The sequence below is a fragment of the Oncorhynchus masou genome, chromosome 32 (genome assembly GCF_036934945.1).
Source record: "Oncorhynchus masou masou isolate Uvic2021 chromosome 32, UVic_Omas_1.1, whole genome shotgun sequence".
NCBI lineage: Eukaryota > Metazoa > Chordata > Actinopteri > Salmoniformes > Salmonidae > Oncorhynchus > Oncorhynchus masou.
Window position 1 is genome coordinate 57,034,066 of NC_088243.1, and position 70,972 is coordinate 57,105,037.

General features: G+C 44.0%; 3 protein-coding genes across 14 annotated transcripts; all 3 read right to left on the bottom strand.

Annotated features, from left to right (window-relative positions):
* Positions 1–9,316: 9,316 nt before the first annotated feature.
* On the bottom strand, positions 9,317–42,929 carry LOC135526278 (protocadherin alpha-C2-like). Of its 12 annotated transcripts, none has more exons than XM_064954516.1 (3): positions 40,389–42,929; positions 12,592–12,627; positions 9,317–11,172 (listed from the first exon to the last, which is right to left on the bottom strand). In XM_064954516.1, the coding sequence occupies exons 1-2, from the start codon at positions 42,810–42,812 to the stop codon at positions 12,616–12,618; spliced, it is 2,436 nt and encodes an 811-aa protein (XP_064810588.1). In that variant the 5' UTR covers positions 42,813–42,929; the 3' UTR covers positions 9,317–11,172; positions 12,592–12,615. The 12 variants fall into 12 exon arrangements, with proteins under 12 accessions (XP_064810588.1, XP_064810594.1, XP_064810593.1 ...); XM_064954522.1 differs by lacking the exon at positions 40,389–42,929 and adding an exon at positions 37,380–39,962; XM_064954521.1 differs by lacking the exon at positions 40,389–42,929 and adding an exon at positions 34,359–36,769.
* Positions 31,148–33,719, bottom strand: LOC135526858 (protocadherin alpha-C2-like). Its single transcript, XM_064955529.1, has one exon. The coding sequence runs from the start codon at positions 33,593–33,595 to the stop codon at positions 31,148–31,150; it is 2,448 nt and encodes an 815-aa protein (XP_064811601.1). The 5' UTR covers positions 33,596–33,719.
* A 4,621-nt stretch (positions 42,930–47,550) lies between the features above and the next one.
* Positions 47,551–55,410, bottom strand: LOC135526277 (protocadherin beta-15-like). Its single transcript, XM_064954510.1, has 4 exons — positions 52,624–55,410; positions 49,369–49,427; positions 49,049–49,164; positions 47,551–48,761 (listed from the first exon to the last, which is right to left on the bottom strand). The coding sequence occupies exons 1-4, from the start codon at positions 55,177–55,179 to the stop codon at positions 48,409–48,411; spliced, it is 3,084 nt and encodes a 1,027-aa protein (XP_064810582.1). The 5' UTR covers positions 55,180–55,410; the 3' UTR covers positions 47,551–48,408.
* Between the last annotated feature and the right edge of the window lie 15,562 nt (positions 55,411–70,972).

Below are 70,972 nucleotides of genomic sequence, written 5' to 3' on the forward strand. Positions count from 1 at the left end.
CTAGGAACGCGAAGCGAGGCGGCCATCTCTGTCGGCACCGGAAGTAGGTGTCTGTGATCTTTGCTGCTGGCTGTGTGTTCTTAGTGTGTTAGTGGCTCACAGCAACACAGCAGCAGTGTAGCGGTATTTAGGCAGCATAGGCAGGGTGGGAGTATCCATCTGGGTCAGGAGGAGGGAGACGGAACACTGTGGAATACAGCCCTAAGTGGCAACCTTCTCAAGCCATTCACACCCCACCAGTTAACACCTTCTCAAGCCATTCACACCCCACCAGTTAACACCTTCTCAAGCCATTCACACCCCACCAGTTAACACCTTCTCAAGCCATTCACACCCCACCAGTTAACACCTTCTCAAGCCATTCACACCCCACCAGTTAACACCATCTCAAGCCATTCACACCCCACCAGTTAACACCATCTCAAGCCATTCACACCCCACCAGTTAACACCATCTCAAGCCATTCACACCCCACCAGTTAACACCATCTCAAGCCACTCATTCACACCCCACCAGTTAACACCAACTCAAGCCACTCATTCACACCGCACCAGTTAACACCATCTCAAGCCACTCATTCACACCGCACCAGTGTAACACCATCTCAAGCCACTCATTCACACCGCACCATTTAACACCATCTCAAGCCACTCATTCAGACCGCACCAGTGTAACACCAACTCAAAAGCATCTCCTTTCATAGCTTTTATTCACACTTCACAAGCAGTACATCCAGACACAGATAAAAGATTTATCAGGACATTTTGAAGAAACATCACATTTCTTTTGTTTTTAAAAAAAGGAATAGAAAAGAAGCTAAGTGTCTCACGCGCTGTCGAGTCTGTCCTATAGGTCACGCATGACCTCATCTCTCAGTAGGAATGATCTCATCTCACAGCCATCCCTGTCCACCCAAACACATACACACACCTAGACTCGCCAACACCTAGACACACATGCAACTAGACACGCATGCACCCAAATACACGCAAATGCACTTAAACCAAAAGTAGAAACCCATGCAAACAAAGGCAGCAGTGGGAGAATATAAACCAGGTCATGAGACGACTCTCGTCACTCAAGACTCACTATAACCCAGAAAACAGAGACGTTTCTGTCAATCACTTAACCACACGCCCTTTGACCTTAGAGAGACATCCTGTTTGCTGACACAGAGGAATGAGTTGTATTCACACCAATGAAGTGCACATGGGAAACCCAAGACACAGTACTGTGACACCATGCCGTTGTTCAAAAACACAGCACAGGAACACAAGCTTAAGTGTAATTGGCTCTGCCAGAGTTCAGGCTAATACAGTTCAGTTTGCTGTAAATATCCTCTGTGAATAAAGCTTTCTCATGATATTTCCCTTCACGTTATCTGTAAGCCATTTGCACTCATCCTGTCTTAGTGTATGAACATGCGTCACTATTGCAGCACAATGATGCAATTATAGCTTATTATACAGGCCTTCCACATGACAAGATCACTACTTCATACCACTGATAACGTTACGCTTCTCCTGTAGTGCATAAAGATACAGGTTACGGGGTTCCTGTAGTTTCCTTTTGCTTGCTTGTTTTTCTCACACGTAGAACAGGAATTACAACGCACAGAGATGCTCACAGCTGGAGCACTCACAGTACAATTAGCTTTCCTCAAGGCGGGCCCCAGATGTGATGCTTTAATTAAGTCAGAAACAGAAACAGAAACAGAGACCATGGCCTCAGCAGCCAGGGGAGACCAGATTGGCTAGCATGCTACCGTCGCTACGCTAACTGGGCATTAAGAGTCATTAGATTCAACAGAATCCGGTTGATACTCTTACTCACCAGCCTGTCGGCCGCTGCTAAATCACGTGGGTGTCTGCGAAAACACAAACACGGAATGCAGACTCACACACATGCACACGCGCTCACATACACACAGACCTATATCGGTGGCACCTCTAAGACTAAAAATAAGGAAACAGCTCTGTCCTATCCTGTCTGAGAAAGGAAGGTTTAAGTTAAAAATAGGCGCGACCATTCCGTTCCTCCCACGGGCAGGATTTTCCTCCTGACATGAATAACTGGGTGTTTCGTAAGCAGTGGGTAAGTGCCCTACATAAAAGCTATGTCCTCCTCAGTCAGCACCTTAAACCAGCAGCAGGCCCAGGGCCTGTGAGGAGGAGACATGCACTCCGTTTTGAAACATAGTGCTGATTATCTACCTGAACCATGGATGTCTCTATACCACACAGTCAATGGGACACAACGTCCTACTCTCAGCAGTCTGTTATGTAGCTGCCCTCTCTGTGTCATTACTATTGGCCACGTAGGACAGTAACACACACATAATCACACACACCTCTCTCTTTGTCCAACCGCATTACCGTAATAGTATTCGCTACACTATGTGTGGTTGCACATTAACATTCACCCTACACAGCACCAACGCAAGCAGCATCAGGACCCCTCTGGCCATCTTGGAAAGGAGTCAAGGACAGGGTTGCATACTGTATGGTCATGACCTGTCTCTCTCACTCTAAATCTACCCTGCCACTAAGTGGTGAATAGCAGAATAAAAGTCAATGAAATAAATAGCAAGCTAGCTAACCATTCGTTTTGCTATTAGCAGAAATAGGCCCAGCCTTCTCAGAGCATAGCAAACATCACCATGCATGCGTTGTTGACAGTAAGGGGATTCAATTATCTGGCCTGGAATTTGTATCCAGTGAAAAGCGATTGCATTTGTTTTGGAACCGGGCTGCCTCATGGGCGTGAGCCAGGTTCACCGTTCAAAGCCCAGGGCAGATGTCAGCTCAAATCAAAAGAGACGTAGCCTAGGTTAAGCAAGTTGAATGAGGAGTAGGATTCTGTGTTTTCATATGGGAAAGAGATTTAAGAATGCTGTTCATTGACCTCAGCTCAGCGTTCAACACCATAGTGCCCACAAAGCTCATCCCTAAGCTAAGGACCCTGGGACTAAACACCTCCCACTGCAACTGGATGCTGGACATCCTGGCGGGCCGCCCCCAGGTGGTAAGGGTAGGCAACAACACATCTGCCACGCTGATCCTCAACACTGGGGCCCTTCAAAGGTGCGTGCTTATGTGACAGGTTAAAGGAAATATTCATAGCCTGTTATACATTAAAAAGTATTAGTAAGTTCATAGTATGTGAGGATCTTAAAACATCTCAGTTTAAAAATATGCATTCAGTATTAGTTGATAGAGATTGATAACATTCATATAATTGTGTTAAAGTTAAAGTTAAATCTGTCAAAGGGTACGAATTGTGAGAGTAATGTGTAAACGTTATATTGATTACTTTATTTTGTGGTGCCTAAAAGTGTTAATCTGTGATCTACGAAATGCTCTTAATCTATGAGCCGGAGATCGATTGCTCTGGTCTCCACCCATATTCCTGGGGAAAATCGCGGTCTTTTCTCATTGAACTTAAAGTTAAATTGAGAAAACAACACCGTATCACTTGCGTGATTATTTCTCCCCTGTTTTCAGGGGCGTAACATTTTTGGAGGCACCGCCGAGATAGCTGCTCAGATGTCCAGTTTCCACATCCTGGTCGCTGAATTCCGAGCCAGCTAAATCTCCACATAACAACTCAGGCAGGCTGCAGTGAGGAAAGTGTTGCTGTTCGAGGGAAGCTGGAAGTTAGTGGTTAAGTACATGTCAACTGAGGCCATTGATCGACCATCGGAGACAGTAAGGACCATCTAATTCAGAGTCAACTCCTGCACAGTAAAAGTTCCTCCTGTTCTGTCAACATGACAAGCGCCTTGGAAGAACTACAGGAAGAGGTAGTAGGAGAATTGCACACCCTGACTAAAGACAAATTACTAGAGATATGTGATTTCCTTGAAATATCAGGCGAACAGAGAAGAGCTGTTCAAAACAAATCCCGCATATCATTGATGTTATGATGTTCCTTGAAAGAGAGGAAGTTGCAGAGTTAGAAGATGGTGGCATGTCAGAATTGTTGCTACTTAGAGACGAAATGACAGAGATGATCAGTGGCATAGATAACAAAACAGTGGAAATTGACCATGATATTGAACCAGCTGGAACACATTAATGAATAGAGGAAATGAGAACTGTAACCCCACAACAAGGGGTGGGAACTGAGCAGATTACTGCAGCCAAAGCCAGTGATTCTCTGCGTCAGCCCCAACACCATGCCAATCTTCAGGGGAGCGTGCCGCTCTCACCCAATGCACAGCCCAGCTCATACTGGCGCAAAGAGTTTAAAATTTCTGGTCAGACAGGTAAACCGGGCCAGAAAGAAAAACTGAATTTGTCCAGCCTTGCCCATCAGATTGAAAATGGACTTAACAGAGGCTATCCTGAGGTAGAATTAGTAGACGCAGTAGTCCGGGCTATTTCTCCAGGCTCACAGCTACGCAGCTACTTGGAAGGTAAACCCCAGCTAACTCTTCCCACACTTAGATGTATCCTGCGTTCCCACTTCCAAGAGAAGAGTGCAACAGAGCTTTACAAACAGCTAGCTTCAGAAGCAGCAAGGAGACCCCTCAAAGCTTCCTGATACGCGTTTTAGATATGAGGCAAAAAGTACTGTTTGCATCCCAGGAGTCAGAATCAGGGCTTAAGTATGACCCTGCTCTAGTCCAGAGCATATGTTTTCACACAGTCCTTACGGGTCTCCAGAGTGACAGTGTCAGGATAGACATGCAGCCTCTCCTACTAGAGAGCGAAACATCAGATGAGGTTTTGCTAGAGAAGCTTAACATTGCTTGTGCTAATGAGATAGAAAGACGAAACAAAAAGTGGTTTAATGCCCCACAGCTCCAACTGTAAGTGTAGACCAGTTAGACGAGACGCCATCTGCAAAGTGTCCTGTGAAGGAAGCCAAAGCTAAGATACCTGCAGGACTGTTAACAGAGTTAGCTGAACTTAAGACAGGTGTAGCTTCTCTAAAAGGTCTCAGTGCAGAGATTGCTCAGATTAAGGAGACATTACAGCAGCCTATGTTTCAGTCACCGCCTTGTGCCTATGCCCCACCCCCAGTTAGGAGGCCAGATAGGGACCCCCAGCCAACTGTTTCCCAGCAGCAGTATTACAGCAACTACAGTCGGTCCCAAGCACCTGACCCTGCGCAGCATCAATATGCATCTAACCGGTATACCAACCACCCTGCTCAAGCTCCAAGGAGGTGTTTTGTCTGCCAGCAGGCCAGAACAGATGCACGCTGCACACACTGCTTCCGATGTGGGAGTGGGGAACATTTTCAAGCTGGATGTAAAATCCGGGGAGCCAGACCATCAAGGGAGGCCCCTTTAAACGGAAACGGGTTACCGCTGAGGGACGAGTGTTAACCGCAGCTACCAAAAAGTCCCAGAAATGTGCAAATTGTGCCAGAGAAGATTCATGTGAGAACCTGAAACAATGTTCATCATGTAAAGAGACACTGTACTGTTCCAAAGTATGTCAAAACCAACATTGGACTAAACATAAGGAAAAATGCACTCACCTGAAAATTGACTCTACCAGTGAAAGGTTTTCCTGCACAGAGGAAAATGCCCACTCTTTACCATCCCTAGCTCAAGGTTGCCACCCCCGTAAGGTCACCTCGCTAGTCGGCAGACAGTGCCTTATTGAGTGTTACCTGAATCGCCACCACCTCCAAGCTCTATGGGACACAGGCTCTCAGGTATCGGTCATTGATGAACGATGGAAAGAGGAATCTCTCCCAAACGCAAGGCTGAGAGATGTTTCAGAAATCCTGGACTCACCTGGTGATCTAAGGTTGACTGCAGCAACTGGGACTGAAATGCCGTACCTGGGATGGATTGAAACAACTTTTCGGCTAGCCTCTGAAACTGACCAAACAAAGGAACTGATCATCCCGGTGCTGGTAATGAAAGGCTGTCACCTATCTCATCCCATCATAGGTTTCAATGTTATCGAGCACATCCTGACAAAGACCGAAAAGACTAAACGATACAGTACAGTAAAAACAGCTTTCCCAAACCTCAAAAGAAACAAGGTGAGAGCTTTTATTCAGGCTGTTAGCGCAGAACAGACAGATGAATACGCAGTGAAAACCAAGAAAGAGAAGGTTGCTGTACCAAAACACAGTAGCATTCAGATGATTGAGTGCCGTGTAGCTTCCCAGCCTTTCAAAGATGACATGACAATGCTTTTCCAGCCAGATCTGAACCCGCAGTGGCCAGACGACCTTGAGTTCTTTGACACGCTAGTCAGAGTCAGGAAAGGTGTTTTTCCAGTTATCCTGCTTGATGTCTCTAACCCCACTGACCACGACATTGCCCTGCTAGGACACACAATAATTGGTACAGTACAAACCATTATGACTGTGTTACCTGCCCAAGTCTTTGAAAAAACTGTCACCCCAGCCACAGTGAATCACACCTGTGTTCGAACCCCATGTACTGCTACTGATCAGTGGGATCCACCAGTAGGTTTAACTCACCTAACCGAAGAGCAGAGAGCGGTTGTTAGGCAAATGCTTAGAGAAGAGTGTCACTCCTTCTCCAGATCAGACAATGATCAGTCCCACATCTCCTACAGTACCTGAGGAGAGGAATGCTGAACCAGCGAGAGAGTGGGAACACAGACCCCCAACAGTGAAACAGACAATTGCAGTGCCAGTCCCTGATATGCTACCAGCACAGCCTCTTGTTGAAAAGCGGCTGGAGGAGACAACAACAGTTAAAGACTTGCCTGCTGGAAATTTGCCTGATGATCATCCACCAAGTGCCTTTCCTTCATATACTGATGCTGCTGAACCTGAGGAACCAGCCTACCAGCGGCCACAAAGAGAGATACACCCTCCAAGACGTATCACCTATGATCAGCTTGGTATCCCTTCCTGCTACAGTATCCAGCCACAGCCACAGTTGTTCCCTGTCTACTCTGTACCAGGACTGGTTCCATGGCTGCCATCACTACAGCAATGTTACTTTCAGCCACCTTACATGTATGGGCTTCAGCAAACATGAGGCTACAGAGTTGACATGTTTGACCATGGGCTACTGTCTGATTTCACACTGTCAAAAGAGACAATTTGCAGACTATGCATATAGATCATTAAAATTGATGGACTGTTGATCAATAGTATGAGAAAATACTGCTTATGTTATATAGCTGGTCAACAGATATGGACTGTGAATATAACTTGTTAGTTATATTTGAACTGTGACCCTTGACCTCTGCTCAAGTACTACCTTACAGAAGAGGATTTTCTAGGTCCAGTGCATACGGACTGTTGAAGAAGACAATGTTGGTAATGTTGGGACAACATTTATTTTGTCAGGGAGAGTGTGACAGGTTAAAGGAAATATGCATAGCCTGTTATACATTAAAAAGTATTAGTAAGTTCATAGTATGTGAGGATCTTAAAACATCTCAGTTTAAAAATATGCATTCAGTATTAGTTGATAGAGATTGATAACATTCATATAATTGTGTTAAAGTTCAAATCTGTCAAAGGGTACGAATTGTGAGAGTAATGTGTAAACGTTATATTGATTACTTTATTTTGTGGTGCCTAAAAGTGTTAATCTGTGATCTACGAAATGCTCTTAATCTATGAGCCGGAGATCGATTGCTCTGGTCTCCACCCATATTCCTGGGGAAAATCGCGGTCTTTTCTCATTGACCTTAAAGTTAAATTGAGAAAACAACACCATATCACTCTCGTGATTATTTCTCTCCTGTTTTCAGGTACTTCATTGATGATAAAAATAGGAATTTAAATGTTATAACTCACTAACATGTCAAGAGTGTTTAAGGTGTGTTTTAGTAACGTCTTGAGGAAGTTAGAGTTAAGTTTGAAGAGAGTAACATTCGCCCTGCTCGGTTGAAATGAAGAATAGCATCGTACTGAGAGTGGCTGCCATTTTATGTCGATTGTGAATGAACATGTACGTTGTTAATAAGATATTTTGCTGTGTTATTTGTATAATGGGTTTTCTGATGTTTTCTAATGTGTTACTTTTGTAAAGATTGAACTTAAATTTAAATTGAGAATACAACACCGTATCACTCTCGTGATTATTTCTCCCCTGTTTTCAGGGGCGTAACACTTAGTCCCCTCTCGTACTCCCTGTTCACCCATGACTGCGTGGTCAAGTATGACTCCAACACCATCATTAAGTTTACTGATGACACAACAGTAGTAAGCCTGATCACCAACAGTGATGAGACAGCCTATAGGGAGGTCAGAGACCTGCTAGTGAGGTGCCAGGACAACAACCTCTCCCTTAACTTGAGCAAGACAAAGTAGCTGATCGTGGACGACAGGAAAAGGAGAGCCGAACAGGCCCCCATTCAGATCGGCTGTACTGGAGCGGGTAGAGAGTTTCAAGTTCTTTGGTGTCCACATCACCAACAAACTATCATGGTCCAAACACACCAAGACAGTCACGAAGAGGGCACAATGTCACCTTTTCCCCCTCAGGAGACCGAAAAGTTTTGGCATGGGTCCCCAGACCCTCAAAAATGTATTCAGCTGCACCATCGAGAGCATTTGCATCACCGCATGGTGTGGCAACTGCTCGGCATCCGACCGTAAGGCGCTACAGAGGTTAGTGCGTACGGCCCAGTACATCACAAGGGCCAAGCTTCCTGCCACCCAGGACCTCTATACTAGACAGTGTCAGAGGAAGGCCCAAAAAAGACTCCAGTCACCCAAGTCATGCCTTTGATTTTACACTGCTGCTACTCACTGTTTATTATCTATGCATAGTCACTTTACCACTACCTACACTAACCTGTACCCCCTCACATTGACTCGTTACCAGCACCCCCTGTTTATGGCCTCTGTATTTTTCTTTTATTGTGTTACTCCTTATTTTATTTTTTAAACTTTTGTTTATTTAGTAAATATTTTCTTAACCAACAATGCAGTTCAAGTAATAGAGTTAAGGGCTTGTAAGTCAGCATTTCACAGTAATACCTGTTGTGTTCGGCACAACAAATAACATTTGATTTTATGTATTTTTCTGGACAATTCATGCACGATTCTGCCTTGTTGACAACATGGCTGAGTGGTTTGCATTACTGTTTGATTTGAGAAGGGCGCTACTCCCTCATCGCTTTTGCCCGTTCACGTCACAGGCCATAGCCTGGTGTACCGCGACTTGCGGTTAATAGAACTCCCTCATATTCTCTGCGCTGAGTTTAGCTCATTTTTAGATTCAAAACTACATTGAATTGGTCACTGTCGGCCTAATTGAACGTCGTTCTTGCTTACCTTTGCAGTAAAAACGTGTTGTTCTCCTCATATGGCCGAACTTACAGTTCAATTAATTATTAAGTTAATATCCAGCTGATATCGTTCCCATTTCAATTTATTGCGTGCATAAACCATTCCTAATGAGGATTACATTACATTTACATTTAAGTCATTTAGCAGACGCTCTTAGAAGTTCTAGTTACAATACCAGTGAGATTTGCATGATGTTACACACCTTCAATATCCACATATGACTGTATGATACCCACCTATCACCTACCATCAATACGCCAATAATTAACCAAGGAGATTCATAGTCTATCACTTAAAATGACTCGTTTCCGATGATAATTTTGATGTTTCTGCTTCTGTCTTCTGTCTCACCCACTTTCACCGCCAGGATTAAAAAAAAAAAATTCAAATGATCAGTTCGACTGTGAAGCATTTCTCTGGTACAACTTGATAACGAGCAGCTACATCAAAAGTCGATTTGATTGCATCAGCTGTAGCTACAGAAGCTACATTAGCTTGCGTGTCAACCGACGAGCTGCCGTGGAGCCTGAACTGGTCAGCCGCCCTAGTCTTAGCCTACTGTAAGCGTTGCCCCTCAACAACAGCTCTAGGATCGTCAGATACCCTACTAACCTTGTTGAACCATTAGAGCGCTGAAAGTGATCTGACCTTGTATCAGTGGTTAGGGGCATCTTTGATGTGCTAAGGGTGAGTGGGCCCACCTCGGGAAAGGTAAAATAACCAGTAATTCACAGAGAAAAAGAGGTAAGTTATCATGGATGTAATGGTACCCATATATAACAAATCACCATCGGATACAGTACAATACATAAAAAAGAATGACTACACATTGCACCATCGATAGATAATATAGGCCACACAAAGCACTAATTATAGACTTGCCTTGATCATAACTTAAAGCAGAGTTAATAGTAGTTACTGTAGTACTGTAAATATTGGCATTTAATTTTGTTTAGCAGTCACATTTTGTACAAAGTTTGAAAAATAAGAAATGAAAAGGAACGTAAAAGTGTGTTTTTTCTTCTCTCTCAAAGTTGCCGGGACGTCACGTGCCTCACACTTAAATCAGTACACTTGTAACAACTTAAGCATCATGACATTTCTAATTAACCCTCCCCTATTTCCTTGTTTGATAAATTGGATGATAAACGTATTCTAACGAGTGTCTCACTCACATGTAGCACAAGGTCTTTGTACACTACAGAAAACGACTAAATGACCTACTTCTACATCACATTACCTCACACAACACTAATTCCCTTTCGTCCTATACTGTTATTAATCCTCTGTAGCTACTTAGCTATCTGACATATTTCTGTACACGTTTTTTGTTTGCTTGATTATACATCTCCACACCTTTGCGCTGCCAGAACAAGAAGAAACACTGAAGTGAAAGCCTAACATCTTTTTCTGAGATGGGTTACTATCTTTGAAGACAACTCCACATTCCCATGTCCGTCTCTGTTAGTTCATAGTGGCTGTTTGGAACTCCTTTTGTATGTCCAGTGGTACCTCTACTTGTTCATTCTGTGTCTCTAGTGTCTTTTCTCTTGAAATACGAAGGGCCCACAGTGATGGGCCAGAGCCATGCAGAATCATGCGTGTTGAATGGACGCTGAAAGACTTGTGAAGTTGATTGGGGATAGCGTGTGCTTAAAAAGAGATTGGGGCATGGCTAGGGGACAGGGGATGGGGGACGGGGTCACTATAGTGTCCTTTAGGTCCTTGGGGTACAGTTATTGTGGGGCCAAGGGGGTGCAGTTGGAGTGTCACTGAGGGGCTGGGCGTTTAGGGGAGGGGGCTGAGTAGGGTAAGGATGGGGTTCCTTTCTTCAGTGGACGGGGATTCCTCCTGATGTCACTTCAGCAGACCAATGGGGATGGAGCCTTACGAGGAACTGCTGCCAGTGGTGGTCGACCCCTGCAAATGAGAGGAGAGAATTAGACAAAAGTGGGAGTCATCTGGGACATTCACAGCCTTATGATTGGCCAAACTCTGACATGTCTCATGCAGCCGAGGTCTGTCAGTCAGACAGGGCATCAGGCAGAACGACAGAGTGGGACTTGTAGTGGTGGTGGGGGTGGGTGGGTGGGTGGGAGGGAGGAGAGGGACTATTAATGAATACCATGCTCCAAGATTATGTGAGGGCGAGAGAGTGGTTGCTAAGTAACTGGGCGATTAGTTTCCTTTCCCGTCCCTCTGCACGAAGAATTAGGTCACACGTCACATCCCAGTAAACAGGAATTCACAAGGGTCAAACGTGTTGTGAACTCATCAACAGTCAGTCAAACAATCAAACAATCAACCAATCACACCAAAAACACCACAGTCCAATCCACCAAACAAACAGTCTGAGATGCAGTAGAGGATGTGCCTGATCTGCTTTAGCGATGGGACTGAAGAAGATGAACACCAATTAATATCCCATGCAGAGGACTGTGTCAAAGCTTATTAGCTGTATAGTTCTGTTCATGTAAAAAACAAACGTATGACAGCCTGGTTAGAGAGCTTCTGTGGTGGTTTCAGGGAGGGCCTGGCAGGATACTGTAAGATGCATCAGTCAAGGGATTCCGTAGTTGTGGGTGAGTGTAAGCAGGACATGTTTAAGTTATTCATTGTTTTTGGGCTGTCATTCTGCGGCCCCAGGACCAGGTGCTGGGCTTAGGGCTCATTGACGGGCTGCAGTCAGGTGTGACAGACAGGTGTGTGCCCGAAAAACCAAAAGGCGATTGCAGTAGAGAGGACATACCTTCATCGATCCCCCTCATTAATCTGGATTACAACTAAAGCCAGAGCTTCTGTCAAATAGATCCCAGATTATTACTATCAGCAGCGTTATGATTATTACTCCGTTTCTGTCTGATGTCTACTGAGGTCAATCAATGCCGTTCTGGCAGAGGAGAAAGACCCAATGTACTGTATAGTTAGGAAACTAGGTCAGTATGACCTAGACATCAGCATCATAACAGTAGCATTTCTAGAGCTTGAGACAGGCTCAATAGGCCTTGAGGGTGAGAGTCTAATATGAGCAGCAGTGGTTTGTTTTGGGATGAGGCTCAGTTAAACAGGACAAAAGGTCGGTGCCAGACTCAATTAATTAAGCCATGGGGAACAGGGCAGGCTGGATGGGGTATTGGGGGTATTGGTATCAATTTGGCCAAGTGATGTTTTTGTCATCAAAACCACAGCTCCTCCCCCAAGAGGAAGAAAACAACGAACAGGAGAACAGGATTTCCACTGAAAACAACAAAAGAATGACACAAAAAAACAAAAACACATCATTTCTGTAAGGTCATTCAAAAAGGGGTTCCGGGGCGGGTGAGTGAGACTCCTGCGTACCTCCAGCTGCAGAGTGGACTTCCCTCACTTAGGGTACTTAAGAACAGGGAGAAAAGAAAGCAGCGTTTCAATGGTCAAGACATTGCAAAACAGAAGAAGAGGAACTCTTGCTGTATGCCTGGTTATGGCCTATGGCTACAATCTCCCAGTTTTTTCGTTGTAATCATTGCATTTCTACGAAAGAGATTATCTTATACGTCTGAGAAACAGTCTGAACTTTGAATATTATAGCCCAAAACAGAAGATTCTTAAGATAAAACAGACAACACAGCATAGCAGGAAGAATTGCATGACAGTCTGAAAAGGGTAACAAGAGTTAGTGAGGAAAATGACCATTTTCAGCAATCCGTACGCACACAAACACCATTCACCCTCACACACAAGACCGCACGCAACCACTTATTCTGTAAAACTTACCTTTTAACGAGAACTAGCCTTGATCAAGGAAAACATTTGTTATACAGGGCCATTCGGAAAGTATTCAGGCCCCTTGACTTTTTCCACATGTTGTTACGTTAGAGCCTTATTCTAAAATGAATGCTCTAAGGTAACAAAATGTGGGAAAAGTCAAGAGGTCTGAATACTTTCTGAAAACACAGGTTCCATTGTAATGAGTGTGCAAATGTATAACAGCAGGAGAACAGCTCTTGCAGAACACCTGGAAAGGCCATATGGCCACTGGTATAGAGCGAGAGGTGCGTAGCAAAACAAGCAACACTACAACTCTGACCCATCTCTTACTGCATATCTCCTCCCTGCACTACTTCTCTTACTGAGTGGTGTAAGAGGAGGAGAGAAAACCTCTGCAGCATAGAGGGGGAGTGGCTGCACGGAAAAGCTGCACACAAAGCTAGGCCTTCAGCTTGACTGGGCTCACTGTGGGAGAGAGAAGGGTTTATTCGAATGCATTTACAGCTGCAGTTGACTATATTTGACGAAGGAAGTCAATAAGCATATCAAACATGAAATAAGAACCTATGATGTCAATGATGAGCGGATGCCTCTAGACTAATAATAGACTCCTCTAATGTCCCACTAATGTGAAAACGTATCTGGTCGGTTTTGAAAGCTTGAGGGGTTTCTGTCTCCTCATATTCTAGTAGAACATACAGAAATAAAATTGCTTCTGGCACTGTCTAATCTTCATCACTGTCTAATCTTCATCACTGTCTAATCTTCATCACTGTGTAATCTTCATCACTGTGTTACCTCGAAAAAGGATGCTGTATACCGCTAAATGGCTGCAGTATGCAGGCACAGTCAGTGCAGTGGAATACAGACCACATGCCACACAGCAACACACCACTCAACCTGTCAGACCAAATTAGAAGGATTTTTTTGTTCTCTACAGCAGGTGCTGCAGCTGTTTACTGAGATGCTAGAGGGAAGTGATATGAATGAATGAGAGGTGAACGGTTTCTAGAGAGAAAGGAACTAGGCCTGTCATAAGGATTACCCTGCAACACCAGAAGGTGACCTGTTTTTAGACTGGTAATGAGGTGGAAAGTGGAAATGTTACACCTGCTCCCTCTCTGCACCTGACACTTTCTATATACTGTGTATCTGGGTAAACAGTATTCAATATGTTTCTGTGGATAGTTTCTGAGATTTAACTGTGTGACCTTCTTTAATTTTAAGTAGTTTATGTGATGCCGAAAAGAAAACAAATTGTTACACTTTTCTGTTCAGTAATTTGCCAGGTTGCTGATATCAAACAATATCACATGAAATCATCATGGCTTCTTCTCAGAAATAAACGTTTCACCAAAGTGTTATATCCATGTTATTTATGAGGCCATCTTGGTTTTTCTTGATGCCATCTTGGTTATTCACGGTGCCATCTTGGTTTTTCATGATGCCATCTTGGTTTTTCACGGTGCCATCTTGGTTTTTCATGATGCCATCTTGGTTTTTCATGATGCCATCTTAGTTATTCACGGTGCCATCTTGGTTTTTCATGATGCCATCTTGGTTTTTCATGATTCCATCTTGGTTTTTTATGATGCCATCTTGGTTATTCACGGTGCCATCTTGGTTTTACCTGTAGTTGCCTGTTGTTATGGCACAGTAATATGGTTTTAATGTACAGTTGGTGATGCACGCTCATCGGATATGTTACGGTAACTTCCAGACAGCTTCTCTGAGTCGATGTTGCTTTGCTTGTTCTCAAATTGGAACACCACTTAAAGATTTATATTTTTAATGGCCATGCCAGTGAGTGAATTGAAATAGAGGAGTTAAGCAAGGCACACTTCAAAATAGGTCTAGCTTTATTGGAATAGCATTGACATCATTTGGCTACAAAATATTGCATTGTTAACAAGCCACTTGTTGGTTCAGCCATTCTGCTTGCAATGTCTACAAGGTGGCCCGCGTTGACAACTATTAGAATTGTATTAGACAATAATGTATCATGTTTCACGCAATGAGAAACATCCCACAGGAAGCTTACTTCAAAGTATATGGGCTATGCTCTCTGAAACCACACCACATTGTTTCACTGTATCTCTTTAGGAACTATGATTAGATTATCACGGTCTGAATTGGCCTGGTTTCCCAAATTACTACTCCGTAATAGAGGTTATGAAAATGGCTTCATGAGGATGGCCAACCAAGCTGTCATTTGAATGTACCAGCACACAGCTCTAACTTCCGATGCCTCTCAGTAGTCTTAAAGGTCCAATGCAAGCAGGGTTTTTTTAATATCAAAACATTTCTGGGAAAAAATTAAGTACCTTACTGTGATTGTTTTAAGTTAAAATTGTCAAAAAAGAAACAAGAATTGCTTCTTAGCAAAGAGCAATTTCTCAAGCAAGAATTTTGCAATGATGGTCGGGGAGTGGTCTGAGTGGGGAACAGAAAACAGACAAAGAGCTGTTATTGGCAGAGAGGTTTGGAACTCTCATTCTTATTGGTCTATTAACTACAGTAATTTACCGCTTGGTGAATTCACCAGGCAGGACTAAAATCCATCCCACCAAAACAGGCTGAAACTTCAGGCGGTCTTTTCTAACAGCTCTTACACTACATTTTCCACAATATACACACTATCTACCAAGAGTGTTTTCATCTATATTTTTCATAGCTGTCTATTTACCACCAGAAACCGATGCTGGCACTAAGACCGCACTCAACGAGCTGTAAAAGGCCGTAAGCAAACGAGAAAATGCTCATCCAAAAGCGGCGCTCCTAGTGGCCGGGGACATTAATGCAGGAAAACTTAAATCTGTTTACCTCATGTCACATGTCCAACCAGAGGGGGAGAAAAAAACTCTAGAACACTTTTACTCCACATACAGAGATGTGTACAAAGCTCTGCCTCACCCTCCATTGGGCAAATCTGACGCTAATTATATCCTCCTGATTCCTGCTTACAAGCAAAAACTAAAGCAGGAAGTACCAGTGACTCGCTCAATACAGAAGTGGTCAAATGACGCAGATGCTAAGCTATAGGACTGTTTTGCTAGCACAGGCAGGAATATGTTCCGGGATTCATCCTATGGCATTGAGGAGTATACCACATCAATCACCAGCATCATCCATAGGTGCATCGATGATGTCGTCCCCACAGTGACTGTACGTACATATCCTAACCAGAAGCCATGGATTACAGGCGACATCCGGACTGAGCTAAAGGCTAGAGCTGCTGCTTTCAAGAAGCAGGACACTAATCCGGACACTTATAAAAAAAAATCACACTATGCAGGACTAAGATTGAATCCTACTACAAAGGCACTGATGCTTGTCAGATGTGGCTGGGCTTGCAAACTATTACAGATTACAAAGGGAAACTCAGCCGCAAACTTCTGAGAGACACGAGCCTACCAGACAAGCTAAATGCCTTCTATGCTCGCTTCGAGGCAAGCAACACTGAAGCATGCATGAAAGCACCAGCTGTTCTGGATGACTGTGTGATCATCCTCTCCGTAGCCGATGTGAGTAAGACCTTTAAACAGGCCAACATTCATAAGGCCGCTGGGCCAGACGGATTACCAGGTCGTGTACTCAGAGCATGTGCTGACCAACTGGCAAGTGTCTTCACTGACATTTTCAACCTCTCACTGACCGAATCTGTAATACCTACATGTTTCAAACAGACCACCATAGTCCCTGTGCCCAAGAACACCAAGGTAACCTGCCTAAATGACTACCGCCCCATTGCACTGGCAATTGTAGCCATGAAGTGCTTTGAAAGGCTGGTCATGGCTCACAATCAACACCATCATCCCAGAAACCCTAGACCCACTCCAATTCACATACCGCGCCAACAGATCAGCAGATGACGCAATCTCAATTTCACTCCACACTTCCCTTTCCCACCTGGACCAAAGGAGCACCTATGTGAGAATGCTGTTCATCGACTACAGTTCAGCATTCAACACATAGTGCCCACAAAGCTCATCACTAAGCTAAGGACCTTGGGACTAAACACCTCCCTCTGCAACTGGATCCTAGACTTCCTGATGCGCCGCCCCAGGTGGTAAGGGTAGGAAACAACATATCTGCCACGCTGATCCTCAACACAGGTACCCCTCAAGGGTGCGTGTTTAGTCCCCTCCTGTACTCCCAAGCATGACTCCAACACCATCATTAAGTTTCCAGACGACAAGACAGTGGTAGGCTTGATCAGTGACAACGATGAGACAGTCTATAGGAAGGAGGTCAGACACCTGGCAGTGTGGTTCCAGGACAACAAACTCTCCCTCAATGTGAGCAAGGCCAAGGAGCTGATCGTGGACAACAGGAAAAGGAGGTCCGAGCACACCCCCATTCACATCGACAGGGCTGTAGTGGAGCAGGTCGAGAGCTTCAAGTTCCTTGTTGTCCACATCAACAACAAACTAACATGATCCAAATACACCAAGACAGTCGTGAAGAGGGCACGACAATACCTATTCCCCCTAAGGAGACCTCAAAGTTATAAAGCTGCACCTGGTATGTCAACTGCTCGGCATCTGACCTTAAGGCGCTACAGAGGGTAGTTAGTACGGCCCAGTACATCACTGGGGCCAAGCTTCCTGCCATCCAGGACCTCTATACTAGACGGTGTCAGAGGAAGGCCCCAAAAAAATTGAAAAGGAGACTCCAGACACCAAAGTCATAATCTGTTCTCTCTGCTACCGCACTGCAAGCAGTACCAGAGCGCCAAGTCACTTTACCCCTACCTTCAATTACCTCAACTAACCTATAACCCCGCACATTGACTCGGTACTGGTACCCTCTGTATATAGCCTCATTATTGTTATTTAATTGTGTTACTTTTTTAAACTTTAGTTTATTCAGTAGATATTTTCTTAACTCTTATTTTCTTAAAACTGCATTGTTGGTTAAGGGCTCGTAAGTATTAATTTAACGGTTGTATTCGGCACGTGACAAATGACATTTGAGATGATTTTCACATTTTAACAGTACTATTCCTAACTCGTAGTGTGGAAATGTGTATAAAATGCTGGAAATCATGTTTTGGACAGAACTGGGCCTTTAAGGAGAGCATGTCACTTTGGACCATTGAGATACACTCTTTGTATCTCTTACAGTTCAAACAGGAAAGACAGATGACTCCTGGCAGAAAACATGAGACTCAACCAATCAGGAACAAGTGCAGTATGTTGCCTGCGAGAGAAGCTCCTGACAATACCAGCAGACGCTAAGCTCATCCTTCATAGTGATCCCATTGACCGAGATGACCTCAGCTGTCTCAACCTTTACACTGTGGTACTCTGAGTCAAGGGGCAAGCCACCCACTGAGTTTAACATATGAAAGAGGGATACCTAGTCAGTTGTACAACTGAATGCCTTCAACTGAAATGTGTCTTCGGCATTTAACCCAACCCCTCTGAATCAGAGAGGTGTGGGGATATTGCCTTAATCGACATCAACGTCTTCAGGTGCCCGGGGAACAGTGGGTTAACTGCCTTTAACCCACACAGGTACTTAGACCGCTGCTTGAGATGTGAATCAAGACCCTCGCTCCCAGTGATCCTATTGACCCAAATGACCTCAAGTGTCTTGAACTGGCATTGTGATGATCTTAGTCAAGGGGCAAGCTACTGACTGTATTTGAGGAGATGTTAATTAAAGGTGAGCAAAGGCTGGTGTGCTATTTTCATCTGTTTGGGTCACAATTAGGCCTACGCATACCTCTGAAGAACACAACGTATAGAGACACATATAAATAGGACGATAACCCACAAAGGTATTGAGACAGCTGCTCGAGGTCGTCCTCTGATTGTTGCTGGTGGATTTGATGTAAGCGTTTGTTTTCCTGGAAGTGGAGGTGTAGGTCATTCTTACCTGCAGAGTAGAGGCCGCTGAGTCGCTGGTCTCTGTCAGGCCCGTGCTCCTTGGTAGACTGGACACAATGTATCTGGAACCTGCCTTTGGCACAGGCTGTCTGACTACCAGCTTTCCTTTCCTTGTCTCCGCTAGAAACAGACTGTACCAGTAGGCATCATTGGAGACCAGGGTGGAATCCGCAATGGTCGAATTCCTCTCGCTGATCACGCTGTTCCTACTTGGAGGGGCCGCTTTGCTGGGCATTGGTTTCTGACACTTCAACACACAGGTGACCAATATGGTGATCAATAACAGGAAGGACACTGAGCCCAGGCCAATCACCAAATATAGGTTTAAATCAGAAAATATGTCATATTCTAGAGGCACCTCCGTCATGTCAGAGTAGGCTTTAACGGCAGTCTCCACTGTTGAGAGCTTTATGGTAACTGTAGCAGAGAGAGCAGGATCCCCGTTGTCCTTGGCGATGACAACCAGCCGTTGATGACGCGGATCTCTGTAACTGAACATTCTCATAGTACGTATCTCTCCGTTGTATTGGTCCAGACTGAATAGAGTGGCGTCGGTAACCTGTAGAAACTGGTATGTAATCCGAGAGTTCTGGACCGAGTCCGTGTCTATGGCTATCACCTTGGAGACCAGGCATCCTTTATCGGTGGATCTGGGGATCTTCTCCTCCACCACGGAGCCGTGCGCGCGCCACGGAGACACTATGACCGGGGTGTTGTCGTTTTGGTCCACAATAATGATGTGGACAGTCACGTTACTGTTGAGCGGAGGAACACCAGAGTCTCTGGCCTCAATGTGGAAAAGGAACTCCTTCTCTATCTCATAGTCAAACGTCTTTAGTGCGTAAAGATTACCGTTCTCCGGATTGATGGAGAACAGCATGGACATGGAGGTGTTCACTATCTCCTTCTCTATGATGAAATAAACTAGATACTGGTTTTCATGGAGGTCTGGATCAAACGCAGTGAGGGAACTTAGCAAGGCCCCAGGTGCGTTATTCTCCATAACGGGTATAGTGTAGAACGACTGGGGAAACTGTGGAACGTTGTCGTTAACATCTAGTAGTTCTAAAGTCATCGTTTCGTTGTCAGACAGCGTAGGGGAACCCCTGTCTGTTACCGTAAAAGTTATTTCATATTCTGGAACCTTCTCACGGTCCAGAGGTTGTGAAACTACTAACTCATAATAATTATCAGAAGACTCTCTCAGTGCAAAAGGTAATGTATCAGCAATACGAATATCAACTATCCCATTGTCACCTGAATCTTTATCGCTGACACTAACCACTGCTATCACACTGTCTACTGGAATATCCTCCTTGACAGGGCTTTGAAACGATTTAATTGATATCTCAGGGTGATTGTCATTCATATCTGTGACCAAAATAGTTAATTTACTCTGCCCTGTCAATGAATTAGGCCCCTTATCAGTTGCTATGACTTCCATGTCATAAATCCTGAAATCTTCATAATTAATCATTTCTTTGACTCTGATTTCACCATTTTTGGTATTCAAACTAAACGTTTGTTGGGTTTTATCTGATGTATAAAGACTATATGAATATACTATTTCCGAATTGGTTCCCTCATCTAAGTCTGTTGCATTCAATTTAACCACAAGGCTCCCAATTGGAGAGTTTTCCATCACATTAATGTTGTAGCTTTCTTTATCAAATTGAGGGGCGTTGTCATTCGTGTCTATAACGCGAACAATGATGTTGGCTGTACCGGAGCGCGTGGGGACTCCACCATCGACAGCGGTGAGTATTAGATTATGAACCGCCTGTTCCTCTCGGTTTAAAACCTTTTTAAGAATCAAATCAGCAAACTTTGACCCGTCTCTTCCGGTCTGAATCTCTATACTGAAATGCTCACTCTCGCTTAAGTGATACGTATTGATAGAGTTTGCACCAAAATCTGGGTCTACTGCATTGGTTAGCGAGAATCGTTCTCCTGCAGCGGTGGATTCAGATATATCCAGGTGCATGGTGTCCCGGCGAAACTGGGGAGAGTTGTCATTTATGTCCATTATTTCAACTTCAATATTAAAAAGTCTAATTGGGTTTTCGATGGTAACATCCATTTTGAGGAAACAAGAGGATGTCTTAACGTTGCATAAGTATTCTCTGTCAATCTTCTCCGCTATTAGTAGCTCCCCTGTGTCTTTGTTTATCTCCAGATACCTCTTATTGGCGATAACATCCAACCGTATTTTACGTTGAGCCATGATTTTAGCATCCAAACCCAAATCAGCAGCTAAATTCGCAACAACGGAGCCTTCCTCGATCTCTTCGGGAATGGAATAGTGAGTAACCGCAGATGCCGTGTTCAAGACGGCAGAGAGAAGAAGAAAGACCGCGACATACCTTCTCCGAGGCTCTCCACTAATATGCACCTCCATTGTTGGGATGTGCCTCGTACTGCACGTTACGTTGGTGGCGAATTTGTGTCAAGAAAATTAGATATGTAACCTTTTGAAGATATAGACCAAAACGACCTTCTCAAAAGCAGATGAATGTCAGCACCCGCGAGCAGTCCATACAGAATACGCATAGCCTTTATCGCTATGGTGAACTGTCATGGCTCCCATTCCATCACAGAAGAGTGCGTTTCATTGACGAGCAGCGACCCTGTGCGCATTTTAGCAGCCCTTGCAACGTTGGATTTAATACATGTTTATTGCACACTTTTTGGTGATATTATTTATGTGACGAAAAAAGACGACACACAACAATATTGCTGGAATGTGAGGTAAAGAATACATGATGAACATTGCTTTATTTAGGCCTATTGTTGGGTAATTGTGATTCCATCTGGTAACAATACTAGCCGTTGTGGACAGAAATATGAGTTATCTGTTCGAGGTGAATTGATTGTTCAATGGTAAACGAATGGGATGTGCAAGTAAAATGGTTGTTGTTATTGTGAACACTTTCAAATGATGGTAGAACTTCAGCCAACGTGTTTATCAATTTTACGCATGGCAACTGCACATCACGTTAAAACCAGTAGAGTCCGAGTAGAGCAGGACCGCGGGACGGATTTGTCCAGTGGTTTTATTTGGCCCCCAAAGTGTTCTGAGCATAAGACTGTAACAACACCAGGAAATCAGCTCGAAGAGATTTTAATTTAAGAAATCTGTTACCAAGACTTCCCACGCGTAATAGAGAGAAACGTGGTGGTATACAAATGTAGGTAAAGTTTGAAAGTATTGTTTTAGTGAAACATAATATCTGTTTGGGCTTCTTCTAGTCAATTTGCAATCTACAAATGATCTGCAGTTATGTTCCGTTCCCACGAACATGCGCTCAATAACAAAGTTGGTCCATGACTGAATCAAGTTGACGATCACTGGGGTAAGAGGCTCAAAGCAGCGACTCGGGGTAGAAGCTACTGGACACGATGTATCTGGAGCCCGACTTTCGAACAGGCTGTCTGACAACAGCTTTCCTTTCCTAGTCTCCGCTAGAAACAGACTGTACCAGTAGGCATCGTATTTCTTACCTGCAGAGTAGAGGCCGCTGAGTCGCTGGTCTCTGTCAATCCCGTGCTCCTTGGTAGACTGGACACAATGTATCTGGAACCCGCCTTTGGCACAGGCTGTCTGACTACCAGCTTTCCTTTCCTCGTCTCCGCTAGAAACAGACTGTACCAGTAGGCATCGTTAGAGACCAGGGTGGAGTCCGCGATGGTCGAGTTCCTGTCACTGATCACGCTGTTCCTACTTGGAGGGGCCGCTTTACTTGGCATTGGTTTCTGACACTTCAGCACACAGGTGACCAATATGGTGATCAATAACAGAAAGGACACCGAGCCCAGGCCGATCACCAAATACAGGTTTATATCTGAAAATATGTCATATTCTAGCGGCACTTCAGTCATGTCAGAGTAGGCCTTAACGGCAGTCTCCACTGTTGAGAGCTTTATGGTAACTGTAGCAGAGAGAGCAGGTTCCCCGTTGTCCTTGGCGATGACAACCAGCCGTTGATGACGCGGATCTCTGTAACTGAACATTCTCATAGTACGTATCTCTCCGTTGTATTGGTCCAGACTGAATAGAGTGGCGTCAGTAACCTGTAGAAACTGGTATGTAATCCGAGAGTTCTGGACCGAGTCCGTGTCTATGGCTATCACCTTGGAGACCAGGGATCCTTTATCGGTGGATCTGGGGATTTTCTCCTCCACCACGGAGCCGTGCGCGCGCCACGGAGACACTATGACCGGTGGGTTGTCGTTCTGGTCCACAATAATGATGTGGACAGTCACGTTACTGCTGAGCGGAGGAACACCAGAGTCTCTGGCCTCAATATGGAAAATGAACTCCTTCTCTATCTCACAGTCAAACGTCTTTAGTGCGTAAAGATTACCGTTCTCCGGATTGATGGAGAACAGCATGGACATGGAGGTGTTCACTATCTCCTTCTCTATGATGAAATAAACTAGATACTGGTTTTCATGGAGGTCTGGATCAAACGCAGTGAGGGAACTTAGCAAGGCCCCAGGTGCGTTATTCTCCATAACGGGTATAGTGTAGAACGACTGGGGGAACTGTGGAACGTTGTCGTTTACGTCTAGTAGTTCTAAAGTCATCGTTTCGTTGTCAGATAGCGGAGGGGATCCCCTATCTGTTACCGTAAAAGTGATTTCATATTCAGGGACCTTCTCACGATCCAGAGGTTGTGAAACTACTAATTCGTAATAGTTATCAGAAGACTCTCTTAGTGCAAATGGCAATTGATCAGCAATATGGAGGTCAACTATACCATTTTCACCTGAATCTTTATCGCTGACACTAACAATTGCTATCACAGTGTCTATGGCTACATTTTCCTTTATAGGACTTTGAAACGATTTTATGGACATTTCTGGGTGATTGTCATTCATATCTGTAACTAAAATAGTTAATTTACACTGACTTGACAAGGAATTGGGTCCCTTGTCCATTGCTATGACTTCCATATCATAAATCCTGAAATCTTCATAATTAATCATTTCTTTGACTCTGATTTCACCACTATTAGAATTCAAACTGAAAATTGCTTGCGTTTTCTCTGATGTATAAAGGCTATATGAGTATATTATTTCCGAATTTGTTCCCTCATCTAAGTCAGTTGCATTCAATTCAATCACAAGGTTTCCAATTGGGGCGTTTTCCATCACATTGATGGTGTAGCTTTCTTTATCAAATTGAGGGGCGTTGTCATTCGTATCGAGAACGCGAACAATTATGTTGGCTGTGCCTGTGCGCGCGGGGACTCCGCCATCTACAGCGGTGAGTATTAGGTTATGGACCGCCTGCTCCTCTCGGTCTAAAGCATTTTTTAGAACCAAATCAGCAAACTTTGACCCGTCTCTCCCGGTTTGAATCTCAATACTAAAATGCTCTTCATCACTTAAGTGATACGACTTTACAGAGTTTGTACCGAAATCTGGGTCAACTGCATTGTTTAACGAGAATCGTTCACCTGCCGGGGTGGATTCTGATATATCCAGGTGCATGGTGTCTCTGCGAAAATGGGGCACGTTGTCATTTATGTCCATTATTTCCACTTCAATATTAAACATTCGTATTGGTTCTTCAATCGAAACATCCATTTTGAGGAAACAAGATGGATTTTTGCTGTTGCATAGGTATTCTCTGTCAATCTTCTCCGCGATGAATAGCTCTCCCGTCTCTTTGTTTATCTCCAGATACCTCTTATTGGCGATAACATCCAACCGTACTTTACGCTTAACTAAGGTTTTCGCATCAAGACCCAAATCAGCAGCCAAATTAGCAACAATAGAGCCTTCCTCCATTTCTTCGGGTATAGAATAGTGAGTAACCGCACATGCTGTGTTCATGGCGGTAGAGAAAATAAGAAATACCGAGACGTACCTTCTCCAGTGCTGTGCACTGATGTGCGTCTCCATTATTGTATTGCTTATCTCTGTGCGTAATGCAACACAACGAAAATATTAAGTTGTGTTGAATTTACGTCAAGAAAACGAGACGACCTTGTAACGTTTTGAAGATGGACAAAAAATGATATCGAAGGAATCGAAATTCAGGACCGGAAAATGTCCACACACAATAGGCACTGCGTCTATCACGATGACGAACTGTCATGGCGACGATTACATCACAGAATAGTGCGTTTTATTGGTGAACAGTGACACTTTGCGCATTTTGCCAGCCTATGCAGCTCTGGAATTGCAAACATTGCAAACGTTTAGGTTGTATTATTAGTGCGTTTAAACTTGAAGTATTCTGCGAGAACAGTTGCAACGGGACAACAGTGACTTTTCAACTTGTGAATTGAATGATTTGGTTGCATATAAGTACATTGAATGTGGAGCTGGAACTGTTGATTGCAAAAAAATGTGCAATCAACACGTGGTCGAACTTGAGTCAACCTATTCATCAATTTTACGCACGATAATTGTGCACTGAAGAAAACAACTCTATCAAATATATTGCTATTTATATTAAAGAATGGGTGTAGGTCATTCTTACCTGCAGAGTAGAGGCCGCTGAGTCGCTGGTCTCTGTCAGGCCAGTGCTCCTTGGTAGACTGGACACAATGTATCTGGAACCTGCCTTTGGCACAGGCTGTCTGACTACCAGCTTTCCTTTCCTTGTCTCCGCTAGAAACAGACTGTACCAGTAGGCATCGTTGGAGACCAGGGTGGAATCTGCGATGGTCGAATTCCTCTCGCTGATCACGCTGTTCCTACTGGGAGGAGCCGCATTACTGGGCTTTGGTTTCTGACACTTCAGCACACAGGTGACCAATATTGTGATCAATAACAGAAAGGACACTGAGCCCAGGCCGATCACCAAATAGAGGTTTAAGTCTGAAAATATGTCATATTCTAGAGGCACTTCAGTCATGTCAGAGTAGGCTTTAACGGCAGTCTCCACTGTTGAGAGCTTTATGGTAACTGTAGCAGAGAGAGCAGGGTCCCCGTTGTCCTTGGCGATGACAACCAGCCGTTGATGACGCGGATCTCTGTAACTGAACATTCTCATAGTACGTATCTCTCCGTTGTATTGATCCAGACTGAATAAGGTGGCGTCAGTAACCTGTAGAAACTGGTATGTAATCCGAGAGTTCTGGACCGAGTCCGTGTCTATGGCTATCACCTTGGAGACCAGGGATCCTTTATCGGTGGATCTGGGGATCTTCTCCTCCACCACGGAGCCGTGCGCGCGCCACGGAGACACTATGACCGGGGGGTTGTCGTTCTGGTCCACAATAATGATGTGGACAGTCACGTTACTGCTGAGCGGAGGAACACCAGAGTCTCTGGCCTCAATGTGGAAAAGGAACTCCTTCTCTATCTCGTAGTCAAACGTCTTTAGTGCGTAAAGATTACCGTTCTCCGGATTGATGGAGAACAGCATGGACATGGAGGTGTTCACTATCTCCTTCTCTATGATGAAATAAACTAGATACTGGTTTTCATGGAGGTCTGGATCAAACGCAGTGAGGGAACTTAGCAAGGCCCCAGGTGCGTTATTCTCCATAACGGGGATAGTGTAGAACGACTGGGGGAACTGTGGAACGTTATCGTTTACGTCTAGTAGTTCTAAAGTCATAGTTTCGTTGTCAGATAGTGGTGGGAAACCCCTATCTGTTACCGTAAAAGTTATGTCATATTCTGGGACCTTCTCACGATCCAGAGGTTGTGAAACTACCAGCTCATAATAGTTATCAGAAGACTCTCGAAGCGCAAAAGGTAATTGATCCGCAATGTGAATATTGACGATTCCATTTTCACCTGAATCTTTATCGCTGACACTCACAACTGCTATCACAGTGTCTATGGCTACATTTTCCTTTATAGGACTTTGAAACGATTTTATAGACATTTCTGGATGATTGTCATTCATATCTGTAACTAAAATGGTTAATTTACACTGACTTGACAAGGAATTCGGTCCTTTATCTGTTGCTATGACTTCCATGTCATAAATCCTGAAATCTTCATAATTTATCATTTCTTTTACCGTTATTTCTCCATTGTTAGCGTTTAAACTGAAAGTGCCTTGCGTTTTCTCCGATGTATACAAACTATATGAATATGTTATTTCCGAATTGGTGCCCTCATCTAAGTCTGTTGCATTCAATTGAACAACAAGACTTCCAATTGGAGAGTTTTCCATTATATCGATGTTGTACGTGTCTGTATTAAACTTAGGGGCGTTGTCATTTGTATCCAGAACCCGAACAATGATGTTGGCTGTTCCGGAGCGCGCGGGGACTCCGCCATCTACAGCGGTGAGTATTAGATTATGAACCGCCTGCTCCTCTCGGTCTAAAGCCTTTTTCAGTATCAAATCAGCAAATTTTGCTCCATCTCTACCAGTCTGTATTTCGATATTGAAATGTTCACTCTCACTTAGGTGGTAGGTTTTAACAGTGTTGCTACCAACGTCCGGGTCCACTGCATTGTTCAGAGAGAATCGCTCACCCACGGGAGTAGATTCTGATATATCCAAATCCATTGTGTCCCGTCGAAAATGTGGCGCGTTGTCGTTTATATCCATGATTTCTAATTCTATATTGAACATCCTTATTGGATTTTCAATTGTTGCATCCATTTTAAGAAAACATGATGTTGCTGTCTTAGTTGGACAAAGAGATTCCCTGTCCAACCTTTCGACGATATACAGCTCGCCAGTCTCTTTGTTAACGTCCAGATATTTTTTGCTGGCAATAACATCCAAGCGCATCTTGCGTTTACTGAGACTGTTCATGTTCAGCCCCAAATCAGAGGCCAGATTAGCAATAACGGAGCCTTCCTCCATTTCCTCCGGAACAGAATAGTGAGTAACCGCATACACCGTGTTCAGGGCGGCAGAGAAAAGAAGAAAGACCGAGACGTACCTTTTACAGGGCTGAACGATGCGATGTTCAGCCATCGTTTGACTGTTTTCCGCAATGCAACAAAATGGGACCTTTTTGAATATGAGAAGACGAGACGATGACAATTCCGGCGTTGTAACGCAATGCAATTTAAATTATCATTTGTCAAAGACGGATTCAGGACCAGGGAGCTGTTCACGTGAAATTGCCTTACTGTCTTGCTCGCGACGAACTGTCATGGCGACTGTTACATCACAGAATAGTGGGTTTTATTGGTGAGCAGCGACGCTTTGCGCATTTTACCAGACCACCTTACAATTGGAAATATGGTCACCTTTCTGGTGAGACTAACTGTTGGATTAAGGAAATACATATGTCCAAATATGTTTTTTTTTTAAATACAACTTTTATTAATTATCTGTATATATTTGTGCCCTGGTTTTACGCACGGGACTACAGCAACTGTATATATAGCATAGCATTGAAGTGTGTTGTAATAAATTAAGAGTATACTCTTACTTGCAAAGTAGAGGCCGCTGAGTCGCTGGTCTCTGTCAATCCCGTGCTCCTTGGTAGACTGGACACGATGTATCTGGAGCCCGCCTTTGGCACAGGCTGTCTGACTACTAGCTTTCCTTTCCTCGTCTCCGCTAGAAACAGACTGTACCAGTAGGCATCATTGGAGACCAGGGTGGAATCCGCAATGGTCGAATTCCTCTCGCTGATCACGCTGTTCCTACTTGCAGGGGCCGCTTTACTTGGTATTGGTTTCTGACACTTCAGCACACAGGTGACCAATATGGTGATCAATAACAAAAAGGACACAGAGCCCAGGCCAATCACCAAATACAGGTTTAAATCTGAAAATATGTCATATTCTAGAGGCACTTCCGTCATGTCAGAGTAGGCTTTAACGGCAGTCTCCACTGTTGAGAGCTTTATGGTAACTGTAGCAGAGAGAGCAGGGTCCCCGTTGTCCTTGGCGATGACAACCAGCCGTTGATGACGCGGATCTCTGTAACTGAACATTCTCATAGTCCGGATTTCTCCGTTGTATTGGTCCAGACTGAATAAGGTGGCGTCAGTAACCTGTAGAAACTGGTATGTAATCCGAGAGTTCTGGACCGAGTCCGTGTCTATGGCTATCACCTTGGAGACCAGGGATCCTTTATCGGTGGATCTGGGGATCTTCTCCTCCACCACGGAGCCGTGCGCGCGCCACGGAGACACTATGACCGGGGTATTGTCGTTCTGGTCCACAATAATGATGTGGACAGTCACGTTACTGCTGAGCGGAGGAACACCAGAGTCTCTGGCCTCAATGTGGAAAAGGAACTCCTTCTCTATCTCATAGTCAAACGTCTTTAGTGCGTAAAGATTACCGTTCTCCGGATTGATGGAGAACAGCATGGACATGGAGGTGTTCACTATCTCCTTCTCTATGATGAAATAAACTAGATACTGGTTTTCATGGAGGTCTGGATCAAACGCAGTGAGGGAACTTAGCAAGGCCCCAGGTGCGTTATTCTCCATAACGGGTATAGTGTAGAACGACTGGGGGAACTGTGGAACGTTGTCGTTTACGTCTAGTAGTTCTAAAGTCATCGTTTCGTTGTCAGATAGCGGAGGGGAACCCCTGTCTGTTACCGTAAAAGTGATTTCATATTCAGGGACCTTCTCACGATCCAGAGGCTCTGAAACTACCAACTCGTAATAGTTATCAGAAGACTCTCTTAGAGCAAATGGCAATTGATCAGCAATGTGAATATCGACTTTTCCATTGTCACCTGAATCTTTATCGCTGACACTGACTACTGCTATCACCGTGTCTACTGCTATGTCCTCCTTGACTGGACTTTGAAATGATTTGATGGATATTTCAGGATGATTATCATTCATATCTGTGACTAGAATAGTTAACTTACACTGTCCTGATAAGGAATTGGTCCCCTTGTCGGTTGCTATGACTTCCATATCATAGATTCTAAAATCTTCATAATTAATCATTTCTTTTACTCTGATTTCTCCGTTAGTTGGGTTCAAACTGAATGTTCCTTGAGCCTTTTCTGATGTATACAAACTAAATGAATAGACAATGTCCGAATTAGTACCATCATCTATATCAGTTGCGTTCAAGTTAACTACAAGACTTCCAAATGGATAGTTCTCCATTATGTTTATATTGTAATTATCCTTTTCAAATTGAGGGGCGTTGTCATTCGTGTCCAGCACGCGAACAATGATGTTGGCTGTTCCGGAGCGCGCGGGGACTCCGCCATCTACAGCGGTGAGTATTAGATTATGAACCGCCTGCTCCTCTCGGTCTAAAGTCTTTTTCAAAATTAGATCAGCAAACTTTGACCCGTCTCTCCCAGTCTGAACTTCAATATTAAAATGCTCACTTTCACTGAGATAGTATGTTTTAACTGAGTTTGTACCGACATCAGAATCCACTGCATTGTTTAAGGAAAATCTTTCCCCAGTTGGCGTGGATTCAGATATGTCCAGATGTATGGAATCTCGTCGAAAGTTCGGTGCATTGTCATTGATATCCATTATTTCCAATTCGATGTTGAATATTCGTATTGGGTTTTCGATTGTTGCATCCAATTTCAGAAAACAAGTCGTGGCTGTTTTAGAAGCGCAGAGATATTCTCGATCTATCTTCTCAACAATGTACAGTTCGCCCGTTTCTTTGTTCACATCCAAATATTTCTTATTGGCAATGATGTCTAACCGCATCTTCCGTCTACTCAGTGTTTTCACGTCCAGTCCCAAATCAGCGGCTAGATTAGCAACAACAGAGCCTTCCTCCATTTCTTCCGGGATAGAATAATGGGTAACGGCAGACAACGTGTTCATAGTCGCAAATAATAAAATAAAAACCGACACGTACCTTTTCCAGGGCTGAAGGACACAATGTGCCTCCATCGTTTGATTGTTTTGATCCGTGAGTGAAGCACTATAGAAAACGATACCTTTTGATGGTGGTATGAAAAGCCAAACGTGTCGACCGTTGTACCGACATGTATTTTAGATCATCCTTTTCACAGCGAAGGATACAGGACCAAGGAGACGTCCACAAATTGCATTGCTTTCTTCACTGTAACGAACTGTCATGGCGACTGTTACATAACAGAAGAGTTCGTTTTACTGGTGAACAGCGACACTTCGCGCATTTTACCAGCATTCACACCATTGAATTTAAACCGGGGAGGAAAGTTTCATTGATTAAAATAGGTATAATAGAAACAATAGTTCTAAATGTTTTTGTTGTTTTTCGTTGTCATACTTGTTTGTTCACAACCCATAAATGTATGCTTATATGCATGAACGTTTCACCCTACATTGACTACTTTTACGCACAGACACCCAGCACTTGTTTATCAAAGGGATTAAGGGTCATTTGGTTAAATCAAATGGTGAGTTTTGTCTTACCTGCAGAGTAGAGGCCGCTGAGTCGCTGGTCTCTGTCAGGCCAGTGCTCCTTGGTAGACTGGACACAATGTATCTGGAACCTGCCTTTGGCACAGGCTGTCTGACTACCAGCTTTCCTTTCCTTGTCTCCGCTAGAAACAGACTGTACCAGTAAGCATCGTTGGAGACCAGGGTGGAATCTGCGATGGTCGAATTCCTCTCGCTGATCACGCTGTTCCTACTTGGAGGGGCCGCTTTGCTGAGCTTTGGTTTCTGACATTTCAGCACACAGGTGACCAATATGGTGATCAATAACAAAAAGGACACTGAGCCCAGGCCGATCACCAAATATACGTTTAAGTCTGAAAATATGTCATATTCTAGAGGCACTTCTGTCATGTCAGAGTAGGCTTTAACGGCAGTCTCCACTGTTGAGAGCTTTATGGTAACTGTAGCAGAGAGAGCAGGGTCCCCGTTGTCCTTGGCGATGACAACCAGCCGTTGATGACGCGGATCTCTGTAACTGAACATTCTCATAGTACGTATCTCTCCGTTGTATTGGTCCAGACTGAATAAGGTGGCGTCCGTAACCTGTAGAAACTGGTATGTAATCCGAGAGTTCTGGACCGAGTCCGTGTCTATGGCTATCACCTTGGAGACCAGGGATCCTTTATCGGTGGATCTGGGGATCTTCTCCTCCACCACGGAGCCGTGCGCGCGCCACGGAGACACTATGACCGGGGTGTTGTCGTTCTGGTCCACAATAATGATGTGGACAGTCACGTTACTTCTGAGCGGAGGAACACCAGAGTCTCTGGCCTCAATGTGGAAAATGAACTCCTTCTCTATCTCATAGTCAAACGTCTTTAGTGCGTAAAGATTACCGTTCTCCGGATTGATGGAGAACAGCATGGACATGGAGGTGTTCACTATCTCCTTCTCTATGATGAAATAAACTAGATACTGGTTTTCATGGAGGTCTGGATCAAACGCAGTGAGGGAACTTAGCAAGGCCCCAGGTGCGTTATTCTCCATAACGGGTATAGTGTAGAACGACTGGGGAAACTGTGGAACGTTGTCGTTTACGTCTAGTAGTTCTAAAGTCATAGTTTCGTTGTCAGATAGCGGAGGGGAACCCCTGTCTTTTACCGTAAAAGTGATTTCATATTCAGGGACCTTCTCACGATCCAGAGGTTGTGAAACTACTAATTCGTAATAGTTATTAGAAGACTCTCTCAGCGCAAAAGGTAATTTATCAGATATACGAATATCAACTATCCCATTGTCACCTGAATCTTTATCGCTGACACTGACTACTGCTATCACCGTGTCTACTGCTATGTCCTCCTTGACTGGACTTTGAAATGATTTGATGGATATTTCAGGATGATTATCATTCATATCTGTGACTAGAATGGTTAATTTACACTGACCTGTTAAGGAATTGGGTCCCTTATCTGTTGCTATGACTTCCATGTCGTAGATCCTGAAATCTTCGTAATTGATCATTTCCTTGACCGTGATCTCACCGTTGTTAGTGTTTAAATCGAACGTTAGTTGTGTTTTCTCTGATGTATACAGGCTATAAGAATATAATATTTCCGAATTGGTGCCCTCATCTAAGTCTGTCGCATTCAATTTAACAACAAGATTTCCAATTGGAGAGTTTTCCATTATATCGATTTTGTAGTTGTCTTTGTCAAACTTAGGGGCGTTGTCGTTTGTATCAAGCACACGAACAGTAATGCTGGCTGTCCCGGAACGCGTGGGTACCCCGCCATCTACAGCGGTGAGTATTAGATTATGAACCGCCTGCTGCTCTCGATCTAAAGCCTTTGTCAGGATCAAATCAGCAAACTTTGATCCATCTCTTCCGGTCTGAATTTCTATATTGAAATGGTCACTGTCACTTAGATGGTAGGTTTTCACTGAATTAGCCCCAACATCAAGGTCAACTGCATTATTGACAGAGAACCTTTCACCGGCCTGCGTTGCTTCAGAAATATCTAAGTTTATGGTGTCCCTTCGAAAATTTGGTGCATTATCATTGATGTCCATTATCTCTAATTCGATATAAAATATCCGCTGTGGGTTTTCGACAATAGCCTCCATTTTTAGAAAACAAGATGTAGATGTCTTAGCAGTGCAAATTAATTCTCTGTCAATCCTCTCTGCGATATACAGCTGCCCCGTTTCTTTGTTCACATCCAGATATTTCTTATTCGCTATGACATCCAATCGAATCCTCCTTTTACTCAGCGTTTTTACATCCAGACCCAAATCAGCAGCTAAATTAGCAACATCGGAACCTTCTTCCATTTCCTCGGGAATAGAATAGTGAGTGACGGCAGACGCAGTGTTCAGGACGGCAATAAAAAGAAGAAAGACCGAGCCGTACCTTCCCCAGTGTTGTGCGCTGATATGCGCCTCCATTGTTATATTTGTAGACTCTGGTTACTACGCAGTCAGGTAAAAATAAAACAACGTGAGCCAGCTGAAGACAATATGTAAAAATAATACTTTAGAACTCCGTTGGCGTTTTAGAAGGAGCAGGGAATAAAAATGTCCTTTCTGAAGGTATTTTGCAACGGGAGCTGTCCACTGGGTTTTGAAGGCTACACCGCCTTCATTATGACGTACTGTTACGGCGACCATTGCATCACAAGCGAGTCTGTTTTGCTAGCTGGTCAACAGCGACGCTTTGTGCATGTAACAAGCTTGGAGACATTTCTCTTCGCATTTAGGCGGACTATACTTGAAAAATATAACTAAAACCAGACACAAGCATCCAAACGGCTGTAGCACCATTAGCTGCAAGGTTTTAATCGACGTAAATAATGAAAAACGAATAGGGTAGCCCATATGTGATTTATTTGTCTTTACCCAGCTCTAACCACTTCCAGTAGATTACGCGCTGTCCATTCATTATCAGAACGGTGAAGTGGTTTCACCCAATATATTTATATGTTAAAAGTTGTTGAAGACCTTATCTGTTGTTGATTGAGTGTCATGTTTTGACATTGAGTGTCTTCCATTGCATTTTAAAGTACGCACTGAGAGATTAACATTTACGCGCGAGGCGAACGTATAAAGACTCAAACACGCTCGAGGCGAACGCATACAGACTCAAACACGGTCAGTAGGCTACAGTTAAAACAACATTTTGCAGATTTGAAATGAAGAGTTTTATTCTTACCTGCAGTGTAGAGGCTGCTGAGTCACTGGTCTCTGTCAGGCCAGTGCTCCTTGGTAGACTGGACACGATGTATCTGGAACCCGCCTTTGGCACAGGCTGTCTGACTACCAGCTTTCCTTTCCTCGTCTCCGCTAGAAACAGACTGTACCAGTAGGCATCGTTGGAGACCAGGGTGGAATCCGCGATAGTCGAATTCCTCTCACTGATCACGCTGTTCCTACTTGGAGGAGCCGCTTTACTTGGTATTGGTTTCTGACACTTCAGCACACAGGTGACCAATATGGTGATCAATAACAGGAAGGACACTGAGCCCAGGCCGATCACCAAATACAGGTTTAAATCTGAAAATATGTCATATTCTAGAGGCACTTCAGTCATGTCAGAGTAGGCTTTAACGGCAGTCTCCACTGTTGAGAGCTTTATGGTAACTGTAGCAGAGAGAGCAGGGTCCCCGTTGTCCTTGGCGATGACAACCAGCCGTTGATGACGCGGATCTCTGTAACTGAACATTCTCATAGTCCGGATTTCTCCGTTGTATTGGTCCAGACTGAATAAGGTGGCGTCAGTAACCTGTAGAAACTGGTATGTAATCCGAGAGTTCTGGACCGAGTCCGTGTCTATGGCTATCACCTTGGAGACCAGGGATCCTTTATCGGTGGATCTGGGGATCTTCTCCTCCACCACGGAGCCGTGCGCGCGCCACGGAGATACTATGACCGGGGTATTGTCGTTCTGGTCCACAATAATGATGTGGACAGTCACGTTACTGTTGAGCGGAGGAACACCAGAGTCTCTGGCCTCAATGTGGAAAAGGAACTCCTTCTCTATCTCATAGTCAAACGTCTTTAGTGCGTAAAGATTACCGTTCTCCGGATTGATGGAGAACAGCATGGACATGGAGGTGTTCACTATCTCCTTCTCTATGATGAAATAAACTAGATACTGGTTTTCATGGAGGTCTGGATCAAACGCAGTGAGGGAACTTAGCAAGGCCCCAGGTGCGTTATTCTCCATAACGGGTATAGTGTAGAACGACTGGGGGAACTTTGGAACGTTATCGTTAACATCTAGTAGTTCTAAAGTCATCGTTTCGTTGTCAGACAGCGTAGGGGAACCCCTGTCTGTTACCGTAAACGTGATTTCATATTCTGGGACCTTCTCACGATCCAGAGGTTGTGAAACTACCAACTCATAATAGTTATCAGAAGACTCTCTTAGTGCAAATGGCAATTGATCAGCAATGTGAATATCGACTTTTCCATTTTCTCCTGAATCTTTATCGCTGACACTAACCACTGCTATCACCGTGTCTACTGCGATAACCTCCTTGACTGGACTTTGAAAGGATTTGATCGATAATTCGGGATGATTATCATTCATATCTGTCACTAAGATAGTCAGTTTGCAATGTCCAGATAAAAAATGTGTTCCTTTGTCCGTTGCTATAACTTCCATATCATATATCCTAAAATCTTCATAATTTATCATGTCCTTTACTGTTATTTCACCAGTGTTAGGGTTTAAACTGAACGTTTCTTGCGTTTTCTCTGATGTATAAAGACTATATGAATATACTATTTCCGCATTTGAGCCCTCGTCCAAATCAGTTGCATTCAGTTTCACTACTAAACGTCCAATTGGAGAATTCTCCATTATATCTATGTTGTAGCTGTCCTTATCAAATTTAGGGGCGTTGTCATTGGTATCCAGGACACGGACAATGATATTCGCTGTGCCTGTGCGTGAAGGGACTCCTCCATCTACAGCAGTGAGTATTAGATTATGAACCGACTGCTCCTCTCTGTCTAAAGCCTTTTTCAGAATCAAATCAGTAAATTTAGACCCGTCTCTTCCGGTCTGTATTTCTATATTGAAGTGCTCACTTTCACTCAGATAGTATGTTTTAATTGAATTCGTACCAATATCTGGGTCCACTGCATTGTTCAATGAGAACCTTTCGCCCGCAGGAGTAGACTCCGCTATATCCAAATGCATTGTGTCTCTTCGAAAATGAGGCGCATTGTCGTTAATGTCCAGTATTTCCAATTCAATGTTGAACATTCTTACTGGATTTTCAATAGTTGCATCCAATTTGAGAAAGCATGTTGTTTTTGATATGCAAAGATATTCTCTGTCAATTTTTTCAACAATGTACAGCTCTCCTGTTTCTTTGTTCACATCCAAGTATTTCTTATTGGCAATCACGTCTAACCGCATTTTTCGTCTACTTAGTTCCAGCACGTCTAGTCCCAGATCAGCAGCTAAATTGGCGACAACAGAGCCTTCCTTTAATTCCTCCGGAATAGAATAGTGAGTAACCGCATACACCGTGTTCAGGGCGGAAGAGAAAAGAAGAAAGACCGAGACGTACCTTCCCCAGTGCTCTGCGCTTCTGTGCGCCTCCATTGTTATATTTTGGTGTCCTGGTTAGTGAACAGTCAGGTCAAACACAACAAGAACCAGGATAATACAAATATTTACAAGAGAATAGCTCAACTCCTTTGGCGTTTATGTCGAGCCGAGCAGAAAAATGTCCCTTTTTAATGGTTTCAGCACCGGGAGCTGTCCATTGCGTTGGTACACTGCCTTAATAACTATGACGAATTGTCATGGCGATTATTGCATCACAAGCGAGTGTGTTCAGCTGGTGAACAGCGACGCATTGTGCATATAACAAGCTTGCACATCTGTTCTCCCTTCTACTTTGTTGGACTATGTCTGGATATTATATATCCAGTAATTCTAGATAGATGTATGCAAATGTGTGAAGCATAATTACCTAAAAGACCAAGGTAGTCGATATGTGATCCCCGTTTTTTGCCAGACATTTCTATTGTAAAACTTGTTATAGACCAACATGATGTTGATTAGTTGTTTTTTCAAGAGCCAACAAGTGTTTTCTCTTAAATATCAACACACGTATAGACATTCACGCACTACGTGATTAGGTGAAGAGTCATACATGGACAACAGACCACAGTAAAATAGTTTTCTGATCAGAAATTAAGAGTTTATTCGTACCTGCAGAGTAGAGGCTGCTGAGTCACTGGTCTCTGTCAGGCCAGTGCTCCTTGGTAGACTGGACACGATGTATCTGGAACCCGCCTTTGGCACAGGCTGTCTGACTACCAGCTTTCCTTTCCTCGTCTCCGCTAGAAACAGACTGTACCAGTAGGCATCGTTGGAGACCAGGGTGGAATCTGCGATGGTCGAATTCCTCTCGCTGATCACGCTGTTCCTACTTGGAGGGGCCGCTTTGCTGGGCATTGGTTTCTGACACTTCAGCACACAGGTGACCAATATGGTGATCAATAACAGAAAGGACACGGAGCCCAGGCCGATCACCAAATACAGGTTTAAATCTGAAAATATGTCATATTCTAGCGGCACTTCAGTCATGTCAGAGTAGGCTTTAACGGCAGTCTCCACTGTTGAGAGCTTTATGGTAACTGTAGCAGAGAGAGCAGGATCCCCGTTGTCCTTGGCGATGACAACCAGCCGTTGATGACGCGGATCTCTGTAACTGAACATTCTCATAGTCCGGATTTCTCCGTTGTATTGGTCCAGACTGAATAAGGTGGCGTCAGTAACCTGTAGAAACTGGTATGTAATCCGAGAGTTCTGGACCGAGTCCGTGTCTATGGCTATCACCTTGGAGACCAGGGATCCTTTATCGGTGGATCTGGGTATCTTCTCCTCCACCACGGAGCCGTGCGCGCGCCACGGAGACACTATGACCGGGGTGTTGTCGTTCTGGTCCACAATAATGATGTGGACAGTCACGTTACTGCTGAGCGGAGGAACACCAGAGTCTCTGGCCTCAATGTGGAAAAGGAACTCCTTCTCTATCTCATAGTCAAACGTCTTTAGTGCGTAAAGATTACCGTTCTCCGGATTGATGGAGAACAGCATGGACATGGAGGTGTTCACTATCTCCTTCTCTATGATGAAATAAACTAGATACTGGTTTTCATGGAGGTCTGGATCAAACGCAGTGAGGGAACTTAGCAAGGCCCCAGGTGCGTTATTCTCCATAACGGGTATAGTGTAGAACGACTGGGAAAACTGAGGAACGTTGTCGTTTACGTCTAGTAGTTCTAAAGTCATAGTTTCGTTGTCAGATAGCGGAGGGGAACCCCTGTCTGTCACCGTAAAAGTGATTTCATATTCAGGGACCTTCTCACGATCCAGAGGCTCTGAAACTACCAACTCGTAATAGTTATCAGAAGACTCTCTCAGCGCAAAAGGTAATTTATCAGCTATACGAATATCAACTATCCCATTGTCACCTGAATCTTTATCGCTGACACTGACTACTGCTATCACCGTGTCTACTGCTATGTACTCCTTGACTGGACTTTGAAATGATTTGATTGATATTTCGGGATGATTATCATTCATATCCGTAACTAAAATGGTTAATTTACACTGACCTGTCAATGAATTGGACCCCTTATCTGTTGCTATGACTTCCATATCATAGATCCTGAAATCCTCATAATTGATCATTTCCTTTACCGTGATCTCACCGTTGTTAGGGTTTAAATTGAACATTTGTTGTGTTTTCTCTGATGTGTACAGGCTATAAGAATATAATATTTCCGAATTGGTGCCCTCATCTAAGTCTGTTGCATTCAATTTAACAACAAGGCTTCCAATAGGGGAGTTTTCCATTATATCGATTTTGTAGTTGTCTTTGTCAAATTTAGGGGCGTTGTCGTTCGTATCTAAAACGCGAACAACTATACTGGCTGTACCAGAGCGCGCAGGGACTCCACCGTCTTCAGCGGTGAGTATTAGATTATGAACCGCCTGCTGCTCTCGGTCTAATACCCTTTTCAGTATCAAATCAGCGAATTTTGACCCGTCTCTTCCTGTCTGAATTTCGATGGTAAAGTGCTCATTTTCGCTCAATAGGTATGTTTTCACTGAGTTTGAACCAACGTCAGGATCCACTGCATTGTTAACAGAAAATCGTTCACCACCCTGTGTTGCTTCTGAAATATCCAAGTTAATGGTGTCCCTTCGGAAATGGGGGGCGTTATCATTGATGTCCATTATCTCTATTTCGATATAAAAGATCCGTTGTGGATTTTCAATAATAGCTTCCATTTTAAGAAAACAGGATGTCTTAGCAGGGCAAAGATATTCCCTGTCCATCTTCTCTACAATGTACAGCTCCCCCGTTTCTTTGTTCACATCCAGATATTTTTTATTCGAGATAATGTCTAACCGCATCTTACGTCCACTCAATGTTTTCACATCCAAACCTAAATCAACTGCAAGATTAGCCACAACGGAGCTCTCCTCCATTTCTTCAGGAATAGAATAGTGAGTAACGGCATATGCCGTGTTCAGGGCGGCAGAGAAAATAAAGAAGACCGAGACGTACCTTCTCCAGTGCTGTGCGCTGATACGTGCCTCCATTGTTATCTTTGTGAGCTTTGTTGACAAAGCAGTCAGGTCAAACAAAATGTGATACAACTGAATAAGATCTTTAAAACAGCATAGCACAATTCCTTTGGTGTTTAAGGGCGATCAAGGCAGAATAATCTCCTTTTTGACGGATTCAGCACTGGGAGCTGTCCACCACGTTTGTACACTGTCTTCTTTATGACGAAATGTCATGGCGACGATTGCGTCGCAAAATAGTGTGTTTAGCTGGTAAACAGCGACACTTTGTGCACAAAACAAGGTTGTACATCTGACTAAAACAACATACAAGGACGCAAAAGTGTGGAGCATTGTTGCCTGAAAGATTGTGATGGACCTTAAGAATAGAGCAAGACCAAGGTAGCCTTTATGTGATTTTTTTGATTTTGCCACATGTATTTATCTTTTAGAGGTTTTCGTAGACCTTTGGTATAGAGATTGAGTATTATTTTCCAAGCACTGAAGTGTCTTCCATTTAATAATAAAATACATGTATAGACGTTTACGCACAAGGTGAATTTGTAAAGAGTCATACACGGACAAAAGACTACATTACAACAGCTGTTTAAATATCTGAAATTAAGAGTTTAGTATTACCTGCAGTGTAGAGGCCGCTGAGTCGCTGGTCTCTGTCAGGCCCGTGCTCCTTGGTAGACTGGACACAATGTATCTGGAACCCGCCTTTGGCACAGGCTGTCTGACTACCAGCTTTCCTTTCCTTGTCTCCGCTAGAAACAGACTGTACCAGTAGGCATCGTTGGAGACCAGGGTGGAATCCGCGATAGTCGAATTCCTCTCGCTGATCACGCTGTTCCTACTGGGAGGGGCCGCTTTACTTGGCATTGGTTTCTGACACTTCAGCACACAGGTGACCAATATGGTGATCAATAACAGAAAGGACACGGAGCCCAGGCCGATCACCAAATACAGGTTTAAATCTGAAAATATGTCATATTCTAGCGGCACTTCAGTCATGTCAGAGTAGGCTTTAACGGCAGTCTCCACTGTTGAGAGCTTTATGGTAACTGTAGCAGAGAGAGCAGGATCCCCGTTGTCCTTGGCGATGACAACCAGCCGTTGATGACGCGGATCTCTGTAACTGAACATTCTCATAGTCCGGATTTCTCCGTTGTATTGGTCCAGACTGAATAAGGTGGCGTCAGTAACCTGTAGAAACTGGTATGTAATCCGAGAGTTCTGGACCGAGTCCGTGTCTATGGCTATCACCTTGGAGACCAGGGATCCTTTATCGGTGGATCTGGGAATCTTATCCTCCACCACGGAGCCGTGCGCGCGCCACGGAGAGACTATGACCGGGGTGTTGTCGTTTTGGTCCACAATAATGATGTGGACAGTCACGTTACTGCTGAGCGGAGGAACACCAGAGTCTCTGGCCTCAATGTGGAAAAGGAACTCCTTCTCTATCTCATAGTCAAACGTCTTTAGTGCGTAAAGATTACCGTTCTCCGGATTGATGGAGAACAGCATGGACATGGAGGTGTTCACTATCTCCTTCTCTATGATGAAATAAACTAGATACTGGTTTTCATGGAGGTCTGGATCAAACGCAGTGAGGGAACTTAGCAAGGCCCCGGGTGCGTTATTCTCTATAACGGGTATAGTGTAGAACGACTGAGGGAAGAGTGGCCCGTTATCATTGACATCCAATAGATGTAAAGTTATCGTTTCATTATCAGACAAGGGGGGCGTTCCTCCATCGGTCACAACGAGTGTGATGTCATATTCTGGCACTTGCTCACGGTCTAATGGCTCTGAGACTTTGAGCTCATAAAGGACGTCAGAGGACTTGTTCAAAACAAATGGCAGGTTATGGTTTATAGATAGGCTGACTCTGCCATTGTCACCTGTGTCCCTATCGCTTATCCCTACGATAGCTATGACTGTCCCCACGGAAATATTCTCATTAACTGTGCTCTTATAAGATTTAACGGTGATATCGGGATAGTTGTCGTTCATATCTGTAACGCGCACTACAACTTTACACTGCCCCAATAGGGGATGCTGTCCTTTGTCCTTAGCCTCAAAATGCATCTCGTAAAACTTCATGTCTTCATAATCAATAGTGCCCTTCACTGTTATCTCTCCTGTGTTTGGATTTAGTGCAAAGACGTCTTGTGTTTTCTCTGATGTGTAAAGTGTGAATGAATACTTGATTTCTGCATTTGGGCCCTCATCTAAATCTGTGGCGTTAAGTTTCATTACTAGCGTTCCAATCGGGGAGTTCTCTGTCATATTAACGGAATAAACCGGGTGGTCGAATCGAGGGGCGTTGTCGTTGGTATCTAGCACCCTAACAATGATATTAGCTGTACCAGAGCGCGCAGGGACCCCGCCATCTACAGCGGTCAATATTAGATGATGAACGGCGTGCTCCTCTCGATCTAAAGCCTTTGTCAAAACCATGTCAACGTATTTAGTACCATCACTCCCAGTCTGAATTTCGATTGTGAAATGTTCGCTTTCACTGAGTTTGTACATTTTTACAGTGTTTATGCCACCATCTGGGTCCACGGCATTTGGCAAGGAGAATCTCTCACCTGGGGTAGCCGATTCTGAAACATCAAGCTCTACCCTGTCTCTACGAAAATGAGGAGCATTATCATTGATATCTTTGATTTCTAACTCGATATTGAAAATGCGCAAGGGACTTTCAATGATAACGTCTAGTTTAACAAAACATGTTGTTGCGGTTTTCGATGGGCAGAGGTATTCTCTGTCCATCTTTTCAACAATGTAGAGCTCCCCTGTCTTTTTGTTAACATCCAGATATTTATTGCTTTCTTGGAACATTTCAAGTTTTACCTCGCGATGAGCCAGAACTCCAACCTCCAGACCCAAATCTGCGGCTAAATTGGCCACGACGGACCCCCTCTCCATCTCCTCGGGTATGGAGTACCGAGTCACGGACAAAGTGCTGCTCCATAACGTACAAAAAACAAAGACAGCCGAGAAACACCTTTTTTCCCGATGCATTCCGAACGTTGAATTCCAGCCAGACATAGACTCCTTATACACTCGGATGCTATCAATGAGTGTACAAAAATCCTGTGTAGCAGCCAGTTGTTCAGAGAATCATCGTTGTTTTAAAATAAAGAGGCATGTTTGTTGAAGCTGAAAGGTCTGTTCTGCAGCAGGGCTGGACGAGAATGTCCTGGCTCCCTCTGAACAGAACTGAGACATTTACTGGTGAACAGTGACACCGCGTGGTTAACGCAGGAGGAGAGTCAGGCTGGGAGAGAGGCCACACTGGGTGATGGGATTCTGCTAAGTATGCTATTGATATTCACATTGCTAAGTATGAAGGGCATGTACACACATGGGCTAGCAGTGAATCAAATGTAACGCCAAGTCCACCTATTAGAATTCTCTGACCTCTACTCAATGATTATGACATCACCCGCGAAAAATATGAATAAAATACAGTTTTGCTGTCTAGTGACCTAACTTGACACAACAATCGACCGTTGGCAGGGATTTCAGCACCTCGCCAGTGGACAGCGCCTGAATATCACGCTAACCAAGCGTGTTTATTAATTTCAATCTAAACATTTAGAAGGCCAAATATAGCAGGCCTGAATGGTTGAAAAACAGTAAAATTACTAACAGTTTATTTTAACATAGAATTATTGAATAGTTTTGACTGTAATGTTGTGTATGCAGCTGTCTCTTACCTTCCTAACTGCCTCTGTATACCCTATGAAAGTCCCGCCGAATTCCTGGTGTAAATCCCATACTGTTTTTGAATAGGCTTTTAGTTTACATAATCAAATTCATGAAGACGTGTTCATCTAAGATATTTGTCAAATTAAATTAGTATTCGTGGATTAATTTATTTCTACCCGATGCCTTTGATGAAGGTTTTTGATTGCAAAAAAAAATCGTAATAGAAAACCTTCATAAAAAGGCATAAGGTATATTAATCCGCGAATAAGAATATAATTGCAGATTCTCTGGACCCCTGCAAGGTTGGTGTTCGTCGTCGTCTTCGTCGTCGTCCCGTCCCGTCCCCCCCGCCCCCCACCTTAATAAATAAAATCGAATGTGACAGCCAGACATCCACTCACAAAGTAGAGACCATAACGATCGCTGTCCATGGTGCTAAAACCATGTCTATGCGGCTGCTTGCCTACCGAATCGACGATAGGCTTTCTTTGATACCAGGTTGTATATATCTTTGCTTCTGCTAATTGTATACATTTTTAGTGGTAGGTCTATTTGGTCGTAATTGTCTCATGTTAAGCCTAACATTTCACGAAGCTATACAAGGTGTTGCAATGCTGCCATTTAGACTGCTGGCTAGTGGCAATCATGTCATTACTTGTTCAGTAATTAAAGTTGGAAATTCAAACAATGCAGATTGTACGCGACCTCTCCCAGCTTGGATACAAAGTTGTTGTGCGTAAAACCAGACTATTAAGGACAAATAACACAGTCAGTCCACCCTCCAAACACTAATTTAGTATGGATTTTTTTCATTACGCAATGTACTATTTATATATATATATTATTTAACCGTATTTAGTTGCTATTTAGTTGCTATTTATAAACTAGTAATTAACATTATTTTAAAAAACAGCCTAACAATGAGGAAAAAAGTAATCGGCTTGAGACTAAATTCAGAGTACTCAGGGGGTTTTGTCTGGCTAATAGCCTTCACAAATGAGATGCAATATTCAAGGCACATTTCATTAAATCAAATGAAATCAAATACAGACATTTTCCCGTGACGCAAAAGGCATCAAATGGGGAGGATTTCTGTATGTTCAAAGTTACATATATTGAAAACTTGATCGCTGACAAGCAAAACATTTTTAAGGATTACGTCAACAATGGACTAATGTGAACAAATACCAACGGATCGTTTTGGGGTGGAGTTTTGCATTAAGGAGAATGAGAGGCTCAATTTAAGATGTTGAAAAACTGCTGTATTTCATTCACCGTTCCGTTCTGTCCCGTTTCCCTGATGTTGTTATGATATTCAAGCTGTTTTTACCATCCCTGTAACTGTCACTTCTGCGGGGAAATCGTTTTCTAAAACTAAAACTCATAAAGAACTACCTAAGGAAGCATTAGGCTCTTGGTCAGAAGCGCGCTTTTGAACATCTGAGTAAGCTCGACTCATTGCACTGGAGCCGTCGTCGACTTGACCACGGCATACGTTCACCCATATCCCCTTATATTTTCTTTTTCTTTTTAATTTTCTACTTGCACCAGGAAGTAGGCGGGACTTTGGTGTATTCTGTGTTATTTTTTTCCATCACAGGTCACATGCTGATGAACCAGAGTCCACGCACGACCTCTACAGATGACCAGGAAGCCACTGATGAACCAGAGCCAACGTATGACCTCTACAGATGACCAGGAAGCCACTGATGAACCAGAGTCCACGCACGACCTCTACAGATGACCAGGAAGCCACTGATGAACCAGAGCCAACGTATGACCTCTACAGATGACCAGGAAGCCACTGATGAACCAGAGCCAACGTATGACCTCTACAGGTGACCAGGAAGCCACTTAATCCCCAAACTGATATCTCTTCTCTCAAACCAATGCCAACACGAGTGTGCTAATATCAACTAAACTAGCGGTCATTTCTAAAACACAACTAAGCCTTATGTGCTTTCTTGTCTGCTTCTTCCATGCATGCTTTCTGAGTGTTAGTGCCCTTTTTTATGTGATCTATTCCATCATGTTGAACGTGTAGCACTGCGAAATAGTTGTGTTAAGTGAGTACTTTACTTGATTAAATATTTGTTTTGGAATGCAAAGAAGCTTTTCCATCGCTCTCCCTCTGTTTGTGACTTAATGATGCCCCCTGGTGGAGATCCAGCAGGCAGACTACATGTACGACAGATCTACAGTCTTTACAGATAGTAACCTTGGTAAGTAGATCTATACTAGGGCATGCCTGGACACATCTGTCAAGCACTGTGATAGGGCTGGTGTTTCATTCAGTCTCCATTATCTCTGTACCATCTCATTATTATACATATCTAGGCCACGGTGTTCAGGCCACGCTTTTTAATAAGAGTGTTTATTCATTTACACTGACTTTATATAAGTCTTTTGCTTACCTAACTAATGTGTCACTCCCTGTGTTTCATTGATCGAGCGAACGGGAGAAGCCGACTTGGAGGAGAATGTATGGGATTAGAGAGGGGGGTAAGAGATGAGTACAGGGATAAGGCCGCAGGATAAGCCCCATGGGTCACAGAGCTTCATGGGGTACACACATGGTCATCCCGTTATCTCGTGATGAAACGCGGAGGCTCCCTCTGAGGTTAGGATATCGAGCCTTTACTAGGCTTCAATAAGGTCAAAGGTCGGAGGCAGTGGGAGAAAGCTTATATGGGAGCACTGGCGTCTACACTGGATACCGATGGGAAAGGGCATAACAGCCTCTGGAGCAGGGCATCAACTAGATTCAGCTGAAGACGGAACATCATGACAAATCATCCGATGGCAAACTAACCACAAGAATCCCAAACAGATATAGTATTCGACTAACGCATACTCATTTCAAACCTTGCTTTCATGTGTATATACGATCACGTGTCTCTTATGCATGGAGAGTAGTTGGGAACAGGTATCTCAAATTAATATCACTTGGAGCTGATCTCCTGTTTTTTTGTTGTTGTTTTTTTTGCAGTCTTTTATGTCCAATAATAACAAATAAAAATAAGAAATACATAAATATTTTTTTTGCTCAGAAAACTTGGAGGTGCAATTAAAACCACCAATTAGGGAACCCTGCACTATAGTAATTATGGTGATGATATTCACGTTTTTGGTCAGGGATCCTATGGAACACAACACTGCAGATTAATCCATGCCATGGAGTGTACCAAACTCTATACCATGTTATAACAGGCTATGGTTAATATTCATAGACACAACTTCATATTTTATGACATGTGAAAAATTGTATGCCTCCATTTTTAATCCGATTCAATAGCTTTACGTACTATATCACCTTTATTTAAGTGATGTTTAGCTGAACTAACGAACTCTAGCCCTGCTGTACCGTCCCCATGGCTCTCCTCCTCCTCCTCCTCCTCCTCCTCCCCAGGAAGAGAGAAGGTTACACTCCAGTTCGAGAAGCGTCTTGCCTCCATGGAGACCGCTTCCTTATTAACAAAATTATTTTCAATCTTAGACATGCGCCGACCTAATTACCCCCGTGAATCCGGCCGATAGACTACTCATCTGTTGACATTCGGAACTCATTCCCCGGGATATTAAAAGGAAAAGGGCATGGAGAGAGTGGGCAGAAGGTTCGGCATATCGCATCCAGGTGTGGCATTTGGAACGGAAGCTGTTAGCCCGCGGCTTGTGTCCAAGTCCCACCGTCTTTAATTAAATTATATTTCGAGGAGAGATTCTGTTTGTTCAGTTAATGAACCTCGACTATTCTCTACGGGCGAATGGAAATGCGAGCACCCTAATTAGCATATGTTAGCATTTTACTATGTTTATTCCTTGCCACGGAAAACAGCTTACCGTGGCAGAAAACCTGCCCCGGAGTTAGTGTGCCGTGGAACTTTTTTACCCTAAAACAATTTCCCAACTTTAAAGTGGATGGGTGACTCAAGCTGATTAAACATTGAATACGTGTCTCACTCAATTTAATCCATCCTTAGAATTAAACCTTTACTGCCTCTAGGCCTGTTTGGGGAAAGCTGGTGATGACAAGAGAATGCGTAATAGGCTCCATAATATAAGAAAGAAAACCATATATGAGAAAAAATACTTTATTCTCAGAAATGTATATACAGTATATGTGTTGGGTAGTTGGCTGTTTAAGTCTTTGTGGATCACCTGCATCTCAATTGCAGTTTGCATCTACAAGTAGGCTATATTCATATATATTCACACAAGATCTGCTTGACAGACCCCAAATTTTAAAACGTTTCAGGTGAATGAATGCAACCTGGTTATTTGTATTTATTTTCCTTTTCTTAAACATTCAAAAATAGAATTCATATTTATAACAATGTGCAAAGCGCTGTCCAATCTTAGGCTATTTGTATGTTTCTCGTCAAACTGTTGATCCACGCTGATTGTCAAAATAATAATGCTAATGATCATAATATTAATAATTAATAATGATGATTTATCATACTGGGCTACAGGTAGCCTAGCAGTTAAGAGCATTGGGCCAGTAACCAAAATGTCACTGGTTCAAATCTCCAAGCCGACTATGTGAAAAATCTGTCGATGTTCCATTGAGCAAGGCACTTAACCCTAATTGCTCCTTTAAATCTCTTTGGATAAGAGCATCTGGTAAATGACTCAAATCCATTGAAAAACAGACTGTGGGAAACATGTGGCAGTAATGTGTCAAAAACAGCAATGGCCAACAGTGGCAGATGTAACAATGAGATCACTCTTCTTAGATTCATCTCCTCAACATTAGTCCATCTCCCTCGTTCCTTTATTATAGAGGTCGAAAGTTCATTCATTCATTCCGGCATTTGTACACTTATTTAATTTATTCCTTTCTTCCTTAGTCTATTTACTATGTTAGCAGACATAGGGCTCATTCATTCCATAGAGGCTACTCACTCACTCATTCCCTCTCAGGAGGCCATTATTAATCATTATACAGGTCGTTGTTGATGACAGCTGCTGCTGCGTCTGTCTGGGGCTCGTAGTTGTGGATGAAGCGTCTCTTCTTGCCAAAGGTAGAGAAGGAGTTGTGGACGTCCAGCTCGCTGCGGTGGTGGGTGGCTGCTGGCCTCAGGGTGCACAGAGCCGACGGCGTGCCTGGGATGTACACGTTATGCTGGTAGTCTGGAGGTGGGTGGGGGTGAGGGTGGGGGTGGGGGTGGGGCTGTGGCGGGAGTGGAGGCTGCTGGGGTTGGGGCTGTTGCTGGGGTGGAGGGGTGCACCGGGGGGTCCAAGAGCGAGGAGGAGGCCCAGTGGCAGGAGGAGACATCTTGTAGTCTGTGGAAGTAGAGCGATTATGTCAATGAACATACTGCGTGACTGAAATCAAGGTGAGACGGATATCACAAAACACACACGCGTACGTCGTAGAAGTGGTACACCTATGTGCTCATTAGCCACCTGTTCATTGGCTGTTTTCTATTATCCAAGGAGAGGCATTAGTGTGTGTGTGTGTGTGTGTGTGTGTGTGTGTGTGTGTGTGTGCGTGCGTGCGTGCGTACGCGCGTGCGTGCATGCGTGTGTGTGTGCGTGCCTGTGTGTTTCAGGCCCAGGCCTTCACCTACCCCTCATGTGGGTGCCCCAGGTCCAGTACTGGCCAGTCATGGGTGTCATGTAGTTCTCTGGGTCTGCATGCATGGCCTTCCTCATCAGAGTGCCATCCATGTTGATAGAGTTACAGCTGCAGAGGATAAATATTCATACCATAAATGATCACATAATGCTTGATGGCATGAACACACACCGGCCAAAAATTAATAACGTACATATCAAAAGACCGGTATGCTGGGGTAAGTGTCATGTCAAAAGACCGGTATGCTGGGGTAAGTGTCATGTCAAAAGACCGGTATGCTGGGGTAAGTGTCATGTCAAAAGCAATGGTTACCTTTTCAAAGAGGAGTTCTGGTTCTTTGTGAGGGTCCAGTCTGTGTTTGGTTGCTTGAGCTATAGATAAAGGAGAGAAAATACTATCTTAAAACATGTCCTGTCTTACAAACCACCAAACAACCGTTCTGAAATCACCCAGCAGTAATATTGCCTACTGGTTCAACGACTTTGCGAAGAGTAGGGATACATATCCAATAGTATACATTTTTCATTTCCATATTCTAGGCTTCATTATATCCGGATATCTTTTCCCATGGAGCATGACTGCCACCCTGTGGCCTTATTTCAGAACGCAGTGAGGAAGTGCGCCGTGCCATAAGCAATGACTTGCCTGTCAATTATTTCGCTTTCATCCACCGCAGCACAGCAGGGGAGGGGACCGGCACCGCGGAGTGATATTTATTCCGGGTATAAATCTCATAGTAGCCTATGGATTCCACGCTCTATTAATTGACTTAGAGCTGTTAACAAGAAGAATGCGACGTAAGCTATTATTGGAATCGGTATTCAAAATACATTAATCGGGAGTAATACACAAAACTCAATTAGAACCCCACCGGGATGAAACGAAAACACGATTTTAATCTTCAAAGAAAACCGTGCCACTCAGGAAATTAAGAAAATGACACAAGTAATTGTTTTGTGGGTTTTATGCATCATTTATTAATGTTCCTATTACTCTGATGCTCTGAGAACATGCTTTGAATTACTGTCTTGCTGAGAAGCGGGAAAAGTTGTGCAGTCCTTGCAGCTTTACACACTATAGGTCATCTCTGTTTCACAGACCACTCTACCTTTTCACCTTCTCAATTTATGTATTTTTTTTGCATCACCCTGCTGAAATTACACTACACGCAGGCCTACATACAACAGTGTTATGGCTGACAACTAGGCTATATAACCATCCCACTGTTTCATTGGTAAGTCTTTGAGGTTTTATGCTTTCTTCCGCGACATGACTCTCGGGGAACACAGGGGTGATTTAAGGGTACCAATTAACGTCATCAAGGACACCAAGCCCCTGGAGGGACATAGCTGCTAGCAGAACAATCATCATGACCTAGAATCAAGTTCTTTATATGGCCAGAGGTGTTCTTGCTATGAACGGGACTGACATTTTTAGTCTTCGTCTTCACGGAGATGGAGATGTTCCAGGGAAAAGTGTGTTCCTTTGTCCGTCACACTGTCTGCCTACATTGTACCAGATTATAGAGATGACAAAAGGCAATACGCACACATCACATTCACGGTCTGCCGGTCCCATCTAGTGACTCCGGCAACAGCGGTGTCGACATCGCCCCCCCCCCCCTCTCTCCCTCCCCCATCCTTCACAGTTGCTCGGAACACGGGTTTATCAGCCTGGTCTCATAGACTAGACGTTACATTGTAAAGGTAAATCTGGGACAGTCAAATTAGTATGATATTTACGTTTGGTATGGTTACATGCTAGCAAATTCCAATAGACTTCCAGTCATTTTGCTAGCGCTAATTAGCATTGGCTTGGAAAACTACCTTGAGCTTCCTTCATACTGAACACATTGACATACAAATGTTATCCACAAGTTCATCTGACTCTGGGGAAGTAGATAAAGGGCCTGGTCAGGGTAGATGGTGCAGGTGTATAAGGAAACATTTAGCAATCCTAAGGTTGTGTGTACGGATCTCATCACATACCATTTTAGCTTATTAGCAACTACTTAGCATAACCCTAACCCTTTAACCTAATTACTAACCTTAAACCTAAACCCTAAACCCTAGCCTAGCTAACATTAGCCACCTAGCTAACGATTCCCACAACAAATTGTGATTCGTAACATATCATACGTTTTTCTGAATTATAACATTTTGTACTAATTGAAATTCGTAACATATCATACAAAATATAATTCGTAACATATCATACAAAATGTAATTTCTAACATATCATACAAAATGTAATTTCTAACATATCATACAAAATGTAATTTCTAACATATCATACAAAATGGATGGTGGACATCACAAATTAATACATACCGTACGAAACTGTACATATTATACTAGTTGGAGTGTCCCTGATTTACATTTACTATGTTATGGCTAGCCCTGAGTCCGGATTGATGTTAACTATGTTATGTTTACCCCTGAGTCCAGGTTACAGGATCCACAGCTCTCTCCTCTCTCATTCCACGAGGACAACGCCAGGGCACTCTACAGGCGCGCCACGTCCCAGCCTGGTACATGGACCCCTTCACCCGTCCCCCAAAATTATCTCTTTGCATTTTTCATCGATAATGGACGCAACCCCCTTTCGTATGCACGGCATTGTGGGTCGTATAATGGCTCGGCCGTGTCTGTGCCCTTGAGGCATAGTTGGTGGGGTTATTGGCCCAAAACCGTTAGAATGAAAATGAGTAGAGGTGCAGAATTCTCCAGAACGGTCGTTGATAGAATACTACAGCCCAGACAAGCGGGGTTCTATTTCAAACTTGCCCCTGTCATTACGTGTCTGTCAGCCGTTCACCTTGTCGCCCGATAAAAATTCGCAGACGCTACAAGAAATCAATTCAAACGGGTGTTTCTTTTTATAGGAAAGTATAGACTGAATGTCTGTCTCTCTCTCGTATCACATAGCAGCAGACAGAACAGACAATGACATCGTACCCACAATACTCAATCATACAAACGTTATGGGATTTCTCAAAACCCCTTATTATTCCAAACATGCTTACAAATAAACAGGCCTATGAGGATTATAGACAGAACAAATAGATGAGAAACAAGACGTGGATCGGGGATCGAAATACAAGCATCGATGAAAACATTACTGAGGTTTAATTCCTCTCCGTTGCTCTGTGAAACGGAGACCTCTGGCAGACTGTTCAGTTCTGTGTGTGAGAGGAGAGAAATGCGCTCCACAACACATGCTCAGCGTAAAATATACTGTGGCGTGTTCCGCTTTGTGAATAGAATATCCACTCTCTAATTATTTCACTTCCTTTTCATTTACTCACATGCCATTACTGTATAATCAAGGTTGTGGTTTGTCAAATATAAACACCAACAGAAATGTAAACTAAATACGTGTTGGTTGCATTAGGAGAAAGTTTACCAAGTCCGATTTATTTTTACGTTGATATGAATATCGTTCAAGTCCAGGCTAACATATTACACTTTCGATTGTATGATTTGACCTTCATTAGGTGGAATGTCGTGTACTTGATGATTATCAAAATCAATTATTTGAAAGCCAACACATTTACTCTCACGTTACCTCATTTGGAGTGGTGGCTCCGGAATGGTTATTCACCGATGAGCTCCGGTGGTGCGCGCTCCAAGCCAAGTTATCAGCCCCCTTTGCCTCGTTGTTCCTCGGGGTGCTAATGGGGCTGCACGGCTTCAGGAACATAAAGTCGCTCTTAGCTGACTCGGGGGTCAGACATACTTTATAACAGTAGGCTTGGGACAGAGTACCGTTGCCATTGACCTCCATGCAGTTGGTGGGCACCTTCGCCCCGGTGGAGATCTGCAGGTTTAGGTTAGATTTCTTGAACACCTCCGGGGGCGGCTCTGGTTGGAAGCCCCCGCAACAGCAGCAGGCGAAGGGGGGGAGGTTATACCCACTGATGTTCTCTCTATCCTTGTAACACTTGACCGCAGCCAGGACGATAATAGCCACCAGGAAGATTAGCGAGATGGTGCTCAGTGACACGATCAAGTAGAGGGCGAGGTTGGAGGGGGGCTGAGGGCTCAGAGTGAGGTCGCCGAAATCAGACAGCAACTCCGGCACATTGTCAACCACGGAGAGGAGGATAGAGACGGTGGCGGAGAGAGGCGGCTGCCCGTTGTCCTTGACCAGGATGACGACTCTCTGCCTCGTAGCGTCCTTATCCACGAACCGGCGAATCGTCCTTATTTCTCCCGTGTAGAGGGCGACACTGACCAGCCCGGGGTCCGTAGCCTGGAGCACCTGGTAGGAGAGGCGCGAGTTCTGTCCTGCGTCCGCATCTAGCGCAGTGATCTTGGCGACTAAGTGCCCCGCATCCACTGACCTCGGGACTACCTCTGTCGCCACGGTCCCGTTCTTGGGCAATGGGGACACAATAACCGGAGCATTATCATTCTGGTCCAAAACGAACACATTTACCGTGACATTGCTGCTGAGCGGAGGGAAACCGGCGTCCTGCGCCTGCACCCGTATCTGAAAGTTCCTTAGCTGTTCGTAGTCAAAGGATCGCAGCGCATAAATGTTTCCGTTGTCCGAGTTGATGGAGACGTAAGTGGACACGGGCATGCCTTGGATCTGACCCTCTAGAATCGAGTAGGACAGATAGGCGTTCTGATTAGAATCAGGGTCGAAAGCAGTGACTGAGCAAATGAATGCACCCGGGGCATTATTCTCGGTCACATAAACTGTGTATGATGGCTGTGCGAAGCGCGGGGGGTTATCATTAATATCAGATACTTGGACGAGGATGGTTTTCCTAGTGGAGAGAGACGGGGAGCCCAGGTCCCGGGCCGTGAGGGTGATGTTGTACTCGGAGACGGCTTCTCTGTCGAGAAACTCGCTCGTCACCAGAGTGTAGTAGTTCTTAAAGGAGGAGTGGAGCTGGAAGGGGACGTTGCTGGGGATCTGGCAGTCCACATTCCCGTTCTCTCCCGAGTCCCGGTCCATGACACTTATAACGGCTATCACCGTGCCCGGTGGCGCGTCTTCCTGGACAGGTGTGGACACGGAGGTGAGGATGACTTCCGGCGCGTTGTCATTCACATCTAAGACATCCACCAGTACCTTACTGTGCACGGCCACTGCCGAGGGACCCCTGTCTTTAGCCTGCACATACAGCTCATAAACATTCGCTTTCTCATAGTCCACAATCCCCTTCACTCGGATCTCACCCGTATACTGGTCCACGCTGAACAGCTCGCGCACTTTGAGCGGTGCGTGCCCACTGAACGCGTATGAGACCTCTCCGTTCGCACCCTCGTCCAAATCGGTGGCATTTAGCTTCAGCACTAAAGTCCCTCTCGGTGCGTTTTCTACCAGGCTCGCCCGGTAAACAGACCGGTCGAAAACCGGCACGTTGTCGTTGGCATCCAGCACCGTGATGGTGATGAGAGCCGTGCCCGAACGCTCTGGCGACCCCCCGTCCACGGCTGTGAGCACCATCTCGTGCGTCTTCTGCTGCTCCCTGTCTAGCGGGGTCCCCAGCACGAGCTCGGCAAACTTGCTCCCGTCATTACGTGTCTGGATGTTTAGTACAAAGTGCTCGTTGGAGCTCAGCTGGTAGGATCGGAGCGAGTTGGTGCCCACGTCCTGGTCCTGAGCGCTCTCCAACGGGAACCGGGACCCGGGCGCCGCTGACTCTGTAATCTCCAGATTGAACTCGCTCCACGGGAAGCTGGGAGAGTTGTCGTTCACATCCAAAATCTCCACCTCCACTCTGTACAGTTCTAACGGATTCTCGATCACCACTTGCAAGTGTAAGAAGCAGCTCGGGCTCCGTTCACACAGCTCCTCGCGGTCGATCTTCTCGTTAACAAATAAAATACCGTTTTCCAGATTCACCTCTAAGTATTGTTTCTTGGCACCGGAGACTATCCGGAAGCGACGGGCGGACAGTTTGGCCACGTCCAAACCGAGGTCCTCAGCGATGTTACCGACAAAAGCCCCGTGGTCCAACTCCTCGGGGATGGAGTACCGAATCTGTGCCAGAACCAGGTCCACCACACACGCGCACACCAGCAGGCACACCACCAGCCCGGTTAACGGTGTCCACCGCGTGCTCGTGAGCCTGTGCTCCATCTCAAAGCTTCCCAAGAAAATCATCAACCGTGAAAACAGCACAGGATGAGTTTACCCGTAACTGACATTATGCGCTTTGTAAAATGATTCGTGGATTCGTTTCCAGTTGTTGTAGAAAACAAACAAGCAAACACTTCAGAGCGTGTTGTTCCTTGACCCACTTACAATGTAGCCTACTTTCATCAAAGTAATGCTCTTTAGAATAATACAAACAAGAATGTAAACGTGGAGGGGAGGAGAGGAGTTGAGCGTCTCTATGTGTTGTGCTCCCCGCGCGCAATACCGGCAGTGTGTGAGCGCGGGAGGCTCGCGCTCTGAATTTCCAGTTTATTAGACAATCGGGCTGGTGGGGAGGAGTGTGTGTGTGTGTGTGTGTGTGTGTGTGTGTGTGTGTGTGTGTGTGTGTGTGTGTGTGTGTGTGTGTGTGTGTGTGTGTGTGTGTGTGTGTGTGTGTGTGTGTGTGTGTAAGGAGAGGGAGGGGTTCCGTAGTTGCGAGCAGCACTGTATTGGAGAACGAAGACACGAGAGCAGCGACTCTAATTACAGTAGCACGGTTAACCCTTTCTCTAGTGCAGCTCCTCGGAGCGATTAGAGACGCGAAAGCAGCGTAGCTTTCAGTCGAGACATCAGGGGCTGATCTGGATTAATAGCTAATTGCTTTTCATCGAGGGTGTCGTTTTCTAGTTACTGCGCTGCGCAGCTGACGGAGGTTTCAGAGGTCTCGCACTGCAAACTGTCCTTCAGGCCTTTAAAGACAACACTTTACATAGACACAGAGTTGGAAATAAAAGCCACTAAAAAGGCTATTCTTGTTTCATATAGATACTGGCCAGTATATGAAACTGTGCCTCCAATAGCTTCCTAGAAAATGAATACCCAAATGACCACATTGATGATTTAAATCAGCATAGAGAATTTGGGGTTTACAAAAATGATCCTTAATGGGTTATTCAATTTTAAAGGTTGTTTGTGAGCATCTATTTTCCCCATCTCAAAATAATGACAATCGTTCAAAGAGGAACTGATACTCGGGTGCAAACACGCATTACAACTCCTCTCTCTGTGTAAGTAGACCTGAACATGTATCAACACAATCATCATAAAAGCAACTTCATAAAACCACAATCACGCCCTTTAATCACATTAAGGTATTACTGTTCGGATTATATTTAAAAAAAATACATTTTTTTCATTATAATTTGCAGGGATAATTGCGGTCCTTTTACGAAGATAACATAAAAGCATGACAAAAGACAGAGGTTATTTGTACAGACAAGGCTAAATGTTAGCCCAAGTCATATAAACAGACGTCAACAGGATGGAATAACTTGACTAGATGATGGAGCTGGCAGGTCTGGCTATGATAAAAACCAAGAGGACGGCCCGGGTCTGTTAAGAGTGCGGTACATGTTTGCGCACATCTAATCGTTTCCCCTTTAATCCTGGCCAGTCAGTCAGATATCGACCACGTGCGCGCACACACGCAGACACACTCGGTTTACAGAATCTCTCCGCGCGCTAGGCCTCCTCTCTCGACAGACTCGAGTCGCATTCTAATTAAACGCCGTGGCTCAAGCTCAAATTTCTTCACTTGAGCTGACAACACAGCCACTGTCACCAAATATATATCTTCCCGAAACGCCAGGCAGATCACCATGATACAAATATGTCTTCGACATCCAAATTCGGAGGTAATGCTTAATTTAACGATACAATTTAAGTAATCAAACACTTCGAAATTTGATGTTTGGGAACATCTTCGAAATGTGATATTTGAGAAACATGAAGGTCTAATTCTGGCATGAAACTGTGAGAGCTTGTTGGACACCCTTCCTTAGCAACGACCCCCTTCTTTCCTCCTCCTTCCCCCCTCACCCACAGAAACCCTCCACCCGCCCTTCTTCTAGAAAAAAAAGTTAAATCCGCAGGTTTAAATAACCAGAAAACACAATCTGCTCACAGACTTAACCTCCAGCAGATGGTTAAGCTTCTCCAGAAATGATTACATTTCTGAAAAAACACAATTTCCATTGGTTTCATCGTCTTTTTAATTAACGGAGTGGAGGATTAGTGTGTAGCTATCCGGGATCAACCGTTCTCCAACATAATACAAATGTTTTGTGATAAATAATCCCTAAGCACTCAGTTGGATGTACCGACAGTCCCTCGGTGCCTGTTACATTAACATGCATTACACGGAGCATTACGATCGTTTCATCCGCCCCCGCATTTCCTTGCACCCCCATTGCATTGTCCAACTGCGAATTCACCTTGCTCACACTCACCAACAATCACCTGACTGACCCTGCAGAGCACACACAGCGGTCATTTCTCTCCCTCACACGCAGAGAGAGAGAAAGAGGGGGGGGGGGGGGTCTCCTGCACAATGCCCTGCTAACCGGTTGAATGGCAGAGCTGGGCCCAGATTCACAAAGCACTTTTTACGCAAAAACTGAAGAAGCTTTTTTAAGAAAGCTCTCCCTATCACAGTCTGCTGTCCCCACTTTCTTCAATATATCCACCATTGTTCATGTACCCAAGAAAGCAAAGGTAACTGAACTAAATTACTGACCCGTAGCACTCACTTCGGTCATCATGAAGTGCTTTTAGAGGCTAGATAAGGGTCATATCACCTCTACCTTACACCATAGAACCACTTGCCATTTCTTACCGCCCCAATAGATCCACAGACAATGTAATCGCCATCGCACTGCACACTGCCCTATTCCATCTGGACAAGAGGAATACCTACCTTAGAATGCTGTTAATTGACTATAGCTCACCCTCCAAGCTCATCATTAACCTCGGGGCCCTGGGTCTGAACCCCGCCCTGTACAACTGGGTCCTGGACTTCCTGACGGGCCACCCCCAGGTGGTGAAGGTAGGAAACAACACATCCACTTTGCTGATCCTCAACACAAGGGCCCCACAAGGGTGCGTGCTCAGCCTGTACTCATTGTTCACCCATGACTGCGCGGCCATGCACGCCTCCAAGTCAATCATCAAGTTTGCAGACGACCCAACAGTAGTAGGCCTGGTTACCAACAATGACGAGACAGCCTACAGGGAGGAGGTGAGGGCCCTGGGAGAGAGATGCCAGGAAAATAACTTATCACTCAACGTCCACAAAACAAAGGAGCTCATCATGGACTTCAGGAAACAGCAGAGGGAGCACAGTTCCTCGGTGAACACATCAGTTATGATCTGAAATGGTCCACCCACACAGACAGTGTGTAAAGAAGGCGCAATAGCGCCTCTTCAACCTCAAGCTTGGTCCTTGGTCCCTCAAACTTCTACAGATGCACAATTGAGAGCATCTGTTGGGCTGTATCACCGCCTGGTACGGCCATTGCACCGCTCGCAACCCCAGGGCTCTCCAGAGGGTGGTGCGATCTGCCCAATGCATCACCAGGGGCTAACTACCTGCCCTCCAAGACATTTACAGTATCCAATGTCACAGAAAAGGTCAAAAAGATCACCAAGGACATCAACCACCTGCAATAACATCTGCTAAGTATGTGACAAATGTGACAAATGAAATTTGATTTGAAATGTTTGTTGCTAGGCAGCTGTTTTAGATAGATATCTAGCTAGCAATGGTAATCAAGTTAAAATATGTACTACTAAGATTACTGTTTTAAAACATGTTAAATTTCTCCTTAAAGAAAGGTTTTGTGAATTTGGGCCCTGTTCGCAGTGTTAGTTATTTTATATGTGGACAGAGGCAAGATGTGCATGCCATCAAAGAGTGGGCCTAGTGTTCAATTAATACAATTTCATGAGAGCAACTATACTTTTTTTAACATGACATGAAGCCGAAGATAACTTTGTAAAAACATGTTCTATAACAAAACATGTTGTTATTGTCATAACCTATTCTTCCAATTGAATAGCTATATATATATATATTTTTTTTTTTAAATGAAAATCTTAAACAGTGGTTCGTTTACATTCACTTCATTAATCCTGAATTGTATTGAAAGGGACTGGACCTTAAGCCGTGTGGGAAGTTTGGGAACCCAGTTGATTATCTATGGGCCTACTGAAAATCCTTATTTTATTCATGATCCTAGAGCGCCATCTAGCGTATAACTTAAGGTGAAGAAATGACCGGGCAGATAGGACTGCAATACTGTAGCCTACAAACTTTTTTTTTTTTTTTACATTGCAACAATAAAACTAGTTCAATATTAAACTATATACTCAAACCAAAGCCTACATTTTAATTTGTCAAATGTTCTCGAAATGTCAAGGCAAAGGCTACCTGAAGCCTAAAAATGGTAGCCTATAAACTGATTTACAAACTACTTTAATTCAACACACAATTATACCCATTCATTTAAATAATATGTTTTATTGATGATAAAAATTTTTAAAGCCTCATTATAGGCTACAATATAAGAATGAAAGTTCAAAATGTAAACTCTCAATAGGGAAGGTATCCTAATTGTAGAACCCTCATTCATCAATAAGAAAAAAAACTCATTTTTGTATTTTGAGTATTTTTTCCAAAAACGCTAGGTTTTCGTACCTGGGGTACATTAGATAGTTAGACAGCTGAAGTAACCTCGGAGCTAACCGTGCGCCGAGAGGGCGAGGCTGCAGAACGATTTACGACCTCTGCTATGATCTAGGCTACGTTACTCAGTGTATTGCACCTGTCTTCCTTAACCTGTTATGTAGGGCGGCGTACAATTAGCCCAGCGTCGTCCGGGTTAGGGGAGGCGGTTATACCTATTCGTGATAGGTCGTCATTGTAAAATAAGATTTTTTCTGAACTGACTTGCCTAGTTAAATAGAGATTAACAAATATAAACAAAATTCAAGACGGAACTGCAGGTTAACAGTGAGTGAGTCAGAAAATATTTTGGTACAAAATTTGATGATTGTTAGATTATTAAGATAATTTGGTAGACCTACATCATTTTTTATGCCCCCTGCCAGGTTTCGTTTTCGTTTTATTAGTTTAGACGGTTTTGCAATGAATTGAAGGATCCATTAAAATTGCTTCAGAGTTAGCATACAGGCCACACTATTTTCAAAACAAAGCATTCACTTCTCTCATTCGTGATTCTAGAGCGCCATCTACCTGATATAAAGCTTACATTCATAGACTGCAAAACTAGGGACTTTGGATAGGTACAAAATTAAATCTAGAATTGGCTTCCTATTTCGCAACAAAGCATCCTTCACTCATGCTGCCAAACATATCCTTGTAAAACTGACCATCCTACCGATCCTCGACTTCATTTACAAAATAGCCTCCAACACTCTACTCAACAAATTGGATGCAGTCTATCACAGTGCCATCCATTTGGTCACCAAAGCCCCATATACTACCCAACACCCCGACCTTTATGCTCTCGTTTGCTGGCCCTCGCTTTAGGTAAAGCCCCGCCTTATTTCAGCTTACTGGTCACCATAGTAGCACACGCTCCAGCAGGTACTGTATATCTTACTGGTCACCATAGTAGCACACGCTCCAGCAGGTACTGTATATCTCACTGGTCACCATAGTAGCACACGCTCCAGCAGGTACTGTATATCTCACTGGTCACCATAGTAGCACACGCTCCAGCAGGTACTGTATATCTCACTGGTCACCATAGTAGCACACGCTCCAGCAGGTTCTGTATATCTCACTGGTCACCATAGTAGCACACGCTCCAGCAGGTACTGTATATCTCACTGGTCACCATAGTAGCACACGCTCCAGCAGGTACTGTATATCTCACTGGCCAATTCTTCCTTTGGCCGCCTCTCCTTCCAGTTCTCTGCTGCCAATGACTGGAACAAACTGCAAAAATCTATGAAGATGGAGACTCTTACCTCCCTCACTAGCTTTAAGCACCAGCTGTCAGAGCAGCTCACAGATCACTGCACCTGTACATAGCTCATCTGCAAATAGCCCATCCAATCATCCCCATACTGTATTTATTTATCTTGCTCCTTTGCACCCCAGTATCTCAACTTGCACATTCATCCTCTGCACATCCTACCATTCCAGTGTTTATTTGCTATATTGTAATTACTTTGCCACCATGGCCTATTTATTGCCTTACCTCTCTTATCCTACCTCATTTGCACATGCTGTATATAGATTTTTCTGCTGTATTATTGATTGTATGTTTGTTTTACTCCATGTGTAACTCTGTGTTGTTGTATGTGTCGAACTGCTTTGCTTTATCTTGGCCAGGTCGCAGTTGCAAATGAGAACTTGTTCTCAACTAGCCTACCTGGTGAAATACAGGTGAAATAAATAAAGAAATGATTGAGTATGCATTTCAAGTCATAATGAACTGACTAGGTGTTGTAGATTAGTTTCCTAGGCTATAGTTTATTATAGTGCATACGGCTTAAGAAGATACATTTGATCAATAACCAATTTTTCTTGATTTATAGGCTAACTTTTGTCAACCAAATTATATTGAAATAAAAAGAACACCGGACAGTAGCTTTGGGTTTGAACTTCTCAGTCCATAGACTGAGAGACTGGAACTGAGAACACTCAGAAGTAACCACTGAGCTATGCTGGCACAGTTAACCAGGAAGAAAAACATCTATATATAGGCTGGATGTGCATTGTGCAACCAGTGAGATTATACATGAATAGGCTTATAAACATTAATTGAGGCCAAAATACCAACATGTTTAACCAAGTGTGTTGTTAGCCATGTATGAATGTGACAAGACTCAGAAAGTTCCAACAGGTCCCAGACGTGCTCAATGGTATTAAGAGCCGGGCTCTTCGCTGGCCATGGCAGAACACTGACATTCCTGTCTTGCAGGATATCACACACAGAACGAGCAGTATGGCTGGTGGCTATGCTAAATCACTTAGGCATAAATAGGCTGCAGACATAATTCAAGACATAAACTCAGCAAAAAAATAAATGTTCTCACTGTCAACTGCGTTTACTTTCAGCAAACTTAACGTGTAAATATATGTTTTTTAGAAAGCCTCTTTAAACATAATTGTGACCTTAATTGCCTACCATCTTAAGCAGTGTCTTGAGAACATTTATGGTTCATTTTGCAAACAGTGAGTTTACAATGAAGATCTGTGAAGTTATTTGGATTTTTACAAATTATCTTTGAAAGACAGTGCCCTGAAAAGGGAAGTTTCTCTTTTTGCTGAGTTTATATGACCATTATAATTTGTTGTTTTCATCTAACTAATATTGAAATGGTTTAAAATGTGCCTGAAAGCCACCTGCAGGAAGTCATTCTAGACTGAATTGTTCATGATTATTATCTGATATTCCATGGTCTCAGAGCAACTCCTGCTGGTACATGCAGGTAATTCAGGTAGCACACACTGGGGCAATGCACATGGAGATTCTGGAATTTCAGGTAAGCAAAGGCACACAACTGTGAGTTAAATAGCCTGCTCACGTTTAAGACTTTAATTTCTGATAGGCCTAGTACTAAATCAAATTTTATTGGTCACATACACATTTAGCAGATGTAGCGAAATGCTTGTGTCCCTAGCGCCAACAGTGCAGTTGTATCTAACAATTCACACATCTAAAAGTGAAATAATGGAATTAAGAAATACAGTATAAAATGTAAGTAAAGTATGAAAATATGAAATGAGTAAAGTGCCCAGTTAAATTTTGTATTTAAAAAAAAGCGTATGTAAACATTATCAAAGGGACTAGTGTGCCATTAGAGTGACCGGGATGACAACCATGTAAAAAGACAAAGCTAACAAGACAACACCCCCCTTATAATAAAACCAGGCTAATATATTTCCTAACTAAAGAATATCCTAACTGAAGAAAAATAACTGATGTAATAATGTGTAGCAGAAAAATCTATTAAAAAAATAAATAATAAAAGAACCGGGCAGCGCCCACATTTCGAAACCCTCAGCCGTCGAACCGACACGGAGTCGCAACTTTGGAGTAAGTTGCAACCGTTGCGCTGAGCTGGTGCACCGTTATCAAAAGCTCCACAGCCCATAGAACAGTAGGGATACAGTATATTGCAGCACCACACCACGGGAATGTGATTACGATCCTGCATGTACATTTGTCACTATCAACTGCAACCGTACCTTCATCCTGTGGCCTATAAAATCATTCAGGGTAATTAAGCCTAGATACAGTGGGGTCAAATTATTGACACCCTTGATAAAAAACATTTTTTTTAAATAATTACTGTCAAAATAAATACCTTAAATACTGAGCAATATAGTATACTAAAACATTTGACGAAATTCTATTTTGTACTAATACAATTGATCAGAGAAAGATTGTTTAAACAAGCAATCCTTTTCATCCTCGAGTGTAACGAGTGTAGAGACACACTGGGAGGAACCTCAGACCAGTACTCCATACAGAATCCATACAGATCCTTGATATCCTTTGTTTGCACTCTTGGACTGCCCTTTTCAATTCAAACCACAGATTTGCAATGGGACGAAGTAGGCCGATAGCAAAATGTCGATTTTTGTGGCCAGTTAGCAATTTCGTTGTGGATTTTGAAGTGTGCTTGGTTCTTTGTCTTGCTGGAAGATCCACTTGCAGCCAAGTTTCAGCCTCCTGGCAGGGGCAACCAGGTTTTGGGTTCAAATATCCTGGTACTGGGTGAAGTTCATGATGCTCTTGACCTTAAGGGACCCAGGACCAATGGAATCAAAATAGCCCCATGACATCAAAGCTCCACCACTATATTTTACAGTTTTTTTTTGCATATAAAATATATAGCTCAGTATTTGAATGATTTATTTGATATAATAATTTTTGCTCATCTTTATCAAGGGTGTCAATAATTATGGACCCCACTGTATATTCGTTCGCCTAATGAATGTCCTTTTAGTGTGCCCCAAGGCCTACAGTCTTAATGAATGAACAACTCAATCAATCAATCAATCAATCAATCATAAATCATTTCTACAATCTTTGTTTTTATTTGTGGCATAGCGTTTTCCACTAATAATAAGAATAATACAAATCTTTAAAAACGAGTTCTCGGCTACTATACATCCCATAGATTACATAGTGGTTGTCAATAGTGGACTGAAAGCGAATGTATGTCACATTAAAAGAGATGGAGAAAAAACGCCAGGCAGCACCTGCGGTTTGACGCCTCAAGGTGTATGTCCATAAGAAGAAACCACTCAGCTAAACTGGCACAGGAAGTAGGCCTAATCTACACCTGCACAACCACGGTGTGACCTTACAATGGGCCTTTACTCTTATGGCGTAGGCTAATTGTAAAAGCACAAAGTCTACCGGTTGCCTATCAACAGCAGACTACACAGGTAGCAGCATCAAAAATAGCTCACTTTTAAGCACCATCCCCGATAATGAAGTTAAAAAAGGTTGTGCAGCCTGAATCTAACAGTCGGCCTCGGTTACACATTTTCCCCTTGCAGGCATCTCCGTACAGGTGAGTTCAACTCATTGCAATTCGATGTCAAGTCCATTTCTGAATTGTAGTTAATCAACATCCGTTTTGGAAACCCTTTGCATACGCTGGACAGCGCCCGTGGTTCGTAACGTCAACCCGGTATGGACCGTGGTATCTCGGCTTTGTCATAACCACTGAGCAAAACCAGCGCCGATAGTCTCGGGCTGCAGCTGCCTTTTCGTATGAGATACAAATAGATCCTATTGACCTGGAGGGGCTTTGTCATGAACACTCAAAGTTCCAGAATGGTATGCTAATGTCAGTCATTTTGGTCAGGGAGAAATCCAAACCAGTCTGTTTGGAATTAATGACAGTAGAGACAGAGGTGATGCATTTCTTGCTTTTACTTAGGTGAGAAAATAAAAGGATATATCAGAAATTGTGTAATAGAATTATTTCCTACCTAAAATATGGTCAAATCAATTATGAATGCAGTTTATACATGTTTAATAAACATGCTCAGTATAAATAGCCTCTAAAATATGCTAGTCTATGCTGGTCACGCTGGTCTGACCAGCATGGTCTAGCTGGTTAGGCTGGCCAACGTGCTGGTGATGCTGGTGACCAGCTCATGCTGGTGATGCTGGTATGCTGGGGACCAGCTCATGCTGGTGGCCAAACTGGTCCATTTTAATCTATGCTGGTCCAGCTTTATCTAGCTGGCCTGCAAAACCACACCCATCAAAACCACGCCCCATTATCATATTTCCAAGCATGCTCTAGTGCAGTTAGATTTTTCTTGAAATGTTAGTTTCAATATCTGTGTTTTTGCATGTTCATTGATTGATTAATTAAACAATTAATGTATCTTATGCTACACAAAGATAAATAACATGCATTCTTCTAAGCACATCTGTTGGTTGGGTCTACTGCACCCGTTACCGAAAATGGTTGTTCCAGTTATAGGATTTAGGTTGTCTCATATATTCATCTTTCTAACCCTTGCGGTCATTCTGATTGTTGGATATTGTCACGCCCTGGTCAAAGTATCTTGTGTTTGTCTTCATTTATTTGGTCAGGCCAGGGTGTGGCATGGGTTTTTGTATGTGATGTGTTTTGTATTGGGATTGTAGCTTAGTGGGGTGTTCTAGATAAGTCTATGGCTGTCTGAAGTGGTTCTCAATCAGAGGCAGGTGTTTATCGTTGTCTCTGATTGGGAACCATATTTAGGCAGCCATATTCTTTGAGTGTTTCGTGGGTGATTGTCCTTAGTGTCCTGATGTCCTTGTTCTGTGTTTATTTGCACCAGTATTAGGCTGTTTCGGTTTTCGTTACGTTTATTGTTTTGTAGTGTTTGTATTTAGATTTGTGTTGCTTCAGTTTAATAAACATGGATCGCAATCTACACGCCGCATTTTGGTCCGACTCTCCTTCACACCTAGAAAGCCGTAACAGATATCCCCACTCTGGCTGGATTCCAATAGGAATTAAACATGACTTTGCAAGCCAGTATAATGTGACTTGATGTTTGTTGTGCTTGGGACCAGCATATGCTTGTTGTTCACCAGTGTCCAAAACACAGCGAAGGCTGTCCTTTGCTGTTCTTTTCAGCAAAGGTATGACTTTTGAATGGACTTTTTGTTCTTTCACGACCTCGCCATAATATTAAAGTCCACCGGTTGCCTAGCAACAGTAGAATATGCAGAAACAGCATCAAAGATAGTCTACTTACAAGCATCATACATGATTAACAACGTTCTACGTAGCCCTGACCTAACAGTAAAACTAGGTTACAGATTTCGTCTTGCAGTAGTAGACTGATAATGGTTGCGGTAGTTGCAATAAGCCTCGGGTAGCGGTGGTCTTCCCTGCAATGTACTCCAACGTTGTCAGATGTGGTTGGTATACCTGTGAAATGAAACAAGCGGGAAGCCAGTGTATATTTGAAGAGCAACACTGTCATGTGAATGTTGTGTTGTTGTACCTATTATCTATATCCAGTAGGGGGAGACAGAGACCGGTAAACACAGCAGTGGACAGAATAGTACTGCAGCTATTTATGGACTGACATCACACACACACACACACACACACACACACAAACAAACCCATACACACTTCATATGTCACACACTTCATTTGGGTCCTCAGGCATAATTAGAACCTCGCTGACACACAGACAATCAGACAACTATTACATAGAATGCAAAGAGCGACAGCAGTCCTGCTAGATAACAAGAACAAGAGTTTCCCTTAGTGCATGCTGCACAATACCCAGAAACCCAGTCTCCTTGCTATGTGTGGTTATGAATGTGCACGTGCACAGATTTGTACGAGTGCACGTATCTGTCCAACTTCAAGTACTTGTGCATCAGTGCCAATAAGTCTGTGTGTGTCCATGACCTTGACAATGTGTGTGCGTGTGTGTGCGTGCGCGTGTGGCCAGGCATGTGCATGCATGGCCCCTATGGAGAGATAACTGTTGATTGCTGCAGCAGATGTTGAAGAAGGAAAAGGGCAGAGGGAGAGCCTGCAACAAGGGGAGAGAGGGAGAGGAGAGGGGAGATAAATACATAGAATGAGGGAGGGAAGTGGAGGGAGATAAAGGCGACGGGAAAGCCGGAGAGAAGGAGTTCCACTCACTTTGCTCTTCACCACAACGCCTCAAGCAGAGCCTGTCCTGCCCTCATACACTATGGCAGGAGTGTCGCCACCACATCCGTCACGTGGCAGAGAGGGAGAGAGACAGAAGGAAAAGGAGAAGGGGAGAGAGGGAAGGGGGATAAACAAGAGAGAAATGGGAGGATAAGAGGAGGATGAGGGGGAAAAGGGGAGGATAAAGAGCAGTACAGTAGAGGGGTATAGTAGAGGGGTACAGTAGAGGGGTATAGTAGAGGGGTATAGTAGAGGGGTATAGTAGAGGGGTACAGTAGAGGGGTACAGTAGAGGGGTACAGTAGAGGGGTATAGTAGAGGGGTATAGTAGAGGGGTACAGTAGAGAGGTACAGTAGAGGGGTATAGTAGAGGGGTATAGTAGAGGGGTACAGTAGAGGGGTATAGTAGAGGGGTATAGTAGAGGGGTATAGTAGAGGGGTATAGTAGAGGGGTACAGTAGAGGGGTATAGTAGAGGGGTATAGTAGAGGGGTATAGTAGAGGGGTATAGTAGAGGGGTATAGTAGAGGGGTACAGTAGAGGGGTACAGTAGAGGGGTATAGTAGAGGGGTACAGTAGAGGGGTATAGTAGAAGGGTATAGTAGAGGGGTATAGTAGAGGGGTATAGTAGAGGGGTATAGTAGAGGGGTACAGTAGAGGGGTGCAGGAGAGGGGTATAGTAGAGGGGTATAGTAGAGGGGTACAGTAGAGGGGTACAGTAGAGGGGTAGGGCAGGCCAATAGGAATGAGGAGAGGGATAGAATGGAAGGAGGAGAGGGGAAGGGAGGAGAAAGTGAGTGAGAGGAGGAGAGAGAAGGGAGAGTTTCGTTCACATGTTCCTCAGCTGTGTAAACTGAGGTTCTGCGCTGCGTCTCGGATTCCCACAGAAAAAGGGGGATATTTACAGGAGTCCTGGCGGTGTCAGCCCGTGGACCCTAGCTCTGTCACACCCGCTAATATTATTACTATTACTTTATACGGGCAACAAAATGGAAAATGTCAGCAACCTGAGAGGCCTGGAGAGACAGTGTGTGTGTGCCTGCTTGCATGTTCGTGAGAAAGTGTGTATTGGTAAGAGAGAGAGAGAGACAGTGAGTACGTATTTATATGAGAAAGTGTGTATTGGTAAGAGAGAGAGAGAGAGAGACAGTGAGTACGTATTTATATGAGAAAGTGTGTATTGGTAAGAGAGAGAGAGACAGTGAGTATGTATTTATATGAGAAAGTGGGGAAGGGGGAAAGAGAACAGAGGGAGAGAAAATCAAGACAAGGGGGACAGAGAGAAAGAACAGCAAAACGGGGAGAAGTTGGCATGGATGGAGGGGTGTAACCTGACCTAGTGTACTTATTAGAGCTGTCAAAGAACGAGGGAGCGAGAGAAAAGAGAGGGAAGGAGTGAGAGGGGTGGAGGAGTGGCAGACACACACAGACATGAGCACATATTCCAGCTCCAGATTATAAGGTTCCCGCAAGTTACACAGATGTCGAAACAGGCTGCACACACACACACACACACACACACACACACACACACACACACACACACACACACACACACACACACACACACACACACACACACACACACACACACACACACACACACACACACACATACACACACACACATACACCAAAGAGAAATCAACATACACCTGGTAACAGATGCAAACGCACACATCATTTCTCATAAACATTACACACTGGGCCACACACACACCAGCTGCCAGGAGAGGAATATTCCAGACAGAACAGGTGGGTGGAAACAGACAGATCAACCAGGACATTTTAATCTGCCCCATTCCACCAACCCTACTATCACCAACACAGAAATACACACAATAGATCTGACCTATCCCTACTGTCACCAACACAGAAATACACACAATAGATCTGACCTATCCCTACTGTCACCAACACAGAAATACACACAATAGATCTGACCTATCCCTACTGTCACCAACACAGAAATACACACAATAGATCTGACCTATCCCTACTGTCACCAACACAGAAATACACACAATAGATCTGACCTATCCCTACTGTCACCAACACAGAAATACACACAATAGATCTGACCTATCCCTACTGTCACCAACACAGAAATACACACAATAGATCTGACCTATCCCTACTGTCACCAACACAGAAATACACACAATATATCTGACCTATCCGTACTGTCACCAACACAGAAATACACACAATAGACTCAAGACCATTGCGAACAGCCTAGAGCCATAGACCCTAGACAATACAGGCATTCTGGTCTCCAGTAGGGTTACTATGTGAAGATCAACACTCTATAAAATGATATGTCCATCTGCATGTGTAGTAATAGCTATACCATGACAGTAGATATTGATATATTTTACAATGGCACTTTTCATTGTCAATGATGGCTTCTGTCCTGAAGGTGGCAGTATTGAGAAGGGCTTTCGTCCGCTCGGCTGCACCTGAAAGGCCTTATGTAAACATAGCCTAGGTGTTACTACAGTCTCGGTGAAATCATGATTGTCGCTATTGGCATCATAATCACCGTTATCCCCCCAAGCGACATGATTTTGTTATTACTGTTCATTTCAGCATCTCTGCCTTCATCTTCATCACCACCATCATCGTTGTCCTTATCACCGTCATTGTCATCATCATGGTTAATCTTACCCAAAATCCCCTTCCTCCAGATGGAATGGGAAAACAGATAGGAAAGGAAGGAAGGTGAAAAAGGAGGCAGAAGAGGGGCGACTGACCGAGCGTTCTCCTCTGTGAGGCCACTGAGGACATGGGTCGAAGCTCAAAATGTGTGTCTGTGTGTCTCTCTCTGTGTGTGTGTGTGTGTCCTCAGGCTGACCTGAACTTGAGGGCACATTACAGCAAATCACTCAGTACAATGTCACATCACGGTGAAAAATATCAGAATCTCCCTAATATCAGCCAAGACTGCGGTGTGTGTGTGTGTGTGTGTGTGTGTGTGCCAAGGCTGAAATGAGTGTGGAGAACCCCTGCCTAAGGGTTGGTGAGACAGATGATTGACGGCATACCCTATCACATGACTCCTCTAGTCTAACCCCTCCCATTCCCAGATTAATTCCCCTGCCCCCTCTATCACCCCCATCCTTCCCCACAGCCTTTTATAAGTCTGTGTGTGGGTGTGTGGGTGTGTGTGGATGTGTGTGCAGGTGGGTGTGTGTGTGTGTGTGGAGGGGTGTAAAGGGGGCACCTTAATAACCCTCAGGGTAATTATGTAATTGGCTTCTTTAAAGCATAAGAAGTCATAAACACAGGTTTTGCATATAAACACGTTGGCCTGTTGGTCAGCTCTCTGAGTCCAGCGAGGCCAAAACACGAGCAGCGACTGAGAAGGAAAACATGCGAGGAGGAGAGAGAGAGACCTCAATTGTGACGGAAACCGTTTGCAGAAATTATTCATTTCCCTCCCTTTTTATGTTTTCCTCACACTGCACCCCCTCCCTTCGTTCTCTCATTCTCTCCCTCTCACTCTTTCCCTCTTGCACATTCCTCTCCATTTTGCATATCTCTGACCCCCCCCTTGTACTACCTCACCACTGCCTCTTAAAACAGGTCACTCTCTCCCCCTTCCTCCCCCTCTCTACCACCTCTTCACCCCCTCTTTTCTCTTCCTCCCTCTTCTCCCCCCCCCTCTCTCTCTCTTCCCCTCAGTACCTGACATCGTGGCTCTATGCCCAATGAGTCACACCTCTGTTAAAACCATCAGGGGAAAAAGAGAGAGGGAGAGTGAACGGCAGAGGCAGGAAGAGAAAAAGCAGGAGAGTATGTCAGAGA

Coding starts and splice junctions, on each gene's coding strand:
- LOC135526858 (XM_064955529.1), bottom strand. CDS start 33,595: ATGGAGGCGCATATCAGCGCACAACACTGGGGAAGGTACGGCTCGGTC.
- LOC135526278 (XM_064954511.1), bottom strand. CDS start 42,812: ATGTCTGGCTGGAATTCAACGTTCGGAATGCATCGGGAAAAAAGGTGT. Junction 11,173..40,388: donor CAGCGGCCTCTACACTGCAG/GTAATACTAAAC, acceptor TCTCATTTGCAG/GGGTCGACCACCACTGGCAG.
- LOC135526277 (XM_064954510.1), bottom strand. CDS start 55,179: ATGATTTTCTTGGGAAGCTTTGAGATGGAGCACAGGCTCACGAGCACG. Junction 49,165..49,368: donor CAGAACTCCTCTTTGAAAAG/GTAACCATTGCT, acceptor TATCCTCTGCAG/CTGTAACTCTATCAACATGG. Junction 48,762..49,048: donor CTGGGGCACCCACATGAGGG/GTAGGTGAAGGC, acceptor CTACTTCCACAG/ACTACAAGATGTCTCCTCCT.